Below are 51,443 nucleotides of genomic sequence, written 5' to 3'. Positions count from 1 at the left end.
TCGGCTCAACTCAAATGATATCCAGCTCCATAAACAAATGAAACATGCTGGGTAAATGAACTAATTCCCTTTGAAATTAGGTTAAACAATACAACTGATGTTATCACCTCTTGGCACATAACACACTAATATATACGCGAAACTAGGCTATATAAATCCACTAGATACACACTGTTCACACATGGGCCCCACACACACTCACATTCACACTGATTGCAGGCCTGTTTGCTGCTCACGATGGATGATGGAGAGAAAAATCCTCTTCTTTCCCGTAACAGCACGAAAATCCAACTTACAGTTCAGTTGCTCGGTAGGTTACCGTCCTCCAGTCCCGAACTAAATCCACTCTCCGCTCTCCCGGCGAACCCGATGCTGTCTCTGCCGCAGCGCATCAGCCAGACGCCGTCCGGCTCCCCGACAGTCCTCCGTGGCCACCTCCGTGACGAGGCCAAGCAGGTCCAAGCTAGCCTCCAGTCCCGACAGCCGCGGCTGGAAACATGGCTCTACACGGTGGTGCGACCGCCAAACCGAAAAGTTGCTTCGCCCACCTCTGCCGCGAAGCTCTAGCACGGTGGACCTCCGAATCACGCACTCTTTTTCGCTAGTCAACCACAGTAAAAACTAGCGGAGTCTCTCCTTTCTGTTCAGCTCGCGCGTGCACACCTCCCTTCCGTCTCTTCAACCAAACACAGGTCCCGTCCTATGCTACCTTCACGGGCCTCTAGAAAATCAGAACTCCGATCAACATTTCAACTCTCTTCAGAGTCACATACCATAACATAGTACTTTATGATTAACATAATAGTTTCATTGCTCTAAATACATGTATTTACCTTGTGACTTATTACAGGGCAAATTTCATTCACATTCACAGTTATATCACATAAAATTAACTGTGAATACCTCATGCTACTGTGGCGTTCAAGTCCATGGGAACCATGAGCATCCATTCCCAAACTCCCATCCGGGCTACACATGGATGAATGTTTCTTTAAGAAACATGTTGTTTGCTTCTGATAGATTCTTAACTTACCTTAATATTTGATTTAATATTTGATTTACACAGGCGACTGAAGAATTTTCTTGATGGTGGGTGGAGTGGATGCTTGTCAGAAACAGTTCATTTCCTCTCTTGGTGAAATAAACTCCGTTGGGTATAAAAACTGAGTTGTGGAAAAATCTCAAGCACGGATGTTCAGTAATCACTCCATCAAAGCAGTCGACAGCCTTTCTAATGCTGGAGTTGAAAATCTTTCCATCCTTATTGATCGTCCCTGGACTTCCATATCTCCACACTCGACTCTCGTTGACAAATGTGCACTGGTCATTTAGGGGAACTCTGTGTGCTGTTGCATCAGTTCCTTCTTAATGATTCCTTCTTTGAGTCGGATCATGTAGCAGTACTTGCAGGTAGTTTGTAAATAGCTAACTACTAACTAATTTTGCACTCCACCTCCTTATCCAAGAATAAGCACTTCCTGGCTTCAGACAACTTTTGAGGTTAACAAAGAGTCCAAAATGAGTAGGTGAAATTATAATCACTACATTTATGTTTTCTTTACAGTCTGGACTTCGCCCAGTGGTTGGTGGAACTGCTGTGAAGCCTTAGGCTGAACATTTTGGCCCTCACCATCTTGGTTTTTAAAAGAAAAAGTGTGACGCTCATTTTATTAAATTAACATCATGTTGGACTGAAGAAGATATAAGATTTTGATTTAGATCTTAAATTTCTTTGGAAAATGTTTGAGGATATTAATCATTGAGGTGACTTCTGTGTAATCTCATCTTTCATGTGCAGTTTATATACAGTTAAACAGTTTGTAACAGTAACATATTAGGGGACAGCTGACACAGAAATAGGTTTGCACCAAGAAGCAGACATCCATGGAAAATGATTTCTGGACTAAATCTGATCAGTCATGGCCTTTATTGAGCCCCCAAAATGTAGCTGTGTTTACGGTGTCTGGTCCAAACTTAGCTCAGCATGGAGGTCTGTGGTGGACCACATGTAAGACAATTATTTGGAGAAAATTCCCCATCATGTCTAAATTTGGTTAAACAATTAAAGCTAAAGTCTAGCGCCTCCAGTGGTGCAGTAGATAGGTTGCTGGTTTGATTCCAGCTGCAAACAGATCAAAAGTCCCATTTGCGGTTTCGTCAGGTGTAAAAACCGTGCTTCCACTTGCTGCCACAGCTCCTTGTGGCAGGGAGCAGCTGTCCACATCTGCTAGAGAAAGGTAAAGTCTCTTTTCCATGACAATTAGTCAAGCTTAACCTAATTCTAACCACCACAAGTTACATTTTCTGTTTATTAGTGATATAAAACATGTGTGAGGGACCAGGCAGCAAAGGCATAGAGGACACAGGAAGGAATGTCTTCAAAATGGGCTTTTTAAATTTTTAATCCCCCCAAACAAAGTCCAAAATGTAATTAGCGGGCCCATAAAAGATGTGAACTAAATATAACTACAAAGGTGATTTCCAGAAATTTAATTTAACAAAGTGGACACAACTTAACTCAAACTGACCTTTAAAAAAGACACGCGAGGGTAGCTTTATAGTGGTTTGACATTTACACACGATAGGGGGAAACAAAAAAACAAACATGAATACTAACTAAGCACAAAATGACATAAGTAAACCTAAAACACCCCCGTTTCTGACAAGCACATGGTTGAGTCCAGACAGGAAACAGCCACGCCCCAAACCAGGTAACTCAAAGAAAGAGAAACATAATATAACAAAAGAAACCACACAATGCTAATATGTGCGCGCTTCATAATATCAGTGTTAGGTTTAAGTGAAAACATTAATGAATTATATTAGTGAAATAACCGTTAACCAAACTAATGGAATGAATGAATGGACTGGTTGTACCCGTGTGTGGCTGATGCCATCGTGTCAAGGCGAAAACGGTCTTCAATTTGGCTGAAATGTAAAAGTGCAGCAGAAGTTTAAACCACACCCAAGCGGTATGAACTCCAGGTGTGCATTAATGAAGGCCATCCCACGAAGCCTCGACACACAGTTTTATTTTTTCATGATTTGTGATTTTAGTGCCAGAGGATGTTTGGGCGCAGCAGATGTTAGCTGCCCTTTTATGCACCGTGGTCTGCTTTGTGGCTGAAATGCTTCCAGTTTGCAGTAGGTGCATGATTTTATACAACCTGCGGTAATGAGACTGAACACACCTGGATTCAAAGGTTAGGCGGTGTGGTCCAGCCTAAACTTATTTCTTAGCACCGCCTCATCATTGCATGAATGGTTTGAATCTACTGGTAATCAGATCAAATTGCCCAGCTGTCAGTTTGAGTGTGAGTGGGTTTCTGTCTTTGTGACTCTCTGTGACCACTTCGGTATCCATAAAAAAGGCTTTTCACCTTTGACGTTTTTCTGATGTCAGGGACTTTTTGTTGGGTGAGCTAATGGACAGGAAACACGATCCACACAGGCCCCACCCACTGATCCCAGCTGTACCTTTACCAAATTCCTCACATGAAAGGACTTCTTGTGTCTGCATTGTAATGCTAGTGCAGGAACTACGAGCCTTTTTTTGTGCTTTTGATTTACAGCAGCGTTGCTTTATGTGCTCTTCTGCTTTTTGAAGTAAAACCTAAAGGAGTGTCACCCTGATTCAGTTCCTGGTAGCTCCTTGTGCTGGCTCCTTTTTAAACTGTAAGAGCTTACTGTGACTCAAGCACACACAAAACAGGAACAAGCTTATCAGACTGATATGTGATTGCACTTTTCTTTTCATTATGAGCCGAGCTAACTGCTGCTTCTGTTTACTAGTCTGTGTATTTGGTTGAGTGGTGGGGACGACTTACAGTAAGCCACTTAAACCAAACCCTTTTGCACCAGCAGGTGTCACTGTTTCCCTTTTTGTCTCATCCGTGACAAATATTTACACTGACACAGCCCAACGTGACAGTAGAGGTCATTTCATGGCTTTGAGGATACAGAGACAGCGTTCGGCCTCCATTTAAAGACTGTGGGTGTGCTACTAAAATGAGTCACATGGGGTCACAGTCACAAGGAGGTTTATGTGAGGTAGAAGATATCTTTGATCTAAAAATAAGATGTCGAGTCTAAAGTGTGCTCCTAGCTTTTTATTTTACTCCTTCAGCTAATTGTGAGTCCTCCCTCTGTCCTGTTCCTCCCTCCCCTCAACTGTCAGCATCTCCCCATTCAATCAGCTCTAGCTGTACTCGCACATGCAAACAGAAAGCTGGTTTTAAGCCTGTGTGTTCAGTGGAAACTGTCCACTGACAAAACACATCAGGCAGAGGTTTCCACGTTAAATAGCTCCAGTGTACATTGTGATGAGAAACAGGAGGGATGGGTGGGGTGTTATAAGAATGAGAGCAAGAGGGAGAGATTGCAGTGGTTTCCCTCTGCGTAGCAGCGAGCAGCCCCACCCCTTTGGACTGCCTCTGCACGTCTCTGCTCCGCCATTGTAGCTGCACGGATATTCGTGTCATGTCCCTCACTTCAGCGAGTTCCTCTCTCGCTCCCTATCTGCTTCAACTCCCAGATTCTGTTTTGCACAGTCATGGCTGTAATATTCATTTATTTTCCAGTAAAAGTCCTTTACATGTATAGACTGGTAATAATGGTAATAAAAATAGAAGCAGCAAAGTGCATGAAAAACAATCTTACTACTGCCACACCATAAAGTCACATCCACAACAGAGCATTTTATTTTTATTTAAAAGATCATCTGTGTCTTATTTCAAAAATAATGTTGAAATGGAACGACAGAGAAATATAGATAACTTAATTAAAACAATGTTGGAAAAATGCAGAAAAACTCGTTGCCTCTTTTTTATGATTCCAACCTTTAAGGAATATTCAATCATTTACTAAAAGTAGTCGTACTACTTTGTTAAAGAAAAAAGGTAAAGACTCTGCAATAATGCAGAGAAAACCCTGACAATCAGAAGACCCCCTATGATTAACCACTTGGTGACCGTGGGAAAGAAAAACTCCTTTTTAACAGGAAGTAACCCTCAGAACAAGGTTCAGGGAGGGGCGGCCCTCTGCTGCAACCATTTGGGGGTGATGGAAGGAAGACAGGACAAAAGACACGCTGTGGAAGAGAGCCAGAGATTAATTATATCTCATGATTATATAAATAGCGTATAAACACATGGTGAGTGAAAAGAGGTGTGAGAAGGAGAAACACCCAGTGCATCATGGGAATCCCCCAGCAGCCCACACCTATTGCAGCATAACTAAGGGAGGATTCAGGGTCACCTGGTCCAGCCCTAACTATATGCTTTAGCAAAAAGGAAAGTTTGAAGCCTAATCTTGAAAGTTTAGAGTCTAGGTTGTCCAATTCCATACTGGGAGCAGGTTCCACAGAAGAGGGGCTGAAGGCTCTGCCTCCCATTCTAGATTTAAATATCCTGGAACAACAAGCAAACCTGCAGTCTGAGATTGAAGTGCTTTATTGGGACGATGTGGTAATTTGAGGTTTTTAAGATAAGATTGATTCTGATCATCCAAGACCTTACAAGTAAGAAGAAGGATTTTAAATTAAACTCTGGTTTCAACAGGGAGCCAATGAAGGGAAGCCAGTATATGCTCGCTTTCTGTCTGTCTCATCATGGTCACCTAAATGCACAGTAATGACAGGTTTTGTAATAAGGCAGATCGCGCTAACATAATATGCACTGTTAGTTGATTATTTACCTGCCGCGTGCGGAGAGGGCGTGCAAAACGTTACCGCTGCTGCTGGGTTGAGATTCACGAGTCCGGGCGGAATTAAAAACACGACATTCATTTAAGGTCATCGCGTGTTTTATGAGCAAATGCTTTTGCATATTCGTAGTGTTTCCTCCCTTAAATGAAATATCTACTTTGCAAGTATTGCAAGTTGCCCTGTTGTCATCCGTTCTCGTAAAGTATGACCAAACTTTTGAGCGTTTGAGCCGCTTAGGCGCCCTGCCAGGTAAATGACACTCCGCAACGTGGTGACGTCATTCGGGGTGACTGGAATCGATAAGGGAATCGTTTGCAAAAATGGCAAACAATTCCAAGGAATTGAAACAGTGGGAACCGGTTCTCAACAAGAACCGGGTTTCGATACCCATCCCTAATTATACAGCAGTTGTTTTGACAGCCCTATTAAATCTCAATATCAGTCTGTACGTGCTCCAGATAACTTTTCTTCAAATTCTCTCACTCGCTTTTGCAACTTTGTACTTTTGTGTTACTCGCAGCAACAACTCCACCTCATTGTTAGTCCATTTAAAAAACTCGGTGCTTTTCCTCGACATTCTGCCGCCACGTTTCAAAGAGCCGGAAAGTAAATAAGCGGCTGACAGAAATGAGGCAGGTCGAATCGTCTTAGTTTCACACATGCTGGAACGTCTCAGTGTTCGGAAATGATTGAAAACGATAGTGTGGACGCGGAGCGTTTTTAGATGTAAACGCCGTTTTCAAATTTATCTGGATTGGTGTAGACGTAGCCTCTGTCTGTGTTAGCCCTGTGACAGAGTGGTGACCTGTCCAGGGTCAACCATGCCTCTCGCCCTAAGAAAGCTGGGATAGGCTCCAGCTGCCCCCCCTGCGACCCTGAAAGGGATGATCCAAGGAATGGATGGATGGAAAAGTTCTTTCTTCCCAACTGTTTGCTCTTTGGTAATCATCTGATTTTTAGGGTCTAATACTGTAGGGTCCTTAACTGACAGTACAAAGCACCTAGAGGTGACTATTATTGTGATTTGATGATATATAAATAAAATCAAATTGATATTTGATGCCAAATTTGATACAATTGATACCATGATGTTACCATGATATTATGAAAAACCGATTTTTCAGTATGCTTTAATGTACGATAGTCTTTAATCCTGGTATCTATGTATGTGAAGAAGTTAGCTTAAGAGACAAACGGGAATTATTCACATTCATCATGCCAGAGTTTTGGATGTAGTACAAATTTTGTTTTTCAAAGACTTCAAAGGCTTTTATTTACATAATTTTTTTACATGTTTCTATGACTTAGTGAAGCATATATAGCAGGAATATAACCAGAAACAACCAGCTGAGTCTTCTGTTGCAAAGAAACCCGTCACAGATGACTCGCTGGCACAGCCTGACTCAGATTGATCACATCGTGTTGGCAATCTGTCTGTGTTTATAAATAAGATGACAGTTATCTGTCTGTGACTGCAGTTGGTCCAGCCACCATGATTTTCTGGAGACGGATTGTATCCCACCAGATGACCTGTGCAATCACCTTGTAATTGAAAGTAGTTATCCAGAGGTTGATGTTGCACACTTAACCTCTGGGTGACCAGCTGGTCAGTCCAACCACTAGCAACTGGTCTCCGACAGCAAGAAAAACAACCACCATTTTTTTTCTTAGTGACACAAAGGTTTTTATTTTTCATCTTTTTTCTAAGTCTGAGACAATTCGAGCATAGAGGCAGGGGAGAAATCAGTCTGGAGGTGCACCAGAAGATCGTGTTGAAGGATAGATCTCCCAAAATTATATTTCATGGATTCATTACTAATTCATTACGGGTGATAAATCCAATCTATAAACAAACTACTTTACAAAACGTGAATAGTTGTTGATGCATATATGTTAGAATGGTTATTACAAAAGATCCAAAACATAAAATAATATTTTCATATTTTAACCTGCCAAAGGATTGAGAAAAGAAACGGGCAATTATTTCCTGTGCATTAGTGTGTGTGCGTGTGTGTGTGTGTGTGTGAGTGTGTTACAGGACACTGTTATTTCTGCAGGGTGTAGTTGCTGACTCTGACAAAACCAACTCCTAGACTGTGCCAGTGATGGGAGAGAGATAGCTCACACAGCTCGGCAGAAGGATAAGAGTAGTGATCAAAGAGAGGCAAGTGGAGAAGACATTAAAATAAAAAAAGAACGAGACAGCTTAGGGCACGGAGGGGGTGGAGTTGAGGAGACTGGAGAGCGAGGTAGGGGTAGTGTGACAAATAAGGCCGTGAGGGAGTGGACATGTGGAAAACGAGGCATGCTGCTTGCACTCGGGGGATTGCCTGCAGCCAGATACAGTTTGTGCACAAATCTCAGTGCAGACATAAGTTTTAATGACCAAAACTCAACTTCAGGACAGAAAACGTTCATAGACAACAGTGTGTTCTTATCTATACATGAACAGTATGCCGTTCATAGGTGCAGGTTGCAGTACTTGCTTAGAACACTTTGTCAGTGTACAGGTTGAATTGTCACCTGGTGCCTGATTTTTTTTTTATGTTTAAAAATTGCATTGCTCAAAAATTAACACCTCAACTCAAAACCAAGTGATGATAATTTTGTGAGAACTGAAACAGTTTTTCTGACTGTAGTTCTTGTTCATTTGTGGTTGCTTAGTTTGTGTTGCAGTGAGAGTAGGGAACAGATGGAAGAGAGCAGCTGCTGTAGGACAAAGATGCTTTAGTCTGCCAAGAGAGAGCCATGAAACATGAAACACTACAACGGGTGTATTTCTACTACTGTTTGGACTGGATCTGCTCCTGAGTTTTTCTCCTGGGGCGGATCCAGTCGAAGGTAGGTCCATTTTTCATTCGGATGTTAGTAATGAGTGAGAAGCGTCCATCTTGATTTACCCTGGAAGAGGCTGTAAAACTTTGTGAAAGGAGTCCAATACAGGTCAGTGAGTCAGAGATGTTCACTCCTGTGTACAATGACGGCTGTACTGAGATGTTGTTGGTAAGCACTGCTGTTTTAGCCTCTGTTAGCTGCTGTTAGCCAACGTTAGTGAAACTGCCTTTGAAATGGATGCGACTTTGTTGGACTGTTTAGTGAATAAACTCATATAATGTGTAAAACTGTTTATCAGAGGTAAAGTGAGATTTTAGGACACTTGCACCTAACTGGCATGAAACCTTAGCCTATAATCAGCTGTTGCTGTTGTTTAGCCAGCTTGTTGTCAGCTGTCTAGAGATGGATGGACTGCGTGTCTAATCTACTGACAGTTATCGTAGATTAGATAAGCAGTATTGTCGATTGTGGCAATACTGGTAATAAATGAGCATGTTTATGCACGTTTTTGTGTGTTAGAGCACTGACTTCAGTTCAGGAGATGAGGATGACTGTCAGTGGCGTTGTCTCTGTTCTTCACACATTCATTTCTTTCATGATGGGGAACCCTTGATAAAACAGGTATGATCCTTCACATCTTAAGTCTGGAGGTGCAGGTATGCCCTCTAGAGCACATGAACACCTACAAGTTCTCTTCTCCTCCACTGGTGTGTAGCCACATACATTAGATGCCAGTAGTGGGAAGGCAGGTGTCCCTCCTGGGCACTATATTAAAATATAGCGGGGGACATGGCAGCTTCCACAAACCCGCTCCTGTGAATTTTTTAACACATCAATAATAAGTTTATGAGAATGCATCGTTTGTTGGAAGATGTACTTACACACTATTTTATGTGTTTATTGTTTATTCATCAGTACAGTATCCTTTTTTCCTATCAATAGCCAAACATTTACTGACTGAGTGCTGCATAGAGTGCATTTTTTAATGTTACATTTATCATCATAAATCAGAAAACGAATGAATCGAGAGCAAGTTTATATGATGAGGCAGAGTGTGTTGTTACAGTGGCTCCAAAACCCAAACAGTCCACCGTGTTCCAGTAACATCCGCTGGTCTTTGTCAAGGATGTTTTTTATCCTGCTGAATAATGGATGAACCTGAGCCAGAGAGAGGGAGAGAGATCCTCCTCTGGAGCAACGCTGCAGCACTTGTTTTCACTAATGCTTCGAGTACTCTCAAGCCTGCGCCTCCTCTGTAAAAAGCTGTGTACTTTGATCTAAAACAAAAGGAATTTATAGATAAACACCATTTTTTATTCTTCATTTCCTGGTGTTTTCCCCTCATTTGTTCATGAGGAGGGAAAGGACATAATTAGCTACATTTCATTTCACAAATGCAAAGCACTTGTGAAAAAACTGATGTGTTAAGTCCTGTCTTCTTTCAGAAGCCTACAGATTGACTCTACACTGATCAGGCATAACATCATGACCGCTGACAGTTGGTGACATGATGCCTGTTAGTTGGTGGGATATATCAGGGGGGAAGTGAACATTTTGTCCTCAAAGTTGACGTGTTAGAAGCAGGAATAATTGGCAAGCTTCAGGATTTGAGGGAGTTTGACATGAGCTTGTGATAGCTAGATGACCGGGTCAGAGGATCTCCAAAACAGTGTGATGCTTTGGTCAATGTTCTGCTGGGAAGCCTGGGGTCCTGCCACTGATGTGGATGCTACTATGACACGTACCACCTACCTAAGCATTGTTGCAGACCATGTACACCCTTTCATGGAAACAATATTGCCTTATGGATGTGGCCTCTTTCAGCAAAGCAAAAAGGGTTCAGGAAGGGTTTGAGGAGCACAACAATGAGCTTGAGGTGTTGAGTTGTATTCCAAATTCTCCAGTGCTGGAAAAACAAGTCCGATCCATGGAGGCCCCAACTTGCAACTTATAGGACTTAAATGATCTTTCGGTAAACTCTTGGTACCAGACACCACAGGACACCTTCAGGGGCCTGAAGGAATCGTTTTTTTGTTTGTTAAGCCACTTAGCAATAATCTATGAATTATTCAAGCAAAACTACATCAATGTCCTTAAAAAAACAATAATAATTTGAGAAAACTGGATATTAGAGTTAATTTCCCTAAGAAATAGGAACAAATTCTTACACAGAACCTGAATTTGAATTAGATTTTGCTTCTAATCATCAGTATATATGGAGGAAGTCAGGACTGAGGTACAACAGTGAGTGCCTACAGCCATGTGTGAAAGAGGCTCTGTCACGATGTAGGCTTTAGGCCAGCGGTGATGGGGATCGTGTTGAAATCAATGAAATTTTGAAGAAAAGTTGCATAAGATTTTGATCCACCATCAGGAGCATCTGATCCAGACCAAAGGAATATAAATGTTGCTAACCCGATGAAGCCACACATGTTCAAAACACTATTTCAATGCACTTTATTTCTGTGTTTGACTTTTTTAAAGACAAAGTTAGAAGAAGAAGAAGAGAAAATTAACACAGTAAACACAATGAAAACACATTGATAAAAGAACCTTTGGGAACAAATGAAAAGCTCAAATCAGACAAGTTAACGTGTGTTTTCAGCAGCCGTACAGCAGGTTGATCCTTGTGATGTCCCAGTAGGACATGCCCTGCCTCTGGCCAATCTGGACGTTGGGGTTGGGGATGGGGGTGATGGTGTCCCTGCCATTGATGGAGAAGGCTGTTCTTCCATAGTGCATTACGGAGGAGTAGTCGTAGGGAGTGTTGAGGTTGTTGGTGTCCTGCTTGTCGAAGTTGTAGGCCATCTGTGGGTCGATGTTCTCCCAGTTGATCCTGACGTAGTAGTCGCGGTCGCTCCTGGTCTGCTCGTGCTGGAAGCCCAGAGCGTGGTTGACCTCGTGCTGGACGATGCCAAAGTAGATGCAGCCCTGCCTGTTGAGAGACAGGACCTGTTTCCCTCCCTGTCTGCCCAGAGGAGAGAAGCATCCGTTCTGGCTCTCGATGCTGATGTAGTCGTTCTGGTACTGACGGTCGACAAAGCGGACACAAGTCTGGCTGTGGAAGGACTGCAAGGCATTTCTGATCAGCTGCCTTTCCCCACTGCTGTACTCACTGCTGATGGTGAAGGGAATCGTCACCAGGCCGTTGTTGTCTTTCTGCCACAGGCAGCTCTGGTAACTCTGGCATTTAATGGCATTTCTGCTTTTTGGAAGCAGGATGTCTCCTTCCAGCAGGATCTCATTGCTGCCATTGTTTGCGGTCAGAATCCTGGTGGTGATATCAGTGGTGTGGTCTTCCTCCACCTGGCCCTCTCCTCCTCCTCTTTCCTCCATGAGAGGATGAGCCTGAGAGAGGCCGAGCAGGAGCAGCAGCAGCAGGCTGACAGAGGGACTCATCTTCAGAGTGGGTCTGGTAGCTGTGGAGCTTCTTTGCAGAGCTGCTGTGGAGAGACTCCTTGGAGCTTCGTGCCGGACACAGTTGAGTCTCGGGTCTTTATACTCTCCTCTACAGGTGTGTCTGCAGGAGGATTATGGGCTGGGGTCCACATCGCTGGGCCTAAACAAACCTGAGAAGGGAGGACTGCACAGACAAACCTACTCTTTCAACATGCTGTGTTATGTCAGGTCTGTGGACGGATCAACACAGTTACTTTACTGGGTGGGACTTGTTTAACTACACATCAGAAACTTCTACAACCAAAAAGTCCTCAAATTCTCCATTTGCAACCACCTTTAGTTTCACTCTTATTTTGGACAGTCAAATAACTCACAATGAAAAATTCACAAGACTTTTCCAGTTGTTGTGTTTTTCTCTCATTAACACAGTTAAAATAGTTTCAATCTGCTGTTCATACCATAAATCATCCCTGTAAAGCCTGAACCTTGAAAGAATTATTTCAAACAATTATTTATTGACATTGTCATATATATATATATATATATATATATATATATATATATATATATATATATATATATATATATATATAAATATGTTAGTCCTGTCATTTTATAGAACATGTACACATTAGAATCACACTACAGACAAAGTGCAAAACTGAAATACAACAAAATTTTGGTCAGACCAACAATTAAATGGCTGAAAAAAAAAAAAAAAAACTCGCTAAAGAAACTTGATAACTTTACTGCTCAGATCAACGAGGAAGGTTAGTCCAGTTCTCATCTATTTATTTTGGCTTCCTGTCAAATATTTTATTCGTGTTTTGTCTCTCATACTGTGCTTTGTATGAAGGAAAGTCAAATCATTAAATGAGCTATAAACTTTCATACATTGGATTTTACTAGAATGAACATTTGAAAGCATTTGACTTAAAACGAAACGAGGAAACAAATGTGAATAAAATGCTTTTTGTGTACCGTAGTAAGTAATTATGGATTTGGTTCATTACAAAGGTTTAGTTTTTTTCTGTTAAACTTGGCTGAAATGCATCATTATTGTAATAATTTATACAATTTTCTCTTGTTTTCAGAAAATCTAAGGTTTACCTTTTGTTCTTCGGTCATTGAGTCCTTCTGTTCTTCCATCCACGATTTGTCTTCATTAGGAATCAGGTGCTCACATTTATGTGTGTCCCAAAGAGAAAGAGCGTCTTCTGACGTTGCTGTCATTGATGTACATTACAAACTTTCCACAACACCATCATCAGGCCACATTTAGTCTAAATCATGACATTCTTCTGGTACACTATATGGACAAATATATATCCTACTACAGTAGCACAGTTTAATTCAGTAAACGTCAGAATGACCAACTCTTTCACAAATATTTCTACAGGCACCTGCATAGCTAACTGCTTGAGTTTCACTTGTGGCAATGGAGCAGAAAACACCTGAATTCTAAGAGGCGTGGCTAAATCCTTTTGTCCATATAGCACATCTGGCTCAAATGAGAAGCTTGATGCACACAATTTGATGTTGGTCCAGGGTCAGCATTGCCACTGACCAATTACGTTCCCCTAGCATTCAGTTAGCATTTACTGAGAAGTTAGCTAATCCCATTAAAACCATCACCAGTAAACCAACATGGGTAACCTAAATTTGGCTAACAGCAAACATAGCTGAGGATTGTTAATATCCTTGACTGGCTGCCATTTTGAAACCTTAGGATATCGCTGCCATAGTTGTTTTTGTACCCATATTTGAGAAATGCCTTGTTTGAGCTATAATAAGACTTAAATGAGCGAGTTAGCAAAAAATCCCTCCTTATATTTTTTAATAGAGGTTGAAATCAGCTATATACACTTGGCTTAAATATGTTAATTTCTGAGGTAAAGATTGGCATTTTGAAATGGGGACAGTGGGGAACAGTTTGGACTCAGATAGAAGACCTGCAGTTTATGCACTTTAATTTTTAGCCCCCAGAGTTTTCTGCTTGGTCTGTTCACTAAACATAAAGCTACAGCTAGTAGCTAGCTAGCTAGCCCATCATAGCAACTGTAAAACAAAACTTGATCCCTTACAAAACAATTTTGTGATTGGTATTCTTTGTTTTTTCTGTAGATTCAACACAAATCACAGGTAAGTTACTTTGTTTTTGCACTGAGGTAAGCTAATCTACATGGAAGTTTAGCTAATATTTAGCATGTAACTTGCTTATATGGAAATTTTGGCAGTTTCAAGCAAAATATATCAGAAAATGACAAACATTGTGGATAAATCAGTTGATGTGGAAAAAAAGTGTAAATCTTTTTTTTAATGTGACAACTGTTTTTGTTAAACTTGGTCCAAATGTTCTTTTAATCAGTTTTGTGCTGTAGGTGAAAGGTAAAAAGGATAGCAGAAGGGATTCGTAATTTTTTTTATTATGAAACAATAAAACCTTTTACAGGTTTTAAATATAGGTCTTTAAGAAGGGGGGATAAACTTTAGCAGTTTTGGTTATTCGACTGAAACTTCTGTATTTACTGTGTTTTCCTCAGCTGACATTTCTGAATGTTTTGGCTCTTTAGGAATCACTTCTCGCCTTTCAGTGTGGCTCTTCTCATATATTAAACTTACTCCAAAGCTAAAGTGTCAGTGTATCCCTGGACTGCTGGTGGCTTCTTGTTTAGAGAAACCAGGGCCATCGGGTGGACTGTCTGCTGCATAAGTTGTAATCTAAAAAGTGAGCAGTAGTTTGGGTAAATGCCACCCTGGACTTTAGAGATTGAGATTAGAGTCTCTAAGCAATAAAGACAGACACGGATGCAACTAGGGTTTATTACTTTTAATCAATTCAGCTAGCTACAAAATGTCCACCACTTCACACACTGACAGGATACAGAGAGGGAGTCTTTAGTATTACATGCGTTGAGGACATCAATCTCACAGTTTAACCTATTGTGTCATTCAGGTTTAGGTAATTCATCACCTTACTCTAACTACTTGACATTTTGGCGATTTGGTGTGCATAGCTCTAAAGTACAGAAGCAACAAAAAAACCCATTTGTATGTATTTTTTTGTTTCAGAGTATAGTCGTAATTGTTATTTAATATTGTCATTATTTTACCAATAACAAACCACACGGGGAGAATAAACTTACAGATACAGTTTTCTTATAAAAGTAAGGTCTCTCAGAAATATGCGTCTTTGCTTTACATTGCAAACGTTTATTTTTTTTCAGAGCATCCAAAACCTATGATACAGTACACAACCAGTCCTCAGCTTTCATCATATAATCAACATCTTCATCGCTGAACTGCATAATCATTTAGAAAACAGGTCATTTTTTTGCAATACAACCCAAAGTCCTCAGTTGTTTCAACTTCATCTCACTTTTTTGATCCCTTTTGCATTATTGTACAACGAGATGGTCACAGTCGGTAAATATATCGAGACAGAAAGAGTGGCACTATTGCAAACTTGCAGGAGTATGGAACGATAAACTGTGTCCTAATACCGAGCATGCGTTTTGTCAATTTGCTACTGCCATGTTATCATTTTTTATATATATTTTTTCAGACAGGTTTTATTTATAAGACTAAAATCTACCATTTGTCATGCAGAGAACGCACAATTCACATCACTTGGAATGCAATGTCTAATACAGCTACAGAGAGTCTAGTTGCACATTGTCTAAACAGTAACTCAGTATGATTGCGATGAAGGAAAATGGACCAAGGACTGCCTTTTGATTGTAAGTGCTCTTTGCCGTCCCGCCCAACTGTACCGCCGCTTAGTGACTCATGTTTGCCATCGCTCTTCTCCCGCCGTTTTTGTGACAACACCAAAATAAGGAGCATGACAGTAGCCTATATGTAATGACACAGTTTTACTAAGACGATACTGAGATACCGAAAAGGAAAAGGAAGAAAAACAAACAGCTTGTATAGCATTCCTATTATATACTTGTCATCCAGAGCAGTGTGCTCGTGTGTGTGTGTGTGTATATATATATATATATATATATATATATATATATATATATGATATGTGATATATATATATATATATATTTTGACATAGAGATTAAAAACTTCACAGGTGAGCTAGAGATCCATCAAGTCAGCACTATATACAACCTTTGGAAAGAATGATATACGGAGTATAAGAAATCATCTTTTTACGAGGACAATCATCTTGAAAAAGCTCGACAGACGACACAGAACAACATTTACAATGGGCGGGGGAGGCGATATGTGCATGTGTGCAAACCTAGAAGGTCAATACCATGATGAAAGCATGTCAGCGCCTGTCGATGCGTGGCGCGGGACGTCGCGACGTTCACGCTCCGGACTCCGGGCGTTTAGCCACTGCCCAGCATCTTTGTGGCGCGCTGGTTGGCCTCATCGATCCTGGTCTTGTTGGAGTCGGCCTGTGAGAGAGGAAGATTTTTACAGCAAAAAGTAATGAGAGGGCTTTGTTTGTTCCACAGATCCATATTTTGGTATTTTATCGCTATGTTTAGTACCCGGTTAGATAGATTTAGGCCATAGCTGCAGCTGATGACATGTTCAATGGTTTATATGCTCAAACTGGACAATCAGTTTGACATATGATGTTTGAGCGTTTAACTCGTGCGCAAAGAAGGATTTCAGCATCTCATCTTTTTTATGCAAAATATCCAAAAAGTTACAAAAACTTTTCATTTTACTTTTGGCGTCGTAGAGATGGAGCTTTTTTAAAAGACTCCATTATACATTATACAAAGAGACCATTAAATATAGAAATGCTTAAGAAAATAAAAGGTAAGACAACTTTTCTGTGCTCGTGTCTGCATTTTATCTCTGACCTGATTTTAATGAGAGAAAGTGTCATTCCTTTATATCTTAGTATCAAGAGTTGCACAGTTCTGCGTCAAAGGCATTAAGTTATTTAAGCATTAAGGCTGGACATTATTTTAAAATTTTCTAACTAATCACCAGCATTTCAACATTTGTAAATGTAAATTTATTAGCACGGGCATGTTTACAGCGCTCTCGCACATCCTCACATCGTGGCCAATTGGATGTTCTTACTGTTGTAGTCAGACCAAACCAGAAAACAGGGGGATGTAAGTGAATGTTGGAATATCCATGGAGAATACCTTGCAGCCTATAAAAGACCAAACTTGGCTGAGCTTTCTGAACCTGAGCTGGTGTCGTATACAAACCAGGCTTTCCAAGCTTTTCCTTCGTCCACACTGGTCCAATACTGTTATATTTGCAAGGAGCCAAATCACTAAATAAGCAAAATAACTCAACTTGGCGATTACGTGAACCCGGTGCGTTTGAAGAAAAAGCTGAAAAGCTGTGAAATCTGTATCTCGTCATGTGCGCGTACCTTCTCCATGATCCTGTCGATCTGGCGGTTCTGGGTGTCGATCTCGTTGCCCATGTCCAGGGCCATGTGGCGCAGGTTACCAATGATGCCACCCACCTGTTCCAGGTTCTCATCCATCTCATTTTCCCGGGCATCGTCTGTTACCCTACCATACAAAAGGTCACATTTAACTCTGCAGGAAACCAGTGCAGCACATTTTGCCACTGCAGTCTGCGACGCTGTTGTCCAGATTTCACCTCTGAACCTCCAAAGAGCAGATTCTGACCTCAGGAAGGATCCTGTTTACTGCAGTATTTGTTTATTAATATTACAATGTCACAGTGTTAAATATCCAGATATACAATTCCTAATCTTTCAAATATATAGATACATATTAGATTTAAAAAACTGAATGTGAAATATGATATAATCTAATATCCACACTAAAGTCTAAAGCCTGAAGAATATAGATTTGGATAACTTTACTCCGTGCACAGACTGAATATTGTGTAGTGATTGTGTAAGTCAAAGAAATGATTTACCAGTCAACAAAAACATAATGTTAAAATAATTTCTGTGAAATCTTTACATATCAAGAATTTACATAAAACTGTTTTCCAGACATGAAAGTTGCTTCATTTATGTGTAATTGGACAAAAAGGTCGTTGAAAATGTCGACTAAATGTTCAGCGACTGGATCCATCAACAAACTGGCAAAGTGTGAGGCTTTGGTGCCGAGTTAGACTGATGTCGACTTAAAATAATGCAACAAATACAGGTGCGAGTGAAGAAAACCACTGACTGACAAATGACAGCGCGGTAAATACATCAGGAGGAGCCAAATATCTGGCAACCAACCTTTGGGCAGTATTATAGTTCTCCATCACGTAATCTGATTACATATGAAGACAACAAGACAAGAATCAGATAATAAATGTTTTTTTCTGCTGCTCCTCATCTTTATCTGACTTTTCCTTTCAGTGCATTTACAGATGTTCATGTAGCTCGACCTTCAGTAGACGCTGAACTGGTGACTTGTGTTTTTTCTATTAGTCGATGGTATTTAAGTAGGAATGCCTTCATTTGCTCTTTCACACCTGTTGTAACATTAAGTATCACTAAAGTGCTAAAAGTAGAGCTGATGTCAGTACCTGTCAGTACCTGTGTGGGTACATTTAAATACTGACCAAGGTCGACTGTACGTAAAAAGTGGAATAATCGATTATCCGTGTACATGGTTGTAATGGTTACTGGCAGTGAGCTGAAGGAAAGCTTAGGAAATTATGAAAAATACCAGGATATTTCAAACAGAAACCTTTTTGCTGTGACATTTGGATGGTAGGCTCAGAATCTGGCACAAACACTATGAAAGCATGGAGTCATAGTTCAGGCTGGTGGTGATCTAGTGATGGGATTTTCTTTTGTACACTTGATTATTGATGAAACGTTGCAGCATTGTTGAGTATTATTGCTGATCATGTGTATCCATTCCCTGCCCACAAAGATCAAATCATTACTGCTCTGGAGATCCTGACAGTGTTGTTCATTGTATTCAAATGATCTCCACAGACACCACATCTCAATCTAACAGAGCGCGGGAAATTTGGATCATGGGTCTATAGCAGCAGTATGGATCTAATATGTCAATATGGACCAAAGTCTCAGAGGATTGTTTCCAGCATGTTTTTAGTTCTATGGCATGAAGGATTAAGGCAGTTCTTTTAGGAAAAGTAAGAGTACTAGAACAGTGCACCTAAAAAAGTGGCTGATGAGAGCGGACTGACATCTTTATGCTACATAAAGGCTGGTGTACTTTGCTAGAGTAGTCGGGGTGCCGGTGAGGCCAAAAACAATGCCATGTGCACATTTACCCTCATCTTGCCTCGAAATATTCCAGACAAGATGAATGTGCCCCGTAAAATTGCACATTTGTGATTTCCATCCAACACTCAAGCATTCCTCCTACCTGCGGATGAAGCCTCCGCTGATGGCCATCTGTTCGCGTTCGTCCACCACGCGGGCGGGCTGGCTGGCCACCACCCCGTCCTGGTTATTCCCCCAGGCCTTGCTGGCTCCGCTCTTCATCCTGGCCACCGGCAGTGACGGAGAGAAAGTTACTCAACAGTTTGAAATAAGTGACTCGCCATTTACCTCAACCAGGCTGGCTTCCAATTAGTCAAACCTAACAAAGAGAGCCTTGGATCTGAGGTACTGCAGCAGCACATATATAAATATATTAGCATGTAGCTGACACACAGTGTTAATTGGTTTCATGCAACCAGCACATAAATATATGGTGGGGACTAGACTAAGGTCGAGCAAAGCATAGCAGGCATGGACTGGCTGGTAGATTGGGTTTGGTAGGTACAGGCTCATTCTGTTGTAACACAGTACTTATGTGTGTGATGTTATATTGCAGGTATATAACATACTGTTCAGAATCAGGCAAGCCCTGTACGCTAAGACATTCAGTCCTGTGTCATTTCGTGTCTTAACATAGCATGTTCTAGACATATTCCTTCTCTCTGTCCTAAACCAGCATACTTCTGTGTTATTGCAACAGTGAAGCACACCCCACTCCCACAGTGTGACAGAAAACAGAGAAGAGACAGAGCTTGTGGCAGACACACAACACAGAGTGTACAGGACTGTCACGTTGTTGGGAGGGACGACGATCAATGCGGAGAACAAACTGCGAAACAAGAAGAAGGAGAAAAAAACAAAACAAGAAACTGGAGGGAGTCAGCAGAGAATAACGCCTGGTTTACCTGTTCCTGAACCACCTGCATCACCCACCCCCCACACCTGTATGTCTTTGTATGTCACAGAGTCCTGGTCATGTTAGCCAGTTGAGGCGGTGAGAGAGAGGAGTGGGGTAATGGTTGTGACTCAGCTTATCTCTCAATGAAAGTCACATCTGCTTGCGTCTGTACAGCTGTGCTAACACGAAGCACAATCGCAGCTCGGCCGCTCGGCCTATCAAAGCTCACTCTGTCACATTCAGCATCTGTTTTGGCTCCACACAGCAGGTAGATGGAGTGGAAGGTAACAGTGTCTCTTTAGTTAGAGCTCTAAGGCGCTGTCGATGCCGTCTGTGTAACTATTCACATATCTGAACATGTTCCTGCCCATTCAGCAGCATTCTGCCACTTCTTTGCTTGGATCGCAGTGCCTAAGTTTTTATAACCATGGAGTGCTGTATGGATGTATCCTAGCTGTATCAGGGATGGCAATGGCTCAGCCGCCTCCTACACTGCTCTTATTAATAGAAATGGACTGAGGCAAGGCTTCGCTGAGCGCCCTGTCCCTGCTGACACACACCAATATGATTAACACACACTCTACCCTTGTCTAAGTCCTCTATCTTTCCATCTGTTTTCTTCTTTCTTTCTGCTCATCTTTTTTAATCTCCTCTCCTTCTGTAAAACTTTAATTTGCAATTTACTTTCCTGCTGTCTCAGAAAGGATATACTGCACATTTCTAATCAGATTTTCTCTGATTGAGCAGAGATGATCTGATTAGATGATATGAGTATTGCAGGACTTGTGGTAAGACTGAAGTCATTCTGCCTCATTTATTGAGTGACCTGCAACTCGAGCAATCCCCCACCAGATCATGAGTGGCATTCACACGGCCACAACATGAAGCCTTTAAGAAGGAAATCTGGGGTCTGCTAATTCTGAGAGACAGCCAGCATGCTGAAGGGATCAGGAGATACAGTGAGCAGCAGCGCTGAAAAAAGATCTCACTAAATTATGTCAAATGTATATCTTTCAGCATCCTGCTATGTGTGCAGGCAGTTTGAGTCAATATCCCAGCAGGCTATCCTGCCACTATCTGATATGGCTGACCTACATGTGAGCGAGTTCCCTGCAGGAAAGGGAGCTTAGCAAACATCAGTGTTTAGCTGCCAGTGTGGGATAAAGGCTAAATTAGCACAGCGCTCTGCAGGAGAGGTGGCACTGCAGACTAACTGCAGCAGAACCAGAGCGGACCCACACTGAAACAAGGGTCCTGCACACAGTGCTGTGGCATGATGCACCCATTTTATACATCGACCCTGACTACGTTCCTAAAAATATCTCACTGCGCATGTGTCCTAGCCCACTTTCTAGCTGCAAGCTACACCACAGATCACTCCTGTTTTTCTCATTTGCTCTGAATGTGTCATTCTGTCATTTCTTTCCTATTTCCAACGTGTTCGCTGCCATACTTCGAGCATTTGACAGTTTTGTTATGCAGCATTTCTCTTTTATCTTCCCTTTAGAAGCCATTCTTTGTTCTTTTCCATCTTTTGCCAAGCAGGGACTTCAGTTAACTTTATTTTTCTTTGTATGTCTTTGAATTTGGTCCAACCCATAAAGTTACAAAACGATAGCTCTGCTCACAAATGAAATCCAAACACGCTCCGATGTGAGTTTGGCACAAAACGATTGCTGTTCATCCGGATCACCATCAGTATCATTTTCATTGTAAACATCAACATCATGATCTTAGCATCATCATGTGTAGCATTGCTGTTATGAGTTACATCATCATGCATGCATGAGCATTCAAAGGGTCATGCTCGCCAGTCATTCCATGTTATTGGTGCTCGGTGGCTCTTAGAAGGCAGTGGGGGAGGGGGTGTTCAACGGGAAACAGAAAGGTCTCATTGCCTGCAAACAGGTGAGGATCTACTGGATGTCAGAGCAGTGTGGTGGTGGTAGAGATCATGCAGATGAGGAGAAGTGTCAACCAGTCCTGGACCAGGCTGGCCAAAGGCATTTTGGGACCAAGATCGCTAAATTTCCATCTGGAGTCAACACATTAGGATGATCTAAGTGCCAAGATGCTTCTGGAGCCCCAGCCCTGCTCTTTGGTTAAATCTAAGTACTTTTTATAATTGGGAAGGTCAGCAGCTGCATTGGTATCATTGTAGAAGTCCCATCTTCCCACCACCATGCGTCAATAATGAGAAAAAACCCTCTTCAGAAGGAATCGATACGACTGCTACAAGTGGGACTTCTACAGTGGCTACACCTGCATGTAGACGACTCCCATTGCTGTTTGGAGAAGTGGAAGCTTAGAGAATATGGCACTTGGTGGAAGAGAGGCACTTATTGATGAAGCATGGCCTTGGCTGGGTGGGGGAGAGCTGATAGTACGTGGAGGACTGGACGTTTAGAGCTCGGCTTTATGGAATTTGGGTCTCACCAGTAGATTTGTATAAGCCTGATTTGACCGTACAAGGTATGTAAAAATCTGGGTAGTGAATTTGGATGGTTACCTTCGCAATTTTAACTTTGGAAGAATTTTAGCAGCTTTTCGAGGTCAATTGTTCGGTGATGGTTCAGACTGTTGGACTATGAGATGCTCCCAGTTGGGGAGCTATAAATTCTGGGACACTATGTTTGCTATGCCCAAAGAAGGTGATTGTGTTCCTCTGGACGTTTTCAGTGGGAGAAACGTTTCATCCTCACCAGGTGACTTCTTCAGTCTCGGCTGACTGCAGGTTTCCAACCTTATAAACAGTACATTTACACAATGACTGAAACCAGCACCACTGAATGAAGAATGGGCTGTGAGGTCAGTTTATGGTCATTAATATGCCAATTCACTGATCAATGATCAGCTGACACTGAAGAAGTCACCTGGATGAGTGACGAAACGTTTCTCCCACTGAAAACGTCCAGATGAACACAATCACCTTCTTGGGATTTCCTTACCTGGACGACTGAGCATGCATCAAGTATGTTTGCTATGCTAAGTCTGCTTTGGTTAGATGCCAATCCAGTGGACAAGCACCACAAGAACCCAAGGCTGCTGCATGTGCCCACAATCATCTGCAGAATGCAAAAAATTATCAGATTTTTTATTGATTTTTATTTTTTCTAAAGTCGAACTGAAATTACAGATCACTATTGTTAAAAAACAAAACAAGAAAACTTCAAAAATAACCAAAAATGTATATAAATGGCGTTTGTAACTGTTTTAGGACTGATTTAAATGAAGGTTTGGCGCTCTCCACGCTTGTTCCTTACGAGCTGCTGTTGTGTATGCTACTCTGTATAATAGTACACTACTCTAATATACAACTTCATACACTACTCTGTATACCCTGTACACTACTTTGAATGTACTTTATATTTACTCTGTATTTCATGCATATACTACACTGCACATGTACTAACTTTATAAGGTACTTAGACTCCATAATTTGCTAAACCTTCAGCACTTTCTGCAGGACATCATATGTAGTGTATGTTTTAATAGTCTAGTCATTTGTTACCTTATTTGACAATAAGACGGCTAATGCTAGCAAGACCAGGGTGTGGGAGATGCTACTGAATCAGCAAATATTGATAAATATTTAAATAAAAGAAGATAAGATCAGGTGGAAGTAAAAGAAAAAGTGCTAACTAACCAACATGACTGGGCCTAACGAGGGTCACGTACTGTTACAGGAAATCACGTTATTGTTTTAGATGTTTGGGTTTTTAAAAAAATCATCATATTGCAACTGGAAATGTTTAATTTCAGTTCGACTTTAAGTGGACGGCCTGAATAGGGACGTTTTTAAAGTTAATCGTTCCACATTGTGGGCCAGGCTCAGTGTTTATTTGGAGCTGGAGTAGAGCAGACTATTGGCTGATGGCCATTGTGATGCCACTTCTACCTCGGTTTTATTTTTCTTAGATACTTGTTCTTAATTTTAAATGGCAGGCAGGCAGGCAGGCAAGCAGCACCTACTTGTTACATGGACAGGAGCAAAGACCACAGAATTTCCCTAGATCGTTCAAATTCTTTTCTGCATCCTTCATGTCCTTATTGATTTGGTCCATTCCCTCCTCGATGCGCTCCAGTTGCTCTGATTAAACACAAGTCATTTATCCCCCACAGAACGAAGCAGAAGGAGAAGAGAGAGAGAAGAGGAGAGAAAGAAAGAGATAAAGAGAGGACAAAGGAGAGAAGACAACAACTTCAGACACTATGACGAAAGAAAGTAAAACAAAAACTTAAAAAGAAAAAAAGGAAAAACTGGACGCCACCACATATGTAAAGGACCTTTGGGGCACATTATCAGTACCTACTTGTTACATGGACATATGAAAAGCCCACAGCATTTCCCTAAATCTTTTAAATTTTTCTCGGCTTCCTTCATGTCTTGGTTGATATGGTTCATGCCATCTTCGACACGATCGAGTTGCTCTGGTCAGGACAAAGGGATGACAGTAGTGGAATGAATTTCATTGACTGATTGACAGAAATATGAGTCATGATGTGCAGCAAGTGAGGCGTTTGTACTCTGGTGTGTATCTGAGTGTAGAGTGCATCACTTTGAAAGGCTAAAATACAGAAAAATGGTCCACGTGAGTCCCCAACAATCCAATAATGAAAGTAAATATTATCTCTTTATTTTCTTGGTTAATTTGATTGAAACTGTAAATGTTTCAGCAGAGATTTCTGGGGGAAATCGGCGTACAAATCAATAGATCAATCTCAATCTCAAATCTGATCCAGCAGACTGTCAGCTCAGGATAAAGACAATAAAAAGGGGATAAGAGCAAACAGCTGCTCTGGGTCTGCATGAAAACCATACTTCCCATACAAAACCCAGGTTTTAGTACCAGTTTATACCCGGCTGGCACATTTTCTCAGTTTTAGAGAGAGCCAGCATAAATGCTCCCATCACTTCCAGTATCAGTCGCAGACGGCCAGAACATGAAGGATTAGTGGGAGAAATCCTGGTAATACTTTATAATAAGGGCTTAATTCCCTCGTAATTAACTGGAATTTCAATGTTTATTATTTGAAATTAAATGCAATTATATCCCACTCTGTGGGAACGATACTTTGGCTGTACTTTGAGTAAATTCATCTTTTTAGCCTTTTAGCATCTTTGTTTCATCTTTATTTATTCATTCTGTTGCTGTGCCTGATGTTTGTTCTGTTATTCTTGTCTTGTTATTTTACCAACAGACGTGTGCTAAGGACTGTTCTCCGTTACCAAACTACAAAACAGTAAATACAACCAAAATCTGGAGGCCAATGTGACCCTATAACGATGAAGCCAAGTCTAACTTTCTTTTTCACAATCACTGTTCAAACATAACTTAAAAATGTTCCTTTCCTTTAAAATAGTTAAGGGTAAACCACTCCATGATACGGTCCACATCCCAAACTTACAAACTACTTTTTTTACCCACCCAAATCATCAGGACATCACACAGAGCTAAAATTACTGATGTAGTATTTAACTTTACTTTTGTCTCCTTTCCTGTAAAAAACCTTAAATTATGAGCAACGTAAAAGTTACTTTCTCCATACTTAAATTTACTTAGTGTTATTATTTCTTTGTTTTCTGCAGAAATCTGATGTATTACCCCGGATGTATCCTAGCATACCTACCTTTGAGTATTATAGGTAATTGTAACTAAATTGTCATTTCAAATAAAATACATTGAAATCCCATTTATTTAGTGACAGTCACAGGCTGTATTATAAAATTCTACTGAGATATTTCCATAGGAAAATGGGAGGACGGTCGATTATAGCTGAAGACCTTTTGCTGAAAAAAACAAGGATTTTCTCTTTCTTTGGTTGTAAGCTGCAGGGAAGCTGCTCAGTTTTCCTTTCTCTAATTTAACATGTAAAAATTGGAAGAATTTAAACGTTTTACAGCTACTGGATTATTTGCATATTAGTGACAGCTGCAGCATGTGGCCCTTATGAGCTGCAGATGAAGTTGTGAGCTGAGCAGCACACCTTTTGCTGCCGTTACAGCGGGGCTATTTAACTGAAAACTGTTTGTGTGGCTTTAACAATGATTCAGTGTAACTGAAAGGACTTTAAATCTGACTGCTGTGTGGTCAGTGAGCATCGGGGCCGTTGTCATGCTGGTTTGGTGGACGGGCCGATGGGTGAGTGAAGGGTGAGGCACGGTTAAATATGGAGTGGACTGAGAAACTACTTTACTGATTTTTTTCCCCAAATTTGTAAAATCCCTGGTTTACATTCAGTTATGGTAATAAAGGACATCATATTGTGTTAGTGGTATTACAGAGAAGTGGGTAATGACACTGAGTGTGTGGTAATCATTAAAGAATGATACGAAATAAAGATCAGCGATGGCTTCAAGTTCAAATTGAAATGATTTTCATCAGAGGTGAAGCTCATCAGCCTGTAAATGTTGACTACAGCATCAAGTGCTGCAGAGGTGCAAAAAAACAATCATCTGGGGTCATAGGTCAGCTCGGGCTCCTGTGTCCCGTCAGCTGTTGCAAACGATCTTGCAGTACTCGGGGCAGCAAGGCTAAATGGAGAGTTGGAGGAGGGATGGAGCTTTCCTCTCCCCGAGTGATGCTGGTGCAGTTGGGCCTCTTACTGGGCTGCTCTGGTTTACAAGCTTTCCCAGAAATAGAAAACTGAGATCTCTCGACTTGCCAAGAGTCTAAATATCTTGCTACCACCTTCACTTCACATTAGAAATGATAAGGTTACTGTGAGCCGACGTTCTCATTTATTGCATCTAATCAGGGATTGTACAAATCCGTACGTGGGCTGATAGATCGAATGTTTTGTCAATACCAGCTAAATCGATCGTTTGGACTGTTGGAGGGCTGGAAAGGCCAGGTTAGCTGTCCTCAGACCTGTTTGCCTTTATTGTGATATAAAGCAGCATAATAAGTCATATAAGTATATATTTTTAAATGTATTTATTTCTTTTAAACAGATCTGAGAACAGCCTGGAGGTTACACTGCCAGCAGCACCCACAGGGACAAAGTCATCGCCCGGTTCCTTGACAATGAGTTGTTGAGCTGTAAGGTTTTATTCCTGCGGTTGCTGGCATTAAATCTTCCTAACAGGATCTGTTTCACTTTTGGCACTCATGACAATTCCTTTGACCGTCGTCCTCAGCTCAGAAAAACAGTAAAACGCTGCCGGCAAAGTCAAAGCAGTTAGGCAAAGTACAAAGAAAAACAAATGTTAAAAGAAGCTGAAAGAAAGAAGGAAACCATGTTGAACCTTCACCAGTCAAAGAAAACATGCAACAAATCAAACAACTCAAAATGACTCCTTTAAGGAAAAAATGAATTAGTTTGGAAATGCTCAAATAAAAGCAAGCAACTGCATATGAAACACGTCGTTTAATTCTAATACTAATGTCACACCAACATGTCGACAAGGTGGAGGCTAAATTGTAGCGCTGCTAGTATTTGAATGTAGTCATTTTATCACTATGCCGATTCTGGTTGTGACACTGCACCATCGCCCCTCATGCAGACTTACCTCCCTGCTCGTCCAGCATAACCAAAGTCCGGATGCCGGCATCTTTGCTCTATTCCCCGGAGACAGCGAGGTGGAAAAGGAAGAGAATCACATGAAACAGTGGTGAGTGATGAGGCTACAGGAGCTCAGGGAAGCAGTGAAGCTGCTTTTCGTGCACACTGAGAAACTCTGCTCGGCTCCTTTCTTTGCATTCTTTGAAATTAAATTCTGCTAACATGGTTAAACATGTTAGCAGAGCTCAATTAAACCTGCAGCTAGACGAGCTCTCTGCTCGCCTTCGCCAAATTACTTTTTTACTACAGCAGGAGAGCGACACGCACACTTTTGAAGGTACGTTTTTGCAATTAATTCTCTGCAAATTTAAACTAAAACATCTACCACCAGCAGGCCACCTTTATCCAGCTGTGTTTTGTGCTTTTCTTTTATATTTTTATACGACTTTTTAGTCCTACAAACATTTTTTAAGAGACTTCACCTTTACCTGGTCACCACTTTCAACAAGAGTGAATTCCTCATTAAAGGTTACAAATCTGTATTACATGAAAATATGAACCATTCCTCATTTAACTTTACATGTGTTAAGCACCATACATGCATGTTTTGAGATAGTTCCTTCACAGGTAGTTTAAGGACCTTATTTGTGGCACCTGAAACACCTGAAACACCTGAAACACCTGCCCAGTCTTCAGCTAGTTGGGGCAATAATAGCTTGAGCACATGGTGTAATGTCTAATGTGATTTAGAAGTCTAAGGGTGTAATTTACTAAACGGGGCAAAGGATAATCGCTGACAGATGTAGTTAGTTTTCATATCAGCAACTCAAAAAAGGACCTGCTGTTTTCTGCCACTTTATATATCGGTGCGATTAGCTTTGAATTGTCTGTTGGGAGCGTTAATCAATTGCACACTTGATTTAAATATTCTCTGTATTTTTGCATCTTGAGAAAGGGTGAGTGGCTAAAATCTCTGAGTTATCACCTCTTACATGCACTTTTGTCACTGCGCTCTCTTTCTAAATACACATGGTACCTTTTTGTATTAAAAAATCAGCTCGTGCTGGCACAGTGTATTTAAACCTAGATCTACTTAGAATCAAAGCAGAGAGAGAGAATAACACATCTGCTGCTGTGTTTTCTGTAAAGCAACAGAACAAATGCACCTTGAGCTCGATCACTGGGATCATTGGTTCATCTTCTTGTTTTCTTGAACAAACAAATTAAATATTTTCCTTCCTATTATCTCTGTGCTGGATGATGATGATCAGAAGAAGCAAAGTCATCTGTTTGTTAAACATGGAATCAATCTGAAGGAGATTAATGATGCTAGCACTGACAGCAGACGAGCGTTCTTCTTAATAATGTGACTTTTCTGCTCCTGACTGGAACAGCTGAGCCTGCAACAGCATTCAATAGTAATGCTTCTCGTCACCGATGGGCTGGGCTGGAAAAGAGTCTGAGAAGACTCAGGACAGCAGCGTTAGCTAACATACAACTGTGTGCTTCTTAAAAATGCAGCACTAAGATTTGGCAGCTGGCTCAGCCTGATCGGCATAAACACGATTATGGTGTGTCGCTGTGTACGCACACGTGCTCGTCTGTGCGCACCGTGACAAACCAGCCACCCCTGCCTCCTCAGCAGTTTGGGAAGAGAGCCATACGGATGCTTGAGAGGCGAGAGGCGAGCAATAAGGAAGCTGGCGCCTAAATTATTCTGTAACTCAGTAAGCCTCTGCATGAGAAATCCCAAAGTATCTGAAATGTGTCTCTGGGGAAACCCAACAATAATCAACCGTAATCCCATACAGGACTGAGGATGGTGCAGCTTTCTTCCTCTAACCTGGTGGTGCAGGTGAGCTGCTGTATTGTCCTACACCTCCACTGATGTTCCATATTTGATCTAATAATGCCGGCTTTTTCAAATGGCCTCACAGAACGGCGCAAGCTACACTAAGAGCACGCTGTTAAAGCTGCGGGTACCACTGTGGATATTTTTGTGGACTCGAGTGAAAGTCACCCTCATTTTTAGAAACAACTGATTTTATGTTTTTCAGACTGAAAGATCTTCTTACTGTCATCCTGGACATTCATCTTCAGGAGAACAGGAAGCTCTGAAAGGAGTTTGTGGGGAAAACTGATAAACACAGGGTCGCGAGTGACATCATGAGAGCCACTGAATGTTATCTATGAAGGGAATTCATGTCAGCTGTTTGTGCTGCATCCTCCCAGCCCTCCATCTCTCTGATCATGTGCATGAAGAAGGTGTAACTCTGTTCAGCCCTCCTTCAGTCCCTCCCTGCCTGCAGTACATTTGTAGGGTGGAGCTGATGGTGAGATATGTCGACTGATGATCAATACGACCTTGAGAGCTGCAGCGGGTAGCTTGTTAGCCACTCACCCCCCCACATGCCCTCACTTCTTCTCTCTCCATGCCTCACCCGCCCTCCTTTCTTCCATCTGCATCTGCTTGTTGCAGTCTCATTGCATTGCAGTATTATCATCACTGATGTCAATGATCTTCATGTTATGTGCTATTCACGCCATTACTCAGTTGACTCATGGTCTGCCAAAGCTGTGCACACGCTCGACAACTGTTGGGCAAAGTATGAATGTGACTTGGACGTGCTTACATGTACGTGTGCCTTTGTCTTGGACAGTTTATTGGATTTATTTAAAAACATGCTGCATTTTTCTGTACACAGCAAACGTGACAAGTTTCTAGTCTAAATGACTAAGAAGTAATTGTTTCACTTACTCTTCTTACAGCTTTAAAACAAACAAAAACAAAAAAACATGTTCATTATTTTCATATGACGATTGTTCCTGTGGATACAGTTCAAATTAACTATGTAAAAATCCCACCAAGCCTAATTGACAGTCTCTCTTTTATACACAGTTTCTGGTCCTGCCATTTGGCAGCCGTCTTGGTAACCCTTCTGTTGATCACCAGTACAATCTGAGGAGGTTTCTGTTTTCCCCTCATAAAAAGGTTTAAGAAGCTTCTTCCTCCCCAAACAGTTACATTTCTGCAAAGTTACAGAGCAGTTACAGTTACAGCGCTGCTTCTTTCCAGAGCACTGACCAGATCAGAGCCTCACAGAGGACTGAACAAACGCCGTGTCTAACTTGTGTTATGGATCCACCAGTCCAAGGAACAAACAGTAAACTCTGTCTTTACGAGTAGATATTCTTGCCCCAACGCAATTGAAACTGTTACAAACCTCTTCTGGCTCATATGTTTCAGAGTCTGTCTTTTGATTGGCTGTTTGGGGCCAAACCAACCACCAATGGTTCAGAATAGATCTGATAGACAGAGTGCCATGTTTCCCTCTTATGTAAAGTTTGATTGTGTCCCATCTCAGAGTGTCCTTCCAGGCAGCGCTGATGAACGTGAACACTTGCTGAGTGTATTACTGAACGTTGAGTTTGGATTGAACAGTTTCAGGTATCTGAGTCTCGGTCCACAAGTCTGAGGTATTCTAACAGGTTTAGAGATCCTCAAACATGTATTCAGACAACAACGAGCTTCCTACTGTCCTCGCTCTTCTACTGCGTATTCATCTCTGCTCCTCTGAGAGTGTAGTGTTGGTACAGTGACATGTTTGCATGGGTAGGACGGCGTTCTTCTTTAGAATATGAGAATAATAATGATATTGTGTAATCCTGGTGCCGCTGGTGTCGTCAGGTCTAAAAACATTATTTAGGTTTGTAAAATGTAAAGGATCTCTGACAGAGAGGTGCAGTTATTAGAAAAAGACGTTTATTCTATGAGTTTGTGTGTTTGCACTTTGCATTGCGTACACTCGTCCCTTCCCAGATTACTCAAAATGAAATTTTTAATAAGAGTAACAAATTTGCAACACAGGAGCAAAATGACATCGTAGTTGTAATATTCACATGACTAACCCTGTAGTCTCCTCCTCCCTGATTATATCCGAGTGTCGGCACAGCAAATGATCTGTGCTGCAAAACGGCAGCTCGTCCTGCACACGTAAGACCTTGAGACGTGATTCAGTATCATTAATTTTCGTTTGTTGTTGAAAATATATATTTTTTAAATATTATTGTTGGCTATAAATCAAACTCATACACCAACAAACAGCCAACATTTAGAGGGCTTTTCTTACCTCTTCGACCAGCTGCAGCATACGGCGAGTGCTCTCCAGTGACTGTGGAGAAATAAAAGAAGCAATTCAAATTCAAGAAGCTTGAAACGTTTTGGTTTTCATGTTATGTGCAGTTTTTCATGTGATGGCAAATAACCTGAGCATCACACCAGACATGCAGACCATGAAGCCAAGCTTACCTGCAGTACTGGCAGGTCAGCTGCTCACAGTGCCATCACACATCAGCCTTTTTCCCATCCTATTTTCCATTAATGCAAAAATCTAATAAGGCTGCAAACTGTTTGAAACACTAAAGTCTGCCCACAGCTGCTGCACATCTGCAAGCCTCTTTGCAACCCAACACCACCCTTCATGCTTTTTCTGACTTAATGCCTCACCTGCTGTGTGCTTGCTGCTTTGTATTTCAGCTGAATGGTACATGCTTTCAGATTTCCAGTGAAACAAACCAGTTCAGTGGTCTGCAAGCCTCTTTGCCACCCACCTCTACCTTTGTCATATCTGCTGTCATGATAACTGCTCTGTTCTGTGGCCTCTCACAGCCATGCTGGCCATTTTAAATTGCTGCAGGTGGACACCACAATGGTCAACAGAACATGTGTTCCTGTTAAAATCTTTGTTACACAACAACTCAATGTGATTATGCGCATTCATTTGACTGAACATAAGCGAATCTGTATAAAACTAAATGGAGCCGATCTGAACAATCAGCAGCCCCAAACAGGATCAATACCTGAACGATTATCGACGTGAACTCAACATGAACTCACAGAGACAGACTGTGTGCACGCAGGACTGAATAGCTCTGACTGTAATACATGGAAATGGTGACTTATTCTAAGTTTAAAGTACTGCACAAAAATCTTGAGCCACCCCTCTCGTTTCTTTGTATTTGTCTGGAAAATGGGACCCGGCTACAGTGAAGATGAGCCCACACTTCAGCACCATATTGTTCTAATGTATGTTTTTCTAACCTGGTATGCTTTTACTGCTTCGGCAGTGTGCTTGGGATTTCCAGGCTAAAAATTAAGTGAAGAATGAAGCTGATGTCAATCAGACACTTTACAGACGGTATCAAAAACTGATCTTCATGACCTCCAACACTACAGCCCCAAACAGTGACAGATGTTGTACCTTTTTCCTGACCTTATACATACACACTGACGATAATTTGAACTAAAAATGTCATCACTCCATGGTAGCTGCTGCCACTGATTTTCAGTCCAGTTGTTGTGTGATGTGGCAGAACGGCTTCTTGACAGCCGCCCTTCAGCTTTAGACTATTTCTCTGGGAAACAGCGGATAAATCACCAGAAGATCCAAAAGCATCTCTCAGGTCCTCTGTCGCGTCTTTCCTGGATTATTTCCCGTTTCTGAAGTTCATCTGCTGCAGATAGTTTTTAGGTCTGCCGCTTCTTCCTTTGTCGAGTTTTCTCAAACTTTTTGAGGATACACTGCACACCGTGCTGAGGTGACTGCAGACTGTAATACCTGTTTGGGAATCATCTTATTAGTGCAAAAACACTACTTTGTGTCTATGAAACTTTGTTACTGTTGGCATGTTTTGTAGATTGAACTAAAGAATTAGGATTCATTAATAGGAAGGATTAATATGTTTCTGTGGCAGGTTGCAGGAACACTTCAACATGTAAAACTGGTTCTTTGCTAAGCTGTCTGTGAAATGTCGACACAACACTGGTGGGTCCCTTGAGTCGGATCCTTTTTCTTAAGCCGAAACAAAAAACATCCCTCTGAACAGTCAGGTACAAGGAGTGGACTGAACACGAGTGAAAAAGTAGCCAATGTCCAAACTCAGCTTCAGACAGTATTCTTTCTTTCATATAATTATTTCACTCGCTGGGCCCACGCCCTCATTTTAAGTTTGGCAGCGTTTTAGTAGATAAAGGCGAATGGCTTAATCAAGAATTGAGCTGCGGTTTGGGGAAGGCCTTGAAGGGGACTGGCGGCGGCTCCCGGGCCTGACAGATCCCCAGGTCCTAAACAGAAGTGTGAGCGAGGGTGGGGCACGAAAACGAGAACCAACAGCTTGCAGAACTGGGGGAACATATATAGATAAGACCCGGAAGGCGTGGTCCCGCTCCCGAAATTCAGATACCCTGTCTCCGATTATCAGTGCTTATAGTACGTGATGTGGATTTGTGTCTGCTTTACTAAGTTAGCATTGATTGATCCAGCTCTGCTCATCAAAATAACTCAACTTTGTTATTAGAAGCAGGCAGAGATCCCTTCCTCATCACTGTATGATTATTAGCTAGTGGCTGACAGATATGTAACGGGGCGCTCCCATTCTCTCTCTAAGGAGCGTGAGGCTGCAGAGCGCAGAGGCAGCAGCGGGGTATCTTGTCCTTCTTACAATGACACAGCTCCGCCTTGCTGCGCTCGCTGCAAGCGGATCGTCTGCACTGGTAGGGGTTGAGGGGTGGGGGGTGTTAGTTAGACAAACAAATCTGACTCCGAGCAGCCATTTTTAATGTGGCTGATGTTCTTTTTTCTTCTTCCGATTCTTCCTTTTTGCATTGTGTCTCTAATCAGCCCGAGTCTGCACACAGCTCGCTCGTTTGCTTTTATCTGTTGGAGTCGCTGTGGTGGCTCTGAGGCTCATGGAAGTCAGCGCCACAGAGGCAAAAACTGTTACTCCAGCGCCGCCATTTTGTGTATGCCCTACGTTCCTGCATGCACACACGCGTGTGTGTGTGTGTGTGTTTAATATTCTGCTCAGCTGTGCCACAGTGAGTCATACGTGAAGCTGGAGGGCTGATCAGCTGTGGGCCATGATGGAGACTTTCTCACTCTCTCGCTCTTTCTCTAACTGCTAATGAAACACACGCGCACACACACGCACACACACAAACGCACACGCACACACACGCACGCACGCACACACACGCACACACACGCACGCACATGCACACACACAAACGCACACACACGCACGCACGCACACACACGCACGCACATGCACACACACAAACGCACACACACAAACGCACACACACAAACGCACACACGTATAATGTGCTCATTAGTGCACCCTTTTATATCACATGCACTGCCAAACACACTGTGCTGTATAGTTTCAATATTTATGTTTGAAATTATGATATAAAATAAAGATGATAAGATCGTAGGCTTCTCTAACCACCATGTGACTCCTCAGCGAGTCAGTAAGCGTGCACCTGCCATCACGAGGCAAACGGCTGCGATGCAGCGAGTCTGGTGTTCTCACCTCATCAGCCAGCTGGTCAGCGCGTTGCTGCATGTCTGACAGCTCATTGCGCATGTCCGCATCATCTGCCATGGCTGCTGGATGTGGGGGGTGGAGAAGGTCTCCAACAGGGAAGAGAAGATCCTAGTGGAAATCCGGGGAGGGCTGAAAGAGAGGCAAAACATAAAGCGTTTAGCGTGCAGCAAACAGCTCAGTCGACTGTCACATTAACAGACTCGGGACGATGGAGAACGTGGATAATTTGGTGTGCGACCACTGCAGAGTCAACTAACGGACCAGTGATCTTGTGCAGGATTCAAACTCACAACATCTGTTTTGCGTGATCCCCTATCTCCCTGACCTCAGACCTTTCTCTGAAAACGTCCTTATTTATGTAAAGAAAAGCACAGAAAGATGAGACCAGCTGACAGCTCCCCGTGAATGTATTCCCTTCTCGATCTTAGACATTCAACACAGCTTAACATCATCCCTGCCGTGTTCATGTCTGTGTTCCCGATGTGATCCTAAGTGATATTTTTGGTTTGACTTTTAAGAATCACCTTTACCTCAGCTACATTACTGAGCCAAACTGAAAATGAGTGATGTTACCTTCAGATTCATGAGAAACAAACCTGCTGCTCCTTCTCAGCCTGCAAGAGGGACGAAGGCTGTACAGCTGACTGACATCCAGGGGCAAGTTACTTTGAAATAGTAATTCAATTATAGTTACTAGTTACTTCTTCAAAAAAGTAACTGAGTTAGTAACTGAGTTACAATATTCTAAAAGTAATTAATTACTTGGAAAAGTAACTATTGCGTTACTTAAAAAAAAAACAAAGAACGTTTAACCCCCTGGGGTCCAGGGTATAATTGGCCATTTTTTTACTACTCTTGATTTTCTCGCCACATTTTACCTTTAAAAACTATTCACTTTGCCTTGTTTGGTATCATTCTTTTTAGCGCAACCTCACGTGCCTGAATTTACAGTTATGTTCTCATTTTGTCATACTGTATAACCAGAATTGATCTAAAATCAGACAAAAAACATAAAATCACAGTAGAAAAAGTTATATTTTTACTGTAACAACCACAAACATGTTTAATGAATCATATTTCATAACTTTAAATGCAAATATTAATTGTCAATTTTAAAATCCTATGCACAAGTTTTGCAAACAACAAATTTATTTGCATCCATTTACTTTGATTTTTTAAATAACCATTTCAAACTATTTACAGAACAATCAGCTGTTCTTCAATAAGATGCCACAAATTATTTGTGCCACTCCCAAAAAATATTTTGTGTCCACTATAAAGGAGAACATCACAGCCTGATACCTGCAGGTCTGACAGCAGCAGGTGTATCACTGCTGTTTCTACCTGGAGACAGCAGTCGCCTCATTGTTCTGACACACAACACAAAACTATCCACAACACTACACACTAACTACACAAGACAACACATTAACTACACACTCCAAACACGCTAAACGTCACAAATCTCACGTCTCAAAACTCGCTCTCTCTCTTTTCCTGCTCTCTCTCTCTCTCTCGCCGTCACTCCTAAAACTTCCCCTGTTTTTGTTTTTTTGCTCATAAGCAGAGAGTGCTTGCTAGCGCTAAACTATTGAGGAAAAAACGCCGCGTATATCTTGTTTATCACGACTCTGGTTTTACGTGGCCTATCGACACAGTTTAAAAACTGGCACCTTGTTGCTTTGTCTTTAAGTGGTCACGTGATTGACTTACCACGACTACTTTATTCTTCCTCAGTCAAACAGCAGCACTCGATTGTTTTGCCCCCTGAGCTCCAGGTGTTGTGCTAGACAGCGATCGTGATTACCGTCCGCGGGAGCGCGCAGCTGCTTAAAGCTGTAGCGTCCAGATTACTTACAGCTACTTCTGTGCAGCTGATATAAGATGCGGTAAGCTGAACACAGCTTCAACCGTCTGTTTGTTGAAAAATAGTAACGGACCGCGTTTCCTTGTTAGTAACTGTAACAGCGTTGTAACGATAGGAATAGTAATTAGTTAGATTACTCGTTACTGAAAAAAGTAACGCCGTTAGTAACGCCGTTACTTGTAACGCCGTTATTGCCATCACTGCCGACATCACAATACCCCGTGTGTGTTTGTGTGCAATGTGTATTGTAGTCCACAAACATGAACACACACATATAACAAAATATGAAAATTAAGCTGAGCTGCAACGGGCTGACGTCAGAGAAACACGACTCTGCGATGAAGCAACTATGATTATGATGTTCCAGGAACAGCTGACACTGCAGCATCAGATCGTGCTTTCTAAGAAATGAATTCAATACTAGTTCATGCAAACTTCCCCTTTATTTTTAAATCTCGAGTATGTACATCAACGGGCATCACGATGGCCTCGAAGGAGGCGACAAATACCTCCCACCTCACTGTTACGCCAGAAAACGGCAGTCACACAAATAAAAGTGAAGGTACGCAATTGAGGAGTATTCCAGAGAGGCAAGAAGAGGCGCATGGCATGCAGCACATGGCCTGAGTGTAATGAGAGCACGTTCATGAAAGTCAGACAGGTAAACAACAGAAAATCCCAGAGGTGGGAGCTGCTGCCTCCACAGGCCTCTGTTTGCTGTTGCAGGCGGTATAACTGAGGACTGTGAGGATGCAGAACCATCGTCTGTTTGTTGGGGAGTGAACGTGCAGACGAATCCCAGCTTCTGGGACTTTCAGAGGATCATCCTGAGAAATAAACGTGGCCCCGTAGCTGCAATCCTTCCCTCCTCTCTGCAGGTCAGAGAGGCTAGTATCACTGATTACTGGAAGCCTGCATGTGTTGGATGAGTGAGAGATTATCAGCAGACATGTCTACAAGACCAGTGAAGGCAATTAAATGTAATTTTGGCTCAGCAGAAGCGCGACTATGATGTCGGCCTTTATGACCCAAGGGGAAAGTCATGAAGAAGGAATTCATGCACATCCTGAGGGACATAAAAGATCACGTGTGTGTGAAGAAAGTCTCAGTGCACTAAAATCAAATGAATGAAACATGACTGAAGGGTCTGTCTCACTGAGCATGAGCAAAGAATCAGCTCACTGTGCTGGTTTCATGGACCTCAGGTTCACTGTGTTGTTTCCTCTGACTGCTTTCTGTTTCCAGCATCAGCAGGGAGTCATTTTTAACAATGAACTCCGAGTGTGCTCCCTGCCCGGAAAAACACAGTGAAGCATTTAGCAGTTAACCAGTCAGACACGTTATTCTGATTTGGACAAAATGGACCTAAAGAAGAGTAAATATTACACATTCACCGCTCACATGATGTCATTGATGGTTGTGCCGTAAATGACGGTTTCCATCCACCCATTCAGGCGGCTCCTTCCTCAGCCTGCTTCTGTGGAGGTTTCTTCCTGTTAAAAGGGAGTTTTTCCTTCCCACTGTTTCTAAGTGCTAGCTCACAGAGGGCTGTTTGAGTTCGGGGTTTTCTCTGTATTACTGTAAGGTCTTTATCTTATGATATAGAGTCGTCTGTCATCATGATTTTGCACTATCCATATAAATAAAAAAATCTACCAGCTCCACCTAATGCAAGGCAATGAAGTATCATAACAGGATCAATCTAACCACGGCCACACAGCTCACACATCCAAACACCAAAGCGTTCAGGTAAAGGCAAATTGAGTCAGCAGTGAAGGTCTTGGCCTCAGACAGATGCATCCGCCCACCTCGACATGCTTCATCCTGGTGACGGAGCGAACAATCTGCTCGGTACTCTGCCTCGGAGGTCTCGCTGTACCCTCATTGTTTGCCTCTCCCACTCGTGTGTTCAGAGACATTCACAACAACATCTGCTAGTCATGCACATGCATGACTATGAAGACACTTTTTTTTTTCACTGCCAAGACAATATTACCCAGCATGCCACGCTCTGAATCATTAAAACCTCACTGGGTGGCAGATAGAGATCCAAGTATCAGTGTGGACAGATTCAGTCACATACATGTCATAATCACAGGGAGTCGCTCCTTTCTTACCAAAGCATGTATTCAGAGGCCATTATTATAAAAGAAGAAGTCGAATGCTGACACACGTATCCGATAGGCTTTTGGATCCGATTTTCTCCCTCCCCCCCTTCTTCTCGCCCTCCTGCATGTCAGCGACGGCCATGTTGGGTTACATAAACCTCCGAGTGGTCAGCGCAGGGCTTCATGTCTGAATCGAGTCAGATTCAGAAACATTTGTCGAGGGAAGAAAGGCCACCATCGCCCGGCTGTCTCGCTACATAACCAAATTCAGGCAATTAAGTTTGAGCAGGCCGCGCTGACCTTTTACTTTACGTTTCAATTACGCGCCTCACATGCGGCGTCTTAGCTCCCATCAGCGCTGACTGTTTTAGCTGTGCAACAAATGTATGGTCAGGTCTTCTGAGAGATGGAAAATACCGATGGAGCTCATGTTAACATGTTAACATTAACAATTGTTTATATGGAATCAGTTATTCTGTGGGCAGATTCATCGCAGCTGAATTCAGTTATTGGACAAATAATAAGGTCTGCAGTTACTTTACAGTTCAGACCGCACACAAGAAGAGTGTGATGCACTTGTTTCAGTGAGGGACACTGTGGTAATATTTTGTTAATGTGTATTTGCGCTGATTAACAGGGACCCTCCCCTCACGCCAGCCGGTCACAGCAGATGGCCCCGCCCCTCCCTGAGCCTGGTTCAACCACAGGTTTTTTTCCTGTTGAAAGGGAGTTTTTCCTTCCCACTGTTGCCAAAGTGCTCATAGAGGCTCATGTGACTGTTGGGGTTTTCTCTGTATTACTGGAGGGTCTTTACTTTATAAAGCTCCTTAAGGTGACTGTTGTTATGGTTTTATGCTATATAAATAAAATTGAATTGAACTGAATTATTCTGCACTTTGAACCCATGAAGCATATTTATTTCAAGCTAACTTCCAAACATCTGTTGGCTGGGTGGATCTATTGGATGTGGTGCTATAATGTCAGACTTTGTGTATTTGTACGTTTGCTGATCCAACAGAGAAAATCTGAGAGCGCTGAATGGCTTCAGATGGGTCCTATAAACCTTTGACCCGTGATGGCCTTTAACCAGGAGCCTGCCCCGTCGTCCGTGAAATGTTTCCTCTCAGAGGACACACGCTTGTCTGGAGAGTCCCATCTGATTAAATGTTGGCCGGCCCATCTGAGAGATACTTAATTTTTAATTACTCGCACACTGCCTGTCAGGAGTTTAGTGAGGACGGTAAATTTCTGAGCTGATAAATCAGGGACCTCCAAAAGTTGATTCTGTTCATCTGGACGTAGCGTTTTGTGGGAGAAACGTTTCGTCACTCATCCAAGTGACTTCTTCAGTCTCAGCTGACTGCAGGTTTCCCCAAACCTTATAAACAGTACATTTGCATAATGACTGAAACCAGCCCACTGAAGGAACAATGGGCTGGGAGGTCAGTTCCTTAATCTTAATTATGCAAATTCCATGACCATTGAGTGATTGTTGATCAATGGTCATGGACCTACAGCAGGTCTTCTAGACCTTCTGGACCATGTGTCCCAGTTAGTGTACGCATAAAACAATATGGTTTTGCAGTGAAGCATCCTTATGCAGCGTGCTACAAAGCAGGAGTAACAGAGAAATGCTGACCTGTCCTCTGATATAATATGATATAATACTCCTATTAGACTATGTCACAGGAGTCTTTACAAACATATACAGCACATATTGAAGAAATGATGAATGCTTGTGTAATTAAAGCCCAAACTTTCTCACGAACACCAAACATCGCCACAAAAACCTTGTTTCATTCGCTCACAAACAAATGCGGGGACTGTGTCAACAACCATCAGCTGCCACATCTGTCTCCTTTTGTTCGTCTACAGACAAACTAATCCACCTCTGTGTCCCTGCATACACCCACATGACCTTTGACCAACAGTTTCTGTTGCCTTGTCATCACATATTACAAGGATGCTGACATTTATGGCAGGAAATGGTCAGCAGTATGACCTTTGACCTAAAGAAGGTGATAAGAAACAGGAAATGGAGAGCTCAAAGGGGGGACAAAGCGTGCTTTGAGTTATTAAAATCATACGAGCAGGCTGTAGCATGATATACTAAACACACACAAACCCATACATACGTGCTTTATTACAGGCATGTTGTCCCAGAGTGAGGTCTGCTGACGAGAAGGACGATTGGAGTTATGGTGCTTGATGTGACTGACTGATGTGTGGCCGTCACTGGGCAGTAGGCCGAGCGCACCACACTCAGCAGTGGAACAGTAATACCTGGATTTATGTCCTCCACTTTCTGCCACACGGCACAACTTCCATGAATGTTTAATGGAACATCCATATTACAGGCTCCATGTGCACACGTCCATCACTGTGGAGCGACACTAGGATGGAGCCACCATGGGAATAATAGGCAACGGTTCGAGGACGCCCTTATTTCCATCCCAGCATATTTCATCGTCCAATCACATGCTGCCTGGAGAAGATTACCAGCCCCCCCCCCCAGCTCTGTTTTTTCAAAAAAAATGATAAAACACTTGAACATGTGCAAAACCATCAAGTGTTTTATAAAAAGACGGCGTTTCGTCGACCACCGAATCAGTAGACGTGTGACATAATGCTTCACGTCCACGGCCTGAGGAGATAAGACTGTGGTCTGTTGTTCTCAGGACAAGAAAGACAACAGATCTTTGCGCACGTGTATGTGTGTGTGTGTGTGTGTGTGTGTGTGTGTGTGTGTGTGTGTGTGTGTGCGGCTGCCATTTTGTTTGCTTATCAGTTTTCAATGTGCCATCTCTGTCCCTCCATTAAACTTCTTATCTTTACAGAATAACAGACCTTTCGTGGGTTAAAGGAATGGAAAACATTAACTGGCATTAAATAACCGTGAGGCATCACTCGTGCTCGATGGATACAGTTCAGCATAACGTCTCGTTTTCTGCAAATGCAGATTAATCTGCAGATTCATGCGACACTCATGCTTCAGTTATTGGATTTAAACGTCATCCCTGGTCGTTGGAAACAAGCCGTCTTGGTTAGCAGAGGAACAGCTGAGCGCTTCATGTGGACTGCCTTTGTAAAAAGAAATCTGGTGATGTAAAACACGTTAGCTGTGAAGGCTACTGCAGCCTTTCACTCGGACCGATGTTTTCCCTCGTTTGAAAAGGTTTCACTGACATCAGTGCAGAGATAAATCGGATCAAGTGGGCGTTTCTTTTAAAAACACAGCTTGGCTGCAGATGAAATGCTACATGCAAACTAATATTGAAATATTTCTGCAGCCATTTTGGAGCTCAAAAGAAAAGCGCTCCGCATTAGCATCTTGCTGATACAATAAGACGAGAGCAGCTGGATAATAACTGAAGCAACATCAGTGAAAGAAACCAAGTGTCAGCAGAACTGGAGCTCTGTCTCCACGTAGGAGCGAGCATTAAGTGGTGAAGCAACATCCCAGTGGCTCCAAAGATAATGCTATGAATTATTGACCTGAGAGGTCCAAGATCCTGTCACTGAATCATCCACTCCCACTGCAACCGTCCACCTCTCAACAACTCCACAGTGGAACATTTTAACTGTGCAGCCCACATGTGTCAGTACAGGCCAGCATCAGACAGGCTCCTGTGTTACTGTAAAAGTGACAAAGACCACAAAGTGAGATTTAGGAAAGGAAACAGCAGCAAATGTTCATCTTTACAGCACTGACAGGAGGCTGACAGTCTTCCCCCTTCATATCAGGCTTTTTAAGACCAGGACTGATGCTGGTGATTTAAAAATAGGATCATTTTTCTTTCCAACTCCCAAACCTGATTTCACCGAAATGTGTTGAAGTTTGCCGACTCTGCTGGGACCCAAACACGTGCTGCAAACAGAAAACGTGCAGAGCAGACAAACTCCTACGTCAACATTCAGAACGTGGTTACTTTTTACATTTGAATTTATGTTTCAGTGTTTCGAATGCAAAAATCAAATGCAGGTAGTTGTCAGTCTGTTTGCAGACGTATGAAACAATTTTGCATCAAACCTCAACTCGGTCATGTGTGCGTATGAATCTTAGCAAATGAGAAAAATGTCCTTTGTTGTGGCCTATTTGCAAAGTTGGTATATTGTTGTATAATCAGGCTATATCTCCCCCCTGTGGTGTCGGAGGGGTGTGGGGGGGGGCTTGCCACCAGCGATCAGCCAGAATGTTGTTTCAAACACTGGCATCAGCCCAGAACAGGTGACGCCCCAACTACAACATGTTACACAAAGAAACCAGTTGAGAGTTTTTGGCTTTGTTCTGAAACCAAAGCTGTTACTCAAGGAAGGAGACACAGCTGTGGAATACAGATGTGGTCACTATGAAAGCTTTGAGCACTGGGCAGGTGAAGACCCAGAGTACTGCGTTCTCTATATGTAGAACTACAAGCAATCAAACATAATCATAGTATTCTACAGGGCAGATTATATAACATGTAAGTAAATTGTACAAGACGTATCGTGTCCTTGCCTGAGGTGGTTTACTAAGCTGTGCACAGTTATGATAAAACACGTTGATTCTAGACTCGTTACAGGTCCCGTTAAACGCAGTAGCGTTCCTTCGTTACTGCTGAGCGGAGCTCCAGGATTCATAAACGGCTTTCAGGAAACTTCAGCGGATAAAGTAAGTCCCACGCTTTCTACTCCAATCAAACAGCTCACCATGAAGTGAACATGTGATCATCCAGCTGACTGTGGCTTGAAGCTAATGTTGCAGCTTCTGCTATCAGAGAGCAGATAGACTGAAGGTAAAGACGAACTGAGCTCCCAGATCTCTCTGCTTATTGGTGGACAGAGCAGACTTCCAGATACTCTTTATGCAGAGAGCTTTTTGGGACCTTTTAAGATAAGATAAGATAAGATAACTCTTTATTGTCATTGCACAGTCATACATAGTACAATAGTACAATGAAATTGGAAAACTGTCCTACGTCGGCACTACATACAACACAACACGACACGATACGACACATCACAACGCAACACAGTATAATAACTTAGTAATAAAAAAGAAGAATAAGTGTATTTTGCCCTCTACGTGCTCATATTTCCTCTTAAGGACACACTGTACAGCACGCTGAGATATGCCACGTGTTTGGCTTCATTCAGCCTTGTTGGGTTGGGGCAGCAAAAATGCTTCTTTCTGCCCGTCAAACTGTGCCATCCTTGACATTTTTGATTGATTCAAGTGAAGAAACTGAAACAAATAATGTGTTTTTGCATTTTTTGCTGAAAGATATCATTTACAGTTAATTCTTTACTAAGTTGTCTGCTAAGTGTGGACACAACAATGGTGCATCCTTTGAGTTGGGCTTTTTATAAAACGTTTTAATGATTCATTGATTAGTTACTACATGTAAGTAACTTAACCAACAACAAAACATGGACTAGACTGAAAATGAGTGAAAAAGCAGCGAATGTCCAAAGAAAATCACTGAGAGCTCAGGAGTCTGTCTCTTTAAGGGGCGGCTCAAGACTTTTGCACATCAGCGTATTTGAGAACTGTGCTCACAGTCAGCCTCTCAGGGTGAAAGGGCTTTTTGGGTTCATTGTGCGCTGACGCACGGGACACGCAGCCACATTAACTGCCATGTGGTTGCTGCAGATGAGGCTTTGGCTGCTTGGAGGGCTACGGAGATTTGACATCTGACAAGCAAAGCATGACAGGGATGGATGCTCGTGGGGTGATGCTGGCAGTAAAGCTGGAAGGAGGAAAAAAGAAGCATCAGATGGGACGAGCTGGATTAGGTGGTTGCAGAGGAGGAATACATGACCAACGGCCCTGTTTTGAGTTAGAAGCACAACCTCTCCTGTTTTACGACGCAATAAACATCAGGGTGGTGAGATGTGAAGGCTCTCTGGAAAAAACCACAGCAGATGTTCTTTTTTACATCATGTTTGAAGGAATCCCAGACAGGAAACGTTGGAGGCAGCAGCAAAGAGCGACGACAGGATGTCTGCTGTGTTAGCGACGCTGCAGCACGCACACCGTCAGACTGTTACACCCTGATCAGCGTGGATGCTTTTCATTTCTGCTTCAGACACAGTTATTTGGCACTGGGAATGTTGCTGACACAGTCTCCATCCTGAAACTCAGAATTCCAGTCTCCAAAACCCTCCAACGTGACATATTCAATTAAGAATACGATCATACACATATCAAACAAAAGCTCGCTTCCTTATCTGTCCAAAGCATGTGGAAATAATTCCCTTTTTATGACATTAACCTACACAGATTTGAAAATAAAGATATTCTGTTCAATGTAGATAAACTGGAGAAGCTGAACTCTTCCTTTTGTGTTTCTTTGTTTCGGAGCGTTTGCTCAGAAAGCTGCAGTCAGTCGCACACTGTCATATTTGTCTGCCTGCAGTAGAAGCTGCAGGGTGCATTTCTGACCTGCTGACAGGCCCAGAAACATCAATAACACTGATACTGAGTTTGCTCACAATGCATTTATGAGTCTTTTCATGCACTGTGGATGAGCGTTATCACCAGCACATAATGGGTTTATTTTAATTAGCACAACAAAAATATCATTTACTGTAAAACACTAAATGTTATTTTTATAACCAGGAAGTGATACTGTTCACACTAAGAAGCTCCTGTGTGTCCTGGTACAATATGCACAGCGAGCCTGAACTTCTGTGTAGTGAATGAAAAGCTAGTAAGAAGCTAAATCATGACCAGAGGCAGGATACACAACATAGACGGCACCTCGCCCAGTAACTGCATGCAGTGATGGTGCAGTGGCAGTGCGTGCACACGGTATAAATATATTCAAATGCGACTTTGATACAGACCAGGCTGCATAATGTTTCTGTAAAAGCATCACAGATGCTAATCTGCACCAACAACCCTCGTCAGCTGCACTGCAGCATCATTTATTACACAACTAACTGGCAGAAAACTCCCCCCAAACCCCCCCTTCTCAATACCACCCCACTGATCCTCCCGTGAACACCGTCTCCACGCGCCACACCAGGTCATGTTTGCAGACTTGTGCGCGCACCTGAGCACACACAATGCTGTGTAATGTGCAGCGTGTAGGGCGTATTCATGTTGACCCGAGCAGATTAATTTGCCGGCTTTATGCTTCACCGACGCAGAGGAAAAGATCGCTACACACGCTTTTATTGTGAAAAAAATAAAAGCTTTAGGAGCATATGGATGGTTTACAGCACAACGACACTGAAAGGCACGGCTAATGGTCGGGTGAAAATGATACGCTTGAAGATAAGACAAATCAATGTGATACTAAAACCACTGGCATCATATTCTTCATATGCACACACGGAAATGTTTCCACTCCAAAATATCTGCTTTCCACAGTGAAATCTGACACATGTGTTCCCGGGTAAACATTGTGAAAGGCTGGTTCTGATTTACAGCTATAATTTGGAATTGGCCTCCAAACTGTGCAGACTTTGATTCATTTTAATGGCAGCATCTTTCTGTATATTTATGTTATTTTCTCACAGCGTGTGTGTTTGAAATAATTCGGCCTGACAATCGTTCCCCCGTTTACTCACCCTCTCCCTCCATCTTGTACATTTCCCCCACTCCCTCTCTTTTTATTATCACTTTCATTTTCTCTCTCTAAATTCCTTTCATTAATCAAAGGTATCTGACCCTGTGAGAGCGGCAGAGAGGACAGATGGCAGAGTGATGATGGGCGCGGTGGATCTGCCGCACTGAAAGCTGAATGTGGCTTTTTGTGCCAGGAAAGCTTCAAAAACAAAAGCATCACTTGGGAGATAATATTAACTTTCTCTAGCTGTCATATTTGCTGTGACGAGCTACAACTGAGGTAAGATGAATAAAACTAAATTTAGAGAAGTCGCGCTTCGTGAGCGCTGAAAGAAGACTTGACAAGTGCGATGCAGCCCATCTCTGTAAATAACCATTTAGCTAAGCAACCTAATGTAATTTGACAAATCTACTGTACAAAATAAACCGATGACTGCTACGTGAACATCAGAACATATGGTCAGAAGTTGTGTATGACATGCTTAGCCGAGAAGGATTAAGCGTTCTCCTTCTATGCAGCACAGTGTCATCGCCTCTGGAGGAGCCATCTTGTTTCTGTGTTGTTGTTTACATACAGAGCAGGTGACAGGTTGTCACGTGGGGGCCGGCCGGACACCAGAAAGCTGCTGCCACTTTAATATCTGCACTCTGATCATTTGTAAACAAATGAATGAATTAATTTTTTTCTTCTAAGGCTGTTGTTTTTCTTCCCGTCTGAGTTTGACTCAGTAAGACTCTTTGATTTCTTGATGATAGATGACAACATTGATAACTCTCTCTCACACACGAAATTCAAAGCTGGGTCACAATTTAATCTCCAATATAGCAAAAGAAGAGAAATAATAAAAATATTATATGTGACCATGAGTCACAGTGAACGAGAGCAAACTCTCAATAAAAAACCTCGGGGCACTTCCACTCTGTCTGCCTGGCCTCAGAGGCTAATCCCGGTAGCACGCTAGCTAATAGGAAAAGAAATTTGGGAGGATTTCACATGTTGTAGTGACCTGAAAGAATTTCAGACCAAAGCAAAGGATACTTAATGACTGGTTAGGGACCATTACATGCCTAATGTCAAGACTACTATGACCAGCAGCCTTAAAGTGTAAGAAGCTGTAAACAGCTGTAAACAGCTGTAAGCAGCTAGGCTGTCTGTGTGCAAAAGTTAAAACGATTTTAAAAACCTAACAGCATTTTAGAAGACCTCTGTGCAGGTTCAATGAACAGGATACAAAATATCAATTAGCAAGTGGATTTGCTCACTGTTTAAAACCTTTGAGGTAAGTTACGCTAAACTTGCTGGTAGCTACTAAACTTAGCCAATGAAGCTAAATTTAATTTTAATGACATCTACTCATCTAACGCTTAACATTAGAGCAATAAACCTATTTATTAGTTTTTACTTTCCAGATAGAAAAGGTTTCAGCTCTCTTTCCTCAGAGGAAGATTTAATAATCTGCATGATTTCTGTGTTTCTGTTCGTTCTTTGCTCCATTTAAATTTACCGCTGTAACATGAGTAATGCACAACATGCAAAAAGTAAAATATAAGGTCATCTGGTAAAGCTAAAGCCATTTCACAGGCTAATAATGCCTCCTGTGACACATCGGAGAAACTAACAACATTTCACCTCAGTAGCCACATCTTGTCCTCCTCTGGACTATGAACCTAGAGCTGGTGTGACTAATCCCACAGTGAGAACGGCACATTTGACCACCAAAGCTGCTCGTACAACAGCGGTGGAGCAAGCTCTGCTGAATCAATAAAGATGATTTTGTTTATTATGCAGCCAAAGCTTGAACTGCTCTGTGACAGCGAGAAACGACTGCTGAGCAGTTTAGAGGGTTGCATGCACATCTCTACCTCAATCATTCCCAGACTGATCTCTAGCTTTAGTTTGGATTCAGAAGCTCAACTGTTTCTGTGATGCTGCACCTGGCTGAGTATAATATTCACGGTGTGAAGGAAATCCTGTTCCACAGACATGACAAGGCTTATAAATACCGTTTCAAAATTTCATTCTGTCTTTCCAGCAGATATAGAAATATCACCACAGACTGGTTGCAGTAAAAATATTCAAATATGAGCATCTAGTTTCATTTTGGACTGAGAGGGTTTGTTTGACTGCAGCATGATGCTAATGTTTATAGTTACTAATCCATGGAAGACATGAGCTGAATGGTTCGACTGATTCAGGACCTTTTAAATTTGATTATTTCAGCTTCAGGCTGAAGGCCTAACTTAGAAACACTGAAGAGAGGAGAAAAAAGCAAATAATAAGAGCTGTACCTGCACCAAAACACGCAGTGCGCCGGGCGGCTCAGCATCAATCAGAGAGGCTTTAGCTTCATTTCATAGATGGCAGGCGTGAAAGTGCTCCTGTGAAATGAACAATGGCCGGGGTGTTTCTAAGAAACAATCAGCGCGTGCTGATGGTGCTGCAAGTCACCATTTATTCAGAAAGCAGCCCTTTCACAGTGTGTGCAGTATAGGCCTGGCATCCCCTCCCACCCCCTCCCCATGTCTGCCTCTCTCCCTCTCTGCAGTCCGAGCAGTCCAAGCTGCATAATGTGCTGTGGAAAAGCAGCAACCCGGGCATCCTTAGGGGCTTTACCATACTGTAGGCCATCCTTTGATGCCATCAGCCCGCAGGCTCTGCTTTTAGACATGATTTTGGTTTTAAACAACACCATCTGAGTTCAGCCTTTGCTTCATGTAAAACTCACGCTGCAGATTTCCAATGACGTGCCAAACATTCAACTGAGCATGTGTCAGTAACCGCCAGCCAGGCACTTATGCACCATGTGGGAGTGTAATGTAATTTCAGGTGCGCCAGAAATCCAAACCACTTCAGTGTCTAATCTGCCGCATCATCAAAGCTCAGGAGAAGCAACAACCGGCTCTCTGCACCTCTACGAGCAGACACGGTGTTGTGACTGATGGGCAGAAAAAACTGGCTCAGCTATTGTTTGTCACCAAAGCCTGCAAATATCCAGACTTAAGTTAAACATGATGAGTGTGGTAAATCATACCACGCACACACTGACAGATGGGCAGACACCGCTGGGCTCACTGCTCCTGCAGGTTTGGGGAAAGCAGCTAAAAGGTTCAGATCTGGCAGCTGTGTCGTGGTTCATGTGTGTCTCCTACTGTCGTGGATCACAAACACTTCAAACTGGTACACGCTGTGGAGAGCTCAGGTATCGATTTAGCGCGAGCCAATGTGGCTTGCCTGATTGACAAGACAGCGCGTGCGGGAATCATTGGCAGTTTCGTACGTGGCCACAGACGCTGGATGGGACACAGGAGGAGAGGTGGGTGTCATAGTGCGGGTTTCACCGCCGACATCCCCGGCACTGTCCTCCTTTTTCTCCCCGCCACCCTCAGCCACCTATCCACCCACCTTTTCCCTCTCTGCCACAGTCACGTAGACGCGTGGCGTGGATTTGGCATTCCATGCGAAGATACTGCGTAAAGGAAGGAAGAAGGGAGCGTCGCAATCACAGAACTCGACGCCCCCCCACCTCCCCGCACTACTGTTTATATCGGCTACCCTCCTCCCACCGACTTCACCATGGTGCAGTTTACTATTACATGACATCCCCACAAACCACGCCACGTCCACTCACTCCGACTCTGCCGTGTTTTGTTTGGTTTAATTTCCTTTTGCAGGTGGCGTGAATGCGACACGTTGATTTACGCTTCATCATCCTGCTGCGACATCAGTCTACACCTGTTTTGAGGCTTTGCAAGGGAAACAGCCCCCTCCCCCCCGCGGGCCCTCTTTTTACAGTGCAATAAATGCTTTAATAAAAGAAAGGAAAAAGAAAATGACTCCGCTCGGACGCTGATTTCATGTTTTCACCTCCGTGTGTTTTCCGTCTCTGGCTCTGTCCGAGGTGCTGAAGGGCTGAAAACGCCCACACTGAATATGCGCATTATAGCGCACCGCATCCCATCCTCTCAGCTTTCCACTGCGCGTTTGAGATTTATCACCCAGGAGGTCACGCATCACCCCCCCCCCCAATCAAACCACGTCCTTTACTTCCCTCGCCCTAACAGTGCTGCAGATCGTGCCCCAACATCCAAAAGCACACATACGCACACAAATAATCTTTATCCCAGCATCATTTATGCTGAAACAGACCCAACATCCACTGTTTCACTCAACGCTAAACATCTTTCGCCTCGAATCCAACCCGTCACGAGGTACACAAATGGCTTCAAATCTCGTGGAAAAGCGTCTCCGGTCTTACCTGCGCCTGTTTTCGGTGTCCCGCCGTCAGTATGGGAGGAAATGTCTGCGTGTATCAACAGCTAACCGATACCAGCCTCTCTCTGTATGTGACTGCTGCAAAGGCACTGCGCGTCGGCTGGTTCCTCCTCACTTGTTCTTCAATGGGGGGGAAAGCGGTGCAGCTCTCCTCAAAGATGGCGGACACTTTTGACGTCAGCAGCAGCTTTTAATAGATAACTGTCATCGAGAGAGAGAGAGAGAGAGACTTCAGAAAGTCTTTGTTATAACGGGCAGCTGCGCGGATAGCAGCTTATCAGCACTGTTTAGATGGTTTCATATGCTGCTGCTGTATGATTCATAAAGCCCAGCACATGGAAGCCAGATATAATTCAACACATCAGCTGTTCATACATCCCTACAGGCCTTTCCCTTCATATAAGATGATCCTGGATCATCAATTAACACCCCAACAAGTTCCTTAGAGCTTTTGTGGCCTCAGAGGTGTCAGTTTATTACACCGACAGCGTTCACTCAGTGTCAGTGGGACGTGAGTGGGGCTCTTCACTATAATTTTAAATCCCACGAGTATGAGTAATCATGATCTGTGGTAACCAGAGTGAACAAAGTGACCAGCTGCCAAAGCTAAAGCCAAAATGTTCAGTGTCAAAACATCGCACTGACGTGCTGCACATGCTACTGCAATATCATAAGGTATTCATCAAATTACTACACACAAAA

General features: G+C 42.5%; 2 protein-coding genes and 1 long non-coding RNA gene across 5 annotated transcripts; 1 reads left to right on the top strand and 2 right to left on the bottom strand.

Moving 5' to 3' along the window:
• Positions 1 to 11,050: 11,050 nt before the first annotated feature.
• Positions 11,051 to 11,951, bottom strand: LOC116321903 (high choriolytic enzyme 1-like). Its single transcript, XM_031741839.2, has one exon. The coding sequence runs from the start codon at positions 11,936 to 11,938 to the stop codon at positions 11,141 to 11,143; it is 798 nt and encodes a 265-aa protein (XP_031597699.1). The 5' UTR covers positions 11,939 to 11,951; the 3' UTR covers positions 11,051 to 11,140.
• Positions 11,952 to 12,100: 149 nt separating this feature from the next.
• LOC120433321 lies at positions 12,101 to 27,061 on the top strand. The gene is made up of 4 exons (XR_005608493.1): positions 12,101 to 12,166; positions 13,033 to 13,114; positions 14,063 to 14,080; positions 26,999 to 27,061. It is a non-coding gene; the product is annotated as an uncharacterized LOC120433321 (long non-coding RNA).
• On the bottom strand, positions 14,754 to 50,881 carry snap25a (synaptosome associated protein 25a). Of its 3 annotated transcripts, none has more exons than XM_039599422.1 (8): positions 50,725 to 50,881; positions 34,924 to 35,067; positions 31,680 to 31,721; positions 27,557 to 27,605; positions 24,357 to 24,474; positions 19,249 to 19,368; positions 17,304 to 17,448; positions 14,754 to 16,356 (listed from the first exon to the last, which is right to left on the bottom strand). In XM_039599422.1, exons 2-8 carry the CDS (start codon positions 34,993 to 34,995, stop codon positions 16,288 to 16,290), a joined length of 615 nt encoding a protein of 204 aa, XP_039455356.1. In that variant the 5' UTR covers positions 34,996 to 35,067; positions 50,725 to 50,881; the 3' UTR covers positions 14,754 to 16,287. The 3 variants fall into 3 exon arrangements, with proteins under 3 accessions (XP_039455356.1, XP_031597704.1, XP_039455355.1); XM_031741844.2 differs by lacking the exon at positions 24,357 to 24,474 and adding an exon at positions 24,016 to 24,133; XM_039599421.1 differs by lacking the exons at positions 24,357 to 24,474; positions 50,725 to 50,881 and adding exons at positions 24,016 to 24,133; positions 36,652 to 36,704.
• Positions 50,882 to 51,443: the final 562 nt, after the last annotated feature.

This window comes from Oreochromis aureus, linkage group 15, assembly GCF_013358895.1.
Source record: "Oreochromis aureus strain Israel breed Guangdong linkage group 15, ZZ_aureus, whole genome shotgun sequence".
Classification (NCBI taxonomy): Eukaryota; Metazoa; Chordata; class Actinopteri; order Cichliformes; family Cichlidae; genus Oreochromis; species Oreochromis aureus.
Note: the sequence above shows the minus strand (reverse complement) of the source record. Positions and strands in the feature narration are given on the sequence as shown.

What these genes read in the sequence shown, in the direction of transcription:
- snap25a (XM_039599422.1), bottom strand. Translation starts at nt 34,995, where the DNA reads ATGGCAGATGATGCGGACATGCGCAATGAGCTGTCAGACATGCAGCAA. An exon ending in TATGCTGGACGAGCAGGGAG is followed by an intron (nt 24,475 to 27,556) that starts GTAAGTCTGCAT and finishes TGTCCTGACCAG; the next exon opens with AGCAACTCGATCGTGTCGAA. An exon ending in TCGACAGGATCATGGAGAAG is followed by an intron (nt 16,357 to 17,303) that starts GTACGCGCACAT and finishes CCTCTCTCACAG; the next exon opens with GCCGACTCCAACAAGACCAG.
- LOC116321903 (XM_031741839.2), bottom strand. Translation starts at nt 11,938, where the DNA reads ATGAGTCCCTCTGTCAGCCTGCTGCTGCTGCTCCTGCTCGGCCTCTCT.